At 38.3% G+C, this 72,089-nt stretch overlaps 1 protein-coding gene across 3 annotated transcripts; it reads left to right on the top strand.

Moving 5' to 3' along the window:
* The first annotated feature begins 27,634 nt into the window (after nt 1-27,634).
* Nucleotides 27,635-56,383, top strand: LOC140821445 (ASI1-immunoprecipitated protein 1-like). Of its 3 annotated transcripts, none has more exons than XM_073181948.1 (4): nt 27,635-27,765; nt 28,751-29,211; nt 29,312-29,456; nt 56,178-56,383. In XM_073181948.1, the coding sequence occupies exons 2-3, from the start codon at nt 28,771-28,773 to the stop codon at nt 29,447-29,449; spliced, it is 579 nt and encodes a 192-aa protein (XP_073038049.1). In that variant the 5' UTR covers nt 27,635-27,765; nt 28,751-28,770; the 3' UTR covers nt 29,450-29,456; nt 56,178-56,383. The 3 variants fall into 3 exon arrangements, with proteins under 3 accessions (XP_073038049.1, XP_073038048.1, XP_073038047.1); XM_073181946.1 differs by having other exon boundaries at nt 27,648-27,765; nt 28,077-29,211; nt 29,312-29,443; nt 56,165-56,383; XM_073181947.1 differs by lacking the exon at nt 56,178-56,383 and having other exon boundaries at nt 29,312-29,535.
* The last annotated feature ends 15,706 nt before the right edge of the window (nt 56,384-72,089 follow it).

Raw genomic sequence — 72,089 nt, 5'->3', positions numbered from 1 at the left:
GACTTCCATGATGTCTTCCACCATGTCTGCAAATATGACCATCATACATCTATGAAAAGTAGCAGGTGCATTACATAGCCCAAAAGGCATCCTCCTAAAAGCAAACGTTCCATAGGGGCACGTGAATATTGTCTTCTCTTGATCCTCTGGTGCTATAGCAATCTGGTTATAACCTGAATAACCATATAAAAAACAGTAGTGACAATAATCAGCAATTCTATCAAGTATTTGATCAATAAATGGTAATGGAAAATGATATTTACGTGTGGCATTGTTCAACTTCATATAATCAATACATACTCGCCATCCAGTCACAGTACGAGTAGATATTAGTTCATCAATTTCATTCTTTACCACAGTCTTTCCACCATTTTTAGGCACTACTTGCACAGGAGACACCCAACTGCTGTCAGAAATAGCATATATAACTCCAGCATTTAACAATTTCAACACTTCATTTTTTACTACCTCTTTCATGGCTGTATTTAACCTTATTTGATGATCCACATAAAGAGCTGATAGGATCGGTTATTGACTAAGGAGTGTTTAGAAGGGGGGTTGAATAAACACTTCTATGAATTTAAAAGTTCTTTGAAAAAGATAGTTCAGTTTTATTACAAACTGAACTAAATATCCCGTCGGTCAATAACAATCAGTTAAACTGAATAAGCAGTTGCGGAAAATAAACTGATTGAAAGATAGAATATCTAACTGAAAATGAAAGGCTGCAGTAAAGACAACACAATATGTTTCTGGATGTTCGGAGATTTGAATAACTCCTACGTCACCCCTTCTATCTCAAGGATAGGATATTCACTAAAAGACTTTGATCGAGTACAACACTTGTACAGACCCACTTCAGTTAGGACTTATCTATTGCCTAAACTGAAACTCTTAGTATAATACAATGATCTCTGTAAGTAACTGAACTTTAGCACTTGTTGAATTATCAATATTACAGAGTGCTAGTTTGCTCAACTTGTAGCCTTGATTGCTACGAATAAGTCTAATAAGAGTGAACTGAGATTTTGACAGAGTAATAGCAAGTTTGAAATTGATAGATCGTTGTTGTTCTTCAACTGCTCTTTTGTCATATTTATAAACTTGTCTTTCAACGGTAACTTTGAATTTATGTATCCGTTGATTGCTTCTTCAATATTCCTTTGGGCAATGTTCTCTTCATTGATTGTGATACGGCGTCTTAAATGCAATAGCCGAAACACATTGTTCTATGTTGTAGTGATCGAGGTGCGACTTTCCATATTCAGTTGCTGATATGATCTTTCCCGAGGTATCTTCAGTTGAGAGATTTTAATATTTTCGGCTGAATGTTTTAACTGATCAGTTCTCAGCTGATCAGTTTGTGTTAACTGATTTCAATTGATAAGTCTAGCTGCCGAATCAGCTGCCGAATTTGCTTTCGCGTATTAGATGATTTAATCGATTGATTTATGTTTTTGTCAAACTCCAGAATTTAGTTTCCAACAATTTCCCCCTTTATGGTGTTTGACAAAACCAAGAGATTTAACTCAGCTCTTTGTTGATAATAGATTACGCAACTGAATCATAGAAAAGCTGGGTTCCTTGTAGATAATATAAAGTCTGAGAAAATGATATCAGTTGATAATAATAATCTAATTAATTCTTCAACTAATTCTTCAGCACAACTGAATCATAAAATAACTGGACAAATGATATCAGTTGCTTCAGCTGCTTTCCCCCTTTTTGTCAAATACCTCCATTCTGTCTGAGAGCTTTCTAACATCGATGGATAGAAGTTTTACATCTGAGGAGATACTTGTGGCCATAGTGGTGAAAGAAGTCTGCAGTAATTCTATCTTCTTTGAAACAGAGATTTCCAGTCGCCCAATTCTTTGACTGTTTACATCCTGATTTGTAGAGAAAGAGTTGATGAGTCCCTTCTTCATATCTATTACAGTTTGGATAAAAGAGTCCATATTGGCTTGAAGTTTATTCATTTTCTCTAAGTTGGATGCATGTGAATGGTCCAGCTTTAGAGTGTGAGATAGTTGTGTGTTCTGAATTTTGGAGATGGTGGAGATCATTTGCTCCATATTATTCTGTAGGTGCTGAACTTCTTCCAAGATAAGTGCAACATCTGAAGAAGATGAAGGAGGAGACTGATAAGATGTTCCTGGTTCTTTAGAGATGTGCTCAAAAATGACCAAAGTTTGATCAGTTGAGACTGATTCAATAACATTTTGAACTGAAATATCAGTTTCAGTTATTTCTCCTTGAACTGGAATATCATCAGCAGTGATTTCATCTAAATCTTGAGGTGATGAAGAAGGGTTCTGTTTAGCAGATGATAAAAGCACTGAAGTTGGTGCCTCTTCAGGATGATTGATTAAAGTGTCTGGCTCATTAGTGGGGTGAACCGGATCAGTAGATAGATCAGGTTGTACAGATTCAATAGTGACCTCCGGATTGATTTGATCAGCAGAGTGATCAACTGTGGAAAATTCCTGAACAACTGACTGAATAACTTCATCAATGTTTCCCAATTTCAGCTCAGCCTCAGAATACATCTTAGGAATATTAGTTGTAGGTGCTGTGTCGGATGAAGATGGAGCAATTGATGAAATACCTTTTGGTTGAGATGAAGAATCAGCAAGATCCGTGCCTGGGTTTCCAACTGAATGATCAGCTGGAGCTTCTTTAGCAATTTTTTGAGACATCTCTGGGATGATCAGCTCTTGACCCATTTCCCAGTCTTTAATTTCTGCTTGTAGTGTTATCAGATCTGTTTCCAATTGAGCATAGACTGCTTTGTCGTTGAATGCAGTTGGACTAAGGGGATTAAAGTTTTGCCTGAGTTCAGCAACTATTTGCTGCAACTTTTGTTCCCGATGTAAGTTAAAGAAATATTTCTTCCTTTGCAAAGCATGCTGAATAGAGGAGGCCTTAACTGTTTTGAGCACTAATCGTTCTAGATCAATAAATCTTTTCAACTTTGATTTATTGCGCAGTTCTTTAGCAAAAACATTAACTCTGAAATTGACCTATTTCTCAAAAACTTGGTGCTTCTCTGCTGCAAATGTATTGACTTCTTGCCAGATAAGGTCAATATGAGTCTGAATTGCATTTGAGGGCCTGGGTTCTTCTTGAAGTTTACTCTTGCCCTTAGAGTCACTTAAAATGTGTGGAATAGTTAATCCTGATGTAGTTGCGTCAATATTTTCTCTGAGTATTATTTCGGTGGGTCTGGCAAATGGTAAAGAAGAGTAAGGTGAGATACTAATCAGTGGTGCTTTGACCCCTGGAAGTTTTGATGATTTGCTGGATGCAGTGATGTTTGGCAGTAATGAGGATAACGGTAACTGATCCTCAGTTAAGGATGCAACTGAAACTTCCTTTGAGAAAACATCCTGGATTGGCTGTTGAGTTCCTGTATCCATTACCTGATCAGTGGATGTGGGTTTAACATGATCAATTGATTTGGTCTTCAGTGTCCTTGGTTTCTTGACAATTTGAAGAGGTAGAGTCTTCTGACTATCAGAATCACTGAGAGTCAGTTTGCGTTTTGACTCTTTCTTCTTTGTCAAGTTCTTGGCAACTTTGACTGATTTGGGAGCAGCCTGCTCCATCCCAATTTCCTTTTTGATCTTGATGAATTTCTCAGGGGAAAGATCTAATTTGGTTTTGGATGGTAGAATGTTTTTAGCATTGAATACCTTGAATCTTGTTAATCTGTCAGAATCATCAGCAATTAACCGTTGGTTTTTCAGCAGATAACTGAGCTGGACAGCAAAACCTTTGGATTGCTTAGCAGAAGAGAACATGTTCTTCAAAATAGTGAATAGAATATGCTTCCAGTTGATTCGTCGTCCAGTCATGATTACGGTGATGAGTTGAAACTTTTCCAGAGTCAGAGCAGCAAACGACCCAGCCTTCGCCAAAAGCCCTTTGGCTACAATGTCTGCCAGCAGTTGCACTTCGTGCTTTAACTCCTTCTTTGGATCGGAAACTTTGATTTTCCTCCCATCTGCAGAGAGTAAAGTTTGCATCTCTTCGATTTCCGATGCCTGGATCTCAGAAATTTGTGCTAGCCCATCAGAAGGCAGTGAAAACAAATTTCCAAAATAATCTTCAGAGATGATCATTAGTTTGTTATTGATGGTAGCAGCAATGTTTTCATCAGAATTGATGAATCCTGTTGAATAGAAGTCGTGAAGCTCTTTGGGATAAATTTCCTGAGCGTAGAGACCCAGAAAGGGTTTTAAGCCTGCTGATTCCAGTTGCTGAAATACTTTCTTTACATCAGCGTCTGTAATGGTCATAATTGAGTTGAAGTTGATAGCCATGGCGTTCAAAAGATGTGCTGGAATCTGGTTTGCCATTTGAAAGTGTTAGAAATTCTGATATTTCTCAAGATAAAAATTAGGAGAAGTGAGAGTTCTTTAGAAAGATAAAATTCTCGTAAAGGAAAACTGAGATGAAGCGGGAAATAGTACTAATTTTTATGACTGTTTGAATTCTCGGACACATGTCAGTCCAATAAAATGTTGAGTAAAAATATGTGTACGTGTACTGTAATTTTGTGTGTAAAATAATGAGCGGTTAAAAATGTGTACACGTTATAAACTGAAATTCATCATGAATTAGCAGACAGTCATGTCATTTAATGTGGAATATAATAGGTTTAATTATTTAACTTTGATGAGAAGATTAGTTGAATAATCAACTGAACGACCAGTTAGGGAAAACTGATTCCTTTCAGTTGAGAATTCACTAACAACTGTCTTCTCAGTTAACTTCTTAAACCTTCATTCCCCCTAAATAGATGCATTAAATAAAATAATCTTGATTAAGGAAATCCCAAGGCTTTTAATCGTCTTTTAAAGGAGTGTCCTTTCATCTTCTTTGACCTGGCCTATAAATAAGAGTAGAGAAGTTAGTCACAAGCATCAGCAGAAAATACTCAAAGATGGCAGGAGAAAGTAGTTCAAACGTTGATCCTTTTTCGCTGGAAGCACAGAAAGCTGCTATGGAAGACAAAGTTTTCTATGCTAGTCTTCCCTACTGGGAAGAATTACTGGAGCTCGAGCTCCTGTATAACTCAGGAAGGGTTACTTCGTTCAGGCGGATGGCCCAACTGAGAGAAGTGCGAGAGCACTTAAAGATTTCTGCAGAGGTGGATGCCTTCAAGGAAGGCCATCTCTATGAGCTGATGCTGCGCAAGGAGTTGGAGACTCTTAACAGCATTGCTTCTTCACATAGTTTCTGCAAAACATCGTCCTCAGCACTAGCTGTTTGGATGAATATGTGGATAGCTAGTGTGAAGGAAACTTATGATAATGTAATCCTTTCAAATATTTATGGATGAATAAAATATTTATTGCATCGTTTTGTTTTATTTCTTCACACAATTATTTGTTATATGATCTAATGAAATGCTAACAGTCATCAGTTTTGATAAGTAAACAAATGAACTGAAAAAAAAAACTTATTTTCATAAATTGATAATGAAACAACTAATAAAATTCAAACTGTTATCAGTTGATAATGATCAACTGATATCTTAAATGTCCTCGGTAAATGTGAGAGACGCTTTAATTGACTTGTGATTCTTCAACTTCTTCAACACCTTTTTCTTTTAAATGAGATGATAGTGATAAAAATGTGATTCCACATCAGTTCAAAAGTATTTCAACATGTCTGATTCTGATGCATGCAGTAGCACTCACGTTCATGTGACTGATCAGTCAGCCCCTCGCTTAATTGAGATCAAAAGAAAAATGAAAATATATGTTTTTCAAAAGGTATTGACAACCTGGGAAAAGATTTATGAACTGAAGATGGTGAGTGATAGTGGTGTCATTCCTACTCGTGCTCAGGAGGCAAGAGCACTGAAATACCTTGCTCGTTTTTAGGTTAGGCATGTTAATGATTTGGTTGAAGACAAATGTCTTTTAGAAGCAATGCTATGGAAGGAGTGGCATGTTGTTGATAAGATCTCAAAGTCAAGGGCATTTGCTGGAGTTCGAATTTATGAGTTAAATGATTGGGTTAGGACATGGCTAGATACAGTTGGATCTATGATTTCTTCTGTACATTGGGAACGTTGGTATTCTTAGTGAAATATTATTTTCAATTTGTTGTGTTCTTAATTTTTTTTTTTTTTGCACTTAATTTTGTTAGTGAAATTATATTACTAATAATATCTTAAGATAGATCAATTAAACCAAAAATATTTCGGAAATAAGAAAACTTAGCCTCTGGTAATGGTTTTGTGAAGATGTCTGCTGCTTGTTGTTCCGTTGAGACGTATTCTAATCTGATGTTCTTCTTCAGTGCATGATCTCTGATGAAATGATGTCTGACATCTATATGCTTAGTCCTGGAGTGAAGAACTGGATTGTATGTAATAGCAATTGTACTCGTGTTGTCACAGAATATTGGTGATTCCTTTGCATCAACACCATAATCTTTCAATTGTTGCTGAATCCAAAGTAATTGGGCACAGCAGCTTCCAGCAGCAAGATATTCTGCTTCAGTTGTGGAAGTTGCTATGGATGTTTGCTTTTTACTAAACCAAGAGATCAGTCTGTCTCCAAGAAACTGACATGATCCACTTGTACTTTTCCGATCAAGCTTGCATCCTGCATAATCTGCATCTGAATAGCCAACTAAATTGAAAGATGAGTCTTTAGAGTACCATAATCCAACATTTTCCGTGCCTTTAAGATATTTCAAGATACGTTTGGCAGCAGAAAAGTGTGATTGCTTAGGATTAGCTTGAAATCTTGCACATATGCATACAGCAAACATAATATCAGGGCGACTAGCAGTTAGGTACAATAATGAACCTATTAAACCTCTGTATAGTGTCGTCTCAACTGATATTCCCCCTTGATCAGTGTCTAATTTAACTGATGAGCTCATTGGAGTGCTTGCTGCTGAACAAGATTCCATGCCAAATTTCTTCAGCAATTCCTTGGTATATTTGGTTTGACTGATAAATGTTCCTGAATCCAGTTGCTTCACTTGTAAACCAAGAAAGAATGTCAGCTCACCCATCATGCTCATCTCGAACTTATCCTGCATCAACTTGGAAAATTTCTTGCACAATTTGGGGTTAGTTGACCCAAAAATAATGTCATCAACGTAAATTTGAACAAGTAAGATATGATCATTTTTCGAAAATTTAAACAAAGTCTTATCAACTGATCCAACAGAAAAATCATGATCAGTTAGGAATTTTGAAAGGGTTTCATACCAAGCTCTTGGAGCTTGTTTGAGACCATATAACGCTTTGTTCAAATAATAGACATGATCAGGATAGTTATGATCGACAAAACCTGGAGGTTGTTCAACGTAGACTTCTTCCTGCAATTGGCCATTTAGGAATGCACTTTTCACATCCATTTGATAGACTTTAAAGTTCTTGAAGGATGCATAGGCAAGAAATATTCTGATTGCCTCCAGTCTTGCAACTGGTGCATATGTTTCATCATAATCAATTCCTTCTTCTTGTCTATATCCTTGTGCCACTAGCCTTGCTTTGTTGCACACAACTGAACCATCTTCATTCAGTTTGTTTCTGTACAACCATTTTGTTCCTATAACAGTTTTAAAAGCTGGTCTTGGAACTAAGTTCCAGACATTGTTATGAACGAACTGATTTAGCTCTTCTTGTATTGCATTAATCCAATTTGGATCAGCAAGAGCTTCGTCAGTTTTTGTTGGTTCTAATTGAGATACAAAAGATGAATGAGTAAATAGATTGAGCATCTGATTTCTTGTTCTTACTGGATCAGATGGGTTACCTATTACCAGTTCTGGAGGGTGTGATTTCTTCCATCTAAGTTCAGCATTTGTTGCTACACTGTCAGCAAATTCTTCGTTAGGTAACTGAATGTTCTCAGTTTCAGTTGGAGCTAATTCAGTTGTTAATTGATTCACATTAGTTTGCTCCACTAAATGATTGTCAAGATTTGCTTCTAATTCAGCTGGTTGATCCAATATCTCAGGTTCAGATGTATGAAGGATATTTTGATTATTACGACTTTCGTCTGAGTCATCATCTTCCAGACTGATATCTGTAAATTGATCAGCTAGCTCAACTTGATCAGTTGGCTTATCAATTAGTGCCGTTTCATCAAAATCAACATGTGCAGATTCTTCAACATTTAAGGTTTTCTTATTAAATACTCTGTAAGCTATGCTAACTGATGAATATCCAAGGAAAATTCCTTCTGCAGATCTTGCATCAAAAGCCTTTAAATAATTTTTACCATTATCATGAATGAAGCATTTACAGCCAAATATTTTGAAGTAAGTGATTATGCTTTTTCTTCCATGCCAGATCTCATATGGTGTTTTCATGTGGTTCTTATTAATCATCGATCTGTTCTGAGTATAGCATGCAGTGTTTACTGCTTCTGCCCAAAATCTTTGAGAAATACCAGAATCAGCAAGCATTGTTCTAGCAGCTTCTTTAAGAGTCCGATTTCTTCTCTCAGCTACACCGTTTTGCTGAGGTGTTCTTGCTGCTGAGAGCTCATGCTTGATTCCAGTATTTTCTAAAAAGCTTGAAAGTGTTTGATTGATGAATTCAGTTCCTCGATCAGATCTGATTCGATCAATTCCAACTGATTTTTCATTTAAAAGTCTTTTGAAGAGTTTAATCAGTTGTGCAGTCGTATGGTCTTTGGATTTGAGAAATATAACCCAAGTAAATCTTGAAAAGTCATCTACGACCACCAAGGTGTATTTCATTCCCCCTAAGCTCATGACTGGTATTGGACCAAAGAGATCCATGTGCAATAATTCTAAGCATCGGGATGAAGATTTACAGCCTTTGTTTTTGAAAGAGGATCGTCCTTGTTTTCCATACTGACATGCTGAGCAAAGTTTTTCTTTTGAAAAATTTATTTTGGGCAAACCAGTTACAAGTTCATGCTTACTCAGATAGGCAAGGGATTTAAAATTTAAATGATTTAACCTTTTATGCCACAACCAGTTTTGAGATGATTTAGATGCAATAAAGCATACTGGTGTATAAGGTTGATCATTCCAGCTGACTTTGTAAGTGTTTCCACACCTTTTGCCAGTTAGAATAATCTCTTCAGTTGAGTTTTTGACTGAACAGGAGTGTTTGTCAAACTGAACTGAGAATCCATTATCGCATAACTGACTAATACTTATCAGATTATACTTGAGATTCTCGACTAATAAAACATCATTAATGGTGAAGTTACCATGGATAAGCTTACCCTTACCCACAGTTTTACCTTTGGAGTTATCCCCAAAACTGATGTTTGGACCGGTGTATTTGACCAGTTGAGATAATAAATTTGAATCTCCTGTCATATGTCGTGAACATCCACTGTCCAAATACCATATTGATCCAATGCTTGTACCTATTTTCTGCAATTAAACACAAAATAAGATTTTGGTACCCTTTTTTTTTTTATTTGGGTCCAAAGTTGATTAGTCCTTTAGGAATCCAGACTTGAATCAGTCTAACTGACCGTCCTGTTGTTGTATTCCATATGATCCTTCCTTGTCTGTTTGTGCTTGGTGTATGGTGTGTGGATGATACAACATGTATTTTGCCCTTTTTCAATTGATTGTTCAACCGATATCTTTTCTGAACTGGCTTACTGTTGTAGTAGTTTGAGTAGCCATTTGAATATTTTCTGCTAAGAGTTTTTAGTTGCTGACTCCATGAGTCAGTCTTACTTTTTGGATTATACCCCCACATCTCTTTCCTTTATTCATATTCTGAGATGGCTGTACAATCAGTTTACTCGACTCTGCTTGTTCTTGTACCATAACTGATTTTACAAAGTGAATATATTTCCCTTTGTTCATATTCAGTTTTGGTTGAGTATCTTGGGAGGACGAATCATCTTTACTACAGAATCCTAAACCAGTTTTATCTTCAACTGATTTCTGAGAATTCTGTATATTAGTTAAAGCTTTAGATGATTTGTTCCAAGCCTGAATAAGCTCATTGTGCTTTGAATTTTCAAGCAACAATTTTTGAATCATTAATTGATCCCTGCTTCTTTCATTTCTGAGTTCAGCAATCTCCCTTTTCAGACTCAACACATCAACTGATTCATCAGTTTTTGTCTTATTGTCTTTGGGATCATCTTGCTTTGCTCTGATTTTTTCAAATGATAAGGCAAGCTTTTGATACTCACTGACCATGTCATGAAGAGTTGATATGAGTTCTTCTCTTGTAAAATCAGTTGAACTAAAATCAAATACCTGCTGATAGTTTGATTGATCTTCTATGTTATCAGCCATCAGACATTTTACTTCTTCTTCATCCTCACTAGAACTGTAAGAACTTTCTGGTTCTGACTCTTCGCTGTCAGTTTCTGCCCATTTGGCTTTGCTATCTTCAGCTAGGAGTACTTCATGTTTCTTTCTGTAAGGCTTCTTGTCGTCCTTAGATCTCTTCTTATGCTCATACACTTTCTTCTTTCTTTCAGTTGAGACTTGATTGTCCTTTTTCGGCTTGAGACAGTGTAAAGCCCGAGATGTTATATCGTGTTAAATTACGATTATAGATTTTTAATCAAGACGATTATGAAAGGGATAATCGAGACACGAAATTAGATTACGTGCGATAATTGGTGTGCAAGGACAGTAGCATCAGCGCATATGCGCGACGATATGCACGCACATGCGCGAACCGTCCGAAGAGTTGGCGCACATGCGCGAAGCGAGCACGCGCACCTGCGCGCAGGGTCCAGTAGGTTGGGCGCATATGCGCGGAGGTGTGTCGCGCATATGCGCCAGCCAATGAGTGCCGAGCAGGGAGTCTCACGCACATGCGCGATGTTGGGCGCGCACATGTGCGAGGACCTGTTGTGGGGACCCGGACGCCGATCTTCTTCTTAATCATCTTTGGGATTTAAATATCAATTAAGATAAAACAGGGTCTAAAAAAATTTTTCTTTTTAAAATACAGTGCGGAAGGTAATGGCAATTTACATAAAATACATATCTGTATAAAACTACATCTCAGTAGAAAAGTACAATACTGTACAACCTAAATCTAAGGTTCAAATACTAATTTCAAGTATTAAAATCAAATCTACTCTAAGTCCGGAATCACCACGCTAAACTCGTCTTCTCTCGTCGTCTTCTTGACCCTGATCCTGCCCCACCTGTTGTCATGCACACATACAAAACAAGACAACAGCCGGATAACTCCGGTGAGAATAAATCCCAGTATAAAACATGGTAAACATGCATATACACATAATAATTCATGAAACATGCTGTCATGAAGAAATTAAAACAATAGTAATAGATTTCATGATCTATGAAATCTAATCTAACTAAACATGCAACTCAAATCAGATAAACATGCATATAAACAATCTAATTCATGAAACATGCTGTCATGACTGAAAGCAATAACAATAGGTTCCATAGTCTATGAAACCAATTCTTAAACGCATGCAGTTCTAGTCAAATCATGTCTAGACTTGACTCCACTATAACTCTAGGGATCCCGGTGTGAATAAGACGTCGCTGGCTGTCACCTACCCAACCACTCGGGGCGACTGTACGTCTTATTCCTAGACTTCGGTCCGAGCTGTATCGACGGCTGGCAATAGGAGTAATGGCTACTCCTAAGTTGAGATACACCGAACGTCTAGAAGTCTGACAATGACTGTCAAGACTTTCCTATCTTAGATTCAATGAATAACCATCTGTAAACAAAGCATAATCATATTCATAACTGAATATCACAATTAGCTTACATGCTTGAATACATTTCTATAATCAAAGCATAATCAGATAACAATATAACAATAATCTAGTATGTGATTTTATTGGGAAACTCAAATTAATCTAATTTGAGTTATGCTTCCCGAATATCACATGAATTATACCTTTGTCGTCCCTGTCTGACGAAGACAAAGTCTGGTATTCAACTCTGTCCATATCAAATCTGAAATGACAATATCGAATACGCTGTATCAGTGAATAACTCAATACACAATCTGTTCTGATCAATACTCAACTCAGTACCTAATCTGATCAATATCTGAACAATACACAATCTGATTCATATCAACGCTATCACGATGAAATATAAATCATTACTGAATCTGATCAATCTGAATTAGCTGATGTTTCGACGGTATAATAATAAAATCTGAATAACCCCGTCACTCTGAACATCACAAATATAATACTGGAACTCATAATCTGTGTCAACATAATTCATACTCTGAATATTAACACAATTCTGATATAGAATCTCAGTCAATAACTTTCAAAAATCATAACAATTACAGAAACGGTCTGTTCTTTAATCTGACTTCAATTCTATAATGTCTACGGTAGCAGAAACACCATATCTGAATCATATTCAATTCTGACAATATCATAAATTCAAATCTTGTCTAAACTTAACAAAACTTACGTCTAGTTGTAGCCGTCGTCGCTAGAAACACGATACCGAAGTCGGATTTCAATTCAGATAGACGGTTCGCTCATAAATTGAATTATAAACTCACGAACCCAAAAGTTCCTTCCAGCTTCCCATTTCCTTCTGAATAATGTATAAGGGACGAGTTGCAAACATATATATATATATAGCATGCAAATCATACGTGTCATCTCCGAATTTTTCCACCAAACTACTCGCGCATATGCGCGAGACTCTCGGCCTCGACGCAATCGCCACTGGTCCTCGCGCGCATATGCGCGTTATCTCCTCGCGCATGTGCGCCCCTCCTCGCGCATGTGCGCGCCCCACATCGCGCATGTGCGTGAGACTCCCTGCTCGGCACTCATTGGCTGGCGCATATGCGCGACACACCTCCGCGCATATGCGCCCAACCTACTGGACCCTGCGCGCAGGTGCGCGTGCTCGCTTCGTGCATGTGCGCCAACTCTTCGGACGGTTCACGCATGTGCGTGCATATCGTCGCGCATATGCGCTGATGCTACTGTCCTTGCACACCAATTATCGCACGTAATCTAATTTCGTGTCTCGATTATCCCTTTCATGATCGTCTTGATTAAAAATCTATAATCGTAATTTAACACGATATAACATCTTGGGCCTTACATTTCTCCCCCTCTTAGATTTGAGTTCGTCCTCGAACTCACAAGTAATCAATCCAGATTTATAAGAAAAAATGTATAACAGAGTTTAACATCCAAACTCATCTCACTAATATCATTCTGTGGTGTCTTTCTCTGGTCAATCTCTGATTCTAATCTGAACTCAAAATTCAAGAATTATAATATCATAATCCTTTTTCAACTCGTTCTAGCCGAATCAATCCCGCATGACTGGATATACAACATCCGTATATGCCAATCTGCAGTCTATAACCAAACAACACCACCTGTAGTTGTTATCCCATCGGTTTATCCCAATCTAGGACATATGAAATCTTCAGTTTCAAATACCAATCGTCATCATCCGACGTTGGTTTTTTTCAATCTGTTCATTCTGAACTATCTTCATCTTCTTTCGAATTTTCTTCAAATGAAATTTGTAGTATTCACCGTATACTGTCTTGTCTATAACTATCTCATTACCCATCTGATAAGCTGATAGGTATTGTCACATAGTGATATTAAGTCATATTAATTAGTGCTAACATTCAGCACTATATAGCTCTACCCAAAATCTCCCAATATCTAGATAATACGTTCTGACTGTCTGCCAATTGTAACACAATCTAAGAAGAAACTCATGATATACTCTATCACAAGTACAAAATCAACCAGACAATCACATTCTGATATACTCTATCTCGACATTCTGTTGATTCTGATCATTCTTCTGACATCAATCTGTGTCATCTAGTTCTGTTTGTACGTTATCTGGTGCAAACTAATTGATATAGATTGAACAATCTGTCGATCATAATCATATTATCTTACCATCTGAAGAAAAATGGCGGTAATGTCATTACTAAAGCCATAGAAATGTACACCCATTTCTATTCAGAAACATACCAATTCTGTAATAATCTTCTGATTTCTATCTTTCTGCCTATTCTGTTAGCGATTCAGACATATCAGTATGATTTCTGCCAACATTTCAGTACAAATTCTGTTACAACTGATTTAATCTGTTTATATTATACATGTCTGTTCAAATATCATACATTCACAATCACCTGAATGAAAACTGAATCCACTATTGTGCCTTTCTGACACTATCTGTGATTTCAAATTTGAACTCTCCTGTATAAACAATCAGTTAATAATATAAAATAAAGAAGAAATACCTACCTGGCATTCGGTTCTGACTATAGATATCAAATTCTGTTATACAATTCTGAAACATTCTGATATCACAAGATAATCAATCTGATACAAACACAAATCACATATCGGTTGCTCTGATCGCAACTCTGTTCTGATTATTGAAATACAATTCTGAGCATTCTGATCACATTTCTGAACTGTTGCCACTCTCAACTGTTTACAATATTCTGTATCAAACATACATGCAAACCACAGTAATATCAATCAGATTCGGAATACAAACAACCTATACAGATCTAGTGAGTTTAAGAAAACTCATAAACAACGATTGCTGGCAATACTGATAATTCTGACTACTGATCAATCTTCGCAGTGCCCAAATCATCTGCCATACCTCATCTGCAATTAGAATATGCTTCCAACCAATATAAGATGTCTCAAATACTGATTTAGAGCAATCACAATACGCAAGCAGATATAACATAATAAGGGAATAAGAGAATAAGAAAATCTGTAAAACTCAGCAATTCTGACTTTCTGACATTCCTGCTAATTCTGATATATCTGTTATCTGTGTCGTTTACGGTCGCTGATTTCTGTCTCAACTGACTAATTTCTGTAGACAATAATCACGGTTCTCTGAATATTCAATAGAATCTTCAAATATTCCATTTAAATAAATCAGATGCTGTTCACATATCAAATATCATAGATATAACAAGCATAAAATCATCAGAATATCTCTGAACATAAGAGTTAGCAATCTGTACCCTTCTATTAATCTTCAATATCATTCTGTACTGAATTCTAGTATATAACCATTACCTGGTATCGATTAAATTCTGAAATATACCTTTCTGATATCAAACACATCTGTAATCTTATCTAGGCAAATATCAATCAATCCTTACGTAACTATCAAATCCGTAGTTGCTAAACTCGATTTCGGTAGGTCTACTGAATAAATAAGGATACCATCTATTCCTTGCTATAATTATCGAGTCATATACAATACAGATATCAAAGGAATTCTAAATCTAGAATCCTTACTGTGAATCTCTACTCATCAGCCATATCTGGTCTGACTCTTACCATTTATGGAAAAATTCTACAATATGTCTGTACTTGTTCAGCATATACATATCATTAATGCGTTCAAATCAGAAAACACAAGTACATCATAATTTATCTCTATTTCATTCTCATCTTACTGTAGTATACAATATATACCGAAATCTCTGATATCAACATTTCCTCAACAAGCAAGGACATCAATACTACAGTACATACAAACCCAACAGATACAGCATATCTCCATGCAATTCCGTCAAAGATATTCTTAACAAATGCATTAGTATATATCAATACATATGCAATGGAATCATAAAGACTAGTACCTGTTGTGAATTCTAAATCTGTGGTTTCAAGTGAACTTTGTTCCCTACGATCTTCGGGAACGCTTCTGGGGACAAACTTTAGCAAAGTGTCCCGGCTGTCTGCAGATATGACAACTACCAGTCACTCCCTGGCATTGCTCGGTGGGATGCCTCCCTCCGCAACTCTTGCAATACACTTCAGTATGGCTTGGACCAGAAACGCTCGAGCTAGATGAACCACCTCCCATCTTCTTGAATGGCTTCTTCCGAGCTTTCAGCAAATCTTGCTTTTCACTCGTACTGCCTCGATCAAATCGAAGAGGGGATTGCTGTGTCTGGGGTTGCTTCACACACAACCTTGTCAATTGTCTAATCAGACTCGCCTCCGCTCTCTTCGCTTTACTCAAGATATCAGCAAAATGGTAAGGTCGCTGCAAATTCATAAATGCAACTACTTCCGAATTCAACCCTCTGATGAACTGATTCACTATAGCTTCATCATTTCTAGCTAAATCAGGAGCAAAACGCAGTAAGGAAGAGAATTTAGCAGCATATTCGTCAATATTCAATTGACCTTGGCTCAAATTCTCAAACTCCGCTTTCTTGTCCTCTCGGTAGAAAGTTGAGAAAAATCTTTGATAGAATTCAGCTTTGAAGACTTCCCACGTGATCACAATACCACGTTGTGCTAGTACTCCTTTAATAGTAATCCACCAACTTCTGGCAGCATCTTGTAACTGGAGGAATACTAATTTAACTTTCTGTTCATCTGTACAGTCAAGTAGATCAAACAATATTTCTATGTCATCTAACCAGTCCTGACAATCTGCAGATGTCTCTATACCACTCAGAATCGGCGGCTGAAATAACTGAAGTTCTGCCAACTTTACTTCTATCTGAGTTTCTGATGCATCTATCTGTTCAGACGAAGTACTGCCCTTTTCTGGAATTCTCCGAGGCGGTATATCTGAATATCAAACAAATCAATACACAATCTGTATAATCTGTCTCAGCCCTCCTCTGATCATATACCTCTGATTCAGACTCGGTTCTGATTCAGTCTTGATAATTACATGCTGTAGTCAACTCAGATAACAAACAACATGTAATAGGGAAAGCAATAATTCATGCTAGCACACATCATGCAAGTCAACATTGACATAAATCTCATGCTAGCAATCACATGCAAGGAAAGAAAATTCAATCTACCCCGCTCACTCTCCTCTAACTCAGTGCTAAAGAATCTCTCAACTCTGACTATCTCAATCTAAAGGATCTATCGCTCTGATACCACCTGTTGTGGGGACCCGGACGCCGATCTTCTTCTTAATCATCTTTGGGATTTAAATATCAATTAAGATAAAACAGGGTCTAAAAAAATTTTTTCTTTTTAAAATACAGTGCGGAAGGTAATGGCAATTTACATAAAATACATATCTGTATAAAACTACATCTCAGTAGAAAAGTACAATACTGTACAACCTAAATCTAAGGTTCAAATACTAATTTCAAGTATTAAAATCAAATCTACTCTAAGTCCGGAATCACCACGCTAAACTCGTCTTCTCTCGTCGTCTTCTTGACCCTGATCCTGCCCCACCTGTTGTCATGCACACATACAAAACAAGACAACAGCCGGATAACTCCGGTGAGAATAAATCCCAGTATAAAACATGGTAAACATGCATATACACATAATAATTCATGAAACATGCTGTCATGAAGAAATTAAAACAATAGTAATAGATTTCATGATCTATGAAATCTAATCTAACTAAACATGCAACTCAAATCAGATAAACATGCATATAAACAATCTAATTCATGAAACATGCTGTCATGACTGAAAGCAATAACAATAGGTTCCATAGTCTATGAAACCAATTCTTAAACGCATGCAGTTCTAGTCAAATCATGTCTAGACTTGACTCCACTATAACTCTAGGGATCCCGGTGTGAATAAGACGTCGCTGGCTGTCACCTACCCAACCACTCGGGGCGACTGTACGTCTTATTCCTAGACTTCGGTCCGAGCTGTATCGACGGCTGGCAATAGGAGTAATGGCTACTCCTAAGTTGAGATACACCGAACGTCTAGAAGTCTGACAATGACTGTCAAGACTTTCCTATCTTAGATTCAATGAATAACCATCTGTAAACAAAGCATAATCATATTCATAACTGAATATCACAATTAGCTTACATGCTTGAATACATTTCTATAATCAAAGCATAATCAGATAACAATATAACAATAATCTAGTATGTGATTTTATTGGGAAACTCAAATTAATCTAATTTGAGTTATGCTTCCCGAATATCACATGAATTATACCTTTGTCGTCCCTGTCTGACGAAGACGAAGTCTGGTATTCAACTCTGTCCATATCAAATCTGAAATGACAATATCGAATACGCTGTATCAGTGAATAACTCAATACACAATCTGTTCTGATCAATACTCAACTCAGTACCTAATCTGATCAATATCTGAACAATACACAATCTGATTCATATCAACGCTATCACGATGAAATATAAATCATTACTGAATCTGATCAATCTGAATTAGCTGATGTTTCGACGGTATAATAATACAATCTGAATAACCCCGTCACTCTGAACATCACAAATATAATACTGGAACTCATAATCTGTGTCAACATAATTCATACTCTGAATATTAACACAATTCTGATATAGAATCTCAGTCAATAACTTTCAAAAATCATAACAATTACAGAAACGGTCTGTTCTTTAATCTGACTTCAATTCTATAATGTCTACGGTAGCAGAAACACCATATCTGAATCATATTCAATTCTGACAATATCATAAATTCAAATCTTGTCTAAACTTAACAAAACTTACGTCTAGTTGTAGCCGTCGTCGCTAGAAACACGATACCGAAGTCGGATTTCAATTCAGATAGACGGTTCGCTCATAAATTGAATTATAAACTCACGAACCCAAAAGTTCCTTCCAGCTTCCCATTTCCTTCTGAATAATGTATAAGGGACGAGTTGCAAACATATATATATATATATATATATTGCATGCAAATCATACGTGTCATCTCCGAAATTTTCCACCAAACTACTCGCGCATATGCGCGCTCATTCTCGCGCAGATGCGCGAGACTCTCGGCCTCGACGCAATCGCCACTGGTCCTCGCGCGTTATCTCATCGCGCATGTGCGCCCCTCCTCGCGCAAGTGCGCGCCCCACATCGCGCATGTGCGTGAGACTCCCTGCTCGGCACTCATTGGCTGGCGCATATGTGCGACACACCTCCGCGCATATGCGCCCAACCTACTGGACCCTGCGCGCAGGTGCGCGTGCTCGCTTCGCGCATGTGAGCCAACTCTTCGGACGGTTCGCGCATGTGCGTGCATATCGTCGCGCATATGCGCTGATGCTACTGTCCTTGCACACCAATTATCGCACGTAATCTAATTTCGTGTCTCGATTATCCCTTTCATAATCGTCTTGATTAAAAATCTATAATCGTAATTTAACACGATATAACATCTCGGGCCTTACAGACAGTTAGCAATAAAGTGACCAGATTTGCCACAATTGTAACATACATTAGACTCTTCTCTAGAGTTGTTTCTTTGATAATTCTTCTGAAAATTTCCTTGATTTTTCCTCATGAATCTTCCAGATTTCTTAATGAATAATGACATAGCATCATTGCTCAGTTGATCAGCAGCTTTCTCAACTGAACCAGTTGGTTCACTTCTAACAGCAGTCAAGGCAGTAGTTGCTGCTGGGGTAGATGGTTCCCCTTCTCGAGTTTGAAGTTCAAACTCATATGCTTTCAGGTCAGCAAATAAATCATGAAGTTCAACTTTGTTCAGATCTTTTGATTCCCTCATTGCCATAGTTTTGACATCCCATTCTTTGGGAAGTCCTCTGATTACTTTCAACGCTACTTCTTTATTTGTATACACTTTTCCAAGTGCATTCAGTTCGTTGATGATACAGCTGGTTCTTTCATCATATTCGTGCATTGTTTCTCCAATCTTCATTCTGATGTTGTCGAACTTCTGCACAGCAACTGAAAGTTTGTTTCCATTGGTTTGTTCATTGCCTTCGCAAAGTTGAATTAACTTCTCCCAAATTTCTTTGGCGGTTTTGCACATTTTGATTTTACTGAACGTTACTTTGTCCAGGGTCTTATACAATATGTCTTTTGCAACATTGTCTAGATTTGCCTTTCTCTTGTCCTCAGTAGTCCACTCATCTCTGGGCTTTTCAATTCGGTGAGGTGCCCCTTCAGTAATAGCAACAGCTGTGTTTGCTTTCAAAATCTTCATGGGTCCGTCGGTTATAACGTACCACATGTCATCGTCTTGTGCAGCTAGATGAGCCTGCATTCTTATTTTCCAATCATCGAAATCTTCTCTGGAGAACATAGGAATCTTATTGAAAGAGGACATAGTGATCAGATTGAGTATAGATAGTCTTTGATAGGATATGCCTTGCTCTGATACCACTTGATAGGATCGGTTATTGACTAAGGAGTGTTTAGAAGGGAGGGTTGAATAAACACTTCTATGAATTTAAAAGTTCTTTGAAAAAGATAGTTCAGTTTTATTACAAACTGAACTAAATATCCCGTCGGTCAATAACAATCAGTTAAACTGAATAAGCAGTTGCGGAAAATAAACTGATTGAAAGATAGAATATCTAACTGAAAATGAAAGGCTGCAGTAAAGACAACACAATATGTTTCTGGATGTTCGGAGATTTGAATAACTCCTACGTCACCCCTTCTATCTCAAGGATAGGATATTCACTAAAAGACTTTGATCGAGTACAACACTTGTACAGACCCACTTCAGTTAGGACTTATCTATTGCCTAAACTGAAACTCTTAGTATAATACAATGATCTCTGTAAGTAACTGAACTTTAGCACTTGTTGAATTATCAATATTACAGAGTGCTAGTTTGCTCAACTTGTAGCCTTGATTGCTACGAATAAGTCTAATAAGAGTGAACTGAGATTTTGACAAAGCAATAGCAAGTTTGAAATTGATAGATCGTTGTTGTTCTTCAACTGCTCTTTTGTCATATTTATAGACTTGTCTTTCAACGGTAACTTTGAATTTATGTATCCGTTGATTGCTTCTTCAATATTCCTTTGGGCAATGTTCTCTTCATTGATTGTGATACGGCGTCTTAAATGCAATAGCCAAAACACATTGTTCTATGTTGTAGTGATCGAGGTGCGACTTTCCATATTCAGTTGCTGATATGATCTTTCCGAGGTATCTTTAGTTGAGAGATTTTAATATTTTCGGCTGAATGTTTTAACTGATCAGTTCTCAACTGATCAGTTTGTGTTAACTGATTTCAGTTGATAAGTCCAGCTGCCGAATCAGCTGCCGAATTTGCTTTCGCATATTAGATGATTTAATCGATTGATTTATGTTTTTGTCAAACTCCAGAATTTAGTTTCCAACAGGAGCGTATGACTCTTCCATTAAAATCCTATGCATATGGTGGGACTAATCCCATTGATATCAGAAATCGACCACCCAAATGCAGTTTTAAATTTCCTCAACACTCTCCACAATTTCTCTTTTTCATCTAAAGTAAGAGAGGAAGAGTTAATTACAGGATATGTCGACTTCTCACCCAAGAATGAATAGCAAAGATGGCTTGACAATTCCTTCAAAACAGGAGATGAAGGTATTATCTCTGAACATTTTTCTTCTTCCAACTTCTCCTGTGCGGCTTCCTTCACCTTTGGCAACTCTTCAAAAGCTAAAAGTTGCTCTCTCAATTCCCAATCATCATCAACTCTACTGACAGTACTAGAAAGGCATCTTTCTAATGGATCTTCTGGTGTATGACCTATACTAATCTCTGCAACACAAGAGTCAATTATATCAATAATTTTACAAGTACTCACCTCGTCGTTACCTTTAATATCCTTATAGATGTTGAATAACACAGCTTCCCCACCAACTCTCAAGGTGAGTTCTCCTTTGTGTTCATCTATCAATGCTTTTCCAGTGGCTAAGAAAGGTCGCCCAAAAATCAATGGGGCATCTTGATCTTCCTCAATATCAAGTATTACGAAATCAGCAGGGAAGATAAACTTGTCAACTTTTACCAAAACGTCTTCAAGAATTCCACGAGGATAGGTGAGTGACCTATCTGCAAGTTGCAAAGTTATATAAACAGAAAATGGCATAAGATTAATACTCGCTCCAAGATCACATAATGCTTTATTAACATGAGTACTACCAATAATATAAGGAATAGAAAAACTCCCTGGATCTTTTAGTTTTTGTGGTAACTTCTTTTGGAGAATGGCGCTGCAATCTTCGGTCAACTTAACTGTCTCGAACTCTTGCTACTTCCTCTTCTTTGACATCACATCTTTGATGAACTTTGCATAGTTTGGCATTTGCTCTAAAGCATCAGCAAAAGGAATGTTGATGTGAATCTTCTTGAAAATCTCCAAAAATTTTCCAAATTGATCATCAATAATCTTTTTCCTAAATCTTTGTGGATATGGAAGAGTCGATTTCATTATAGAAATCCGTTCAACTTCAGTTTCAATCCGAGACTCCTCAACCTTTTTCTCCTTTCCATTTTCACATTCATCTTCTTCAACTCTCTTCTCATTTTCCTCATTCTCTTTGAATGTTTTAACCTCAAGTTCTCTTCCACTTCTCAAAGTTACAGCTTTGCATTGCTCTTTTGGATTTACTTCAGTATTACTTGGGAATTAACCTCTATTTTGATCTCTCAATGAATTAGCCAATTGTCCAATCTGTGTCTTCAATGATTTCATTGTGGCACCCATATTTCCTATGTGAGTTTCCATGCCATCAAGACGAGATTATGTCCTAGCCATTCTTTTACTAGATTCAGCAACAAATTTCCCAACTAAATCCTCAAGTGAAGGCTTTCCTTCCCCCTTCAATATATTGAACCCCGGTGGAGAATTAAACACATTCTTATTATTAGCATATGAAAAATTCTCATGATTTCTCAAACTAGGATGATAAATGTTAGGGAGAGGGTTACATCAATATCCTCCGTATCCACCAAAATTCCTATTGTTGATATAATGTGCCTCATCAGGAATATGTGGTTTTTCAATAACAACCGATGCTCTTTCAACCTCCGGTGTACTAGATTTATTCATAGCTGCAATTTGAGTTGTTAAAGCTGAAACTTGTGCAGTTAGTGATGTAATAGGATCTACGGCATAAATTCCAGCTTGTTTCTTTACTCCTGACCTCTCAGACGGCCACTGATAACTGTTAGTGGTCATCTGTTCAAGCAAATCATATGCTTGATCAGGTGATTTGGCAAATATCGTACCACCAGCTGTTGCATCCACAGTGCCTCTTGTTTTTCTATTCAAACCATTGTAAAACAATTCAATTTGTACCCAATCTTAAAAATCATGGTTTGGACACCTCCTCAACAACTCCTTATACTGTTCTCATGCCTCATATAATTGCTCAAAGTCAGTCTGCCTAAAAGTACTTATCTCAATTTTCAACTGTGCAGACTTCGCAGGTGGAAAATATTTAGCAAGGAACTTGGTTGCTAACTCTTGCCATGTAGTGATACTCCCCAAGGGAAGCGATTTAAGCCATCCTCTTGCTTGGTCCCTAAGAGCAAAAGGAAACAAGCGCAATCGAATTATATTTTCAGGAACACCATTTATCTTTACCGTGTCAGTGATTTCAAGGAATGTTCTGAGATGTAGATGAGGAACACCATTTATCTTGAGCTCAAAGTTGTTTGCATTAATAGTCCCTCGTGCTATGCCCGAATAATGAGCATTTAGTATCGGCCTAAAATGATCTCTGATGGGTATTGCAGGGGGTGGATTTTTGTTATCTCTGTTGTCAGCCATTGTTTGAATCGCTTCTCTTCTTGCCTTTCTTAATCTTCTTGTGGTTCTTTCGATCTCGGGATCAAAGATAAGCAAGTCAAGATTTTGCGATTTTCGCATGCACTGTCAAACAAAGATAAGAAACAAATCAATGTTTAATGTAATACAATAAAAGCAGCTCCAAATTAAAATCTAGACTAATTTTGGTAACAATACAAATATAAATTTAAAATAAACATCCCCGGCAACGGCGCAAAAACTTGTTGCGTGTTTTCTTGATTGCTCGCAAGCGCACGACGTCAAGTTGTAGTAAAATGTATTTTCGAGTACAAGTGTCGATCCCACGAGGAATGTGTATATAAATGTATATTAGTACTTGTGATTAAAATAGTCTCGACTTTATTTAGAATAATCAATTAAAAGATTTGTTTGCAAGAATAACTAAATTGCAAAAGGATTTAAATGTAACACCAATTTATAACAATTACAATGGAATAAAAGATCTAGAGGTCCGATTTCACGCAACTGTCCACCATGTGTAATTTATTGTAGCTATGTTATAAGAATCCTTCTTATTCATTAGCCAAGAATCCTATAATTACCTACTCCCTCTCCCGAGTGTTGAGTAGACTGTAATTATTTAAAAATGGATTGCAACATTCCCATCAACAATCTATAAATAAATAACACAACAAGCACTAGATTCTCTATTGGCTTCGATAGCAATATAGGCCCTCCCGAACTCTATAAATACCATTGATGTATTTTTCTCATTTTTTGTTTATAATTTCCTCTTCCGAGTGATAAATTGTAAACATATAAATCATTCAAATTATGGCCAATAAATTAAAAGCATTAAGATCAGAACAATACAAATGAACAATAAAAAGAACTTAAATAGCTTAGTTCATATATTCTAACACATGGTTTCTACTTTTGTTCCATCTTTTCTCTAGAAATAACAATTAGTTCATACTAACACAAACAAAACAACAAAACAAGGTTTTGAAACAAGACATATCAACTGAAAAATAAAAGAAAGAAGAACTTATAACAAGAGTTTGAAGTGCTAATTTCGTCCCCGGAGTTGTGCAGCAGATTTCCAAAAACTTGATGAACTAGTCTTCAATCTTCTAGCAGCAGCCTCTACTCTTCCCTTGGCTCCCCAATACCCTAGATGGTAAGTAAATTATGTCCTTTTATGGTCCAGACAAGCCTCTATTCGTAGCACACCAATATCTTGGACTTTCATGCGCACCACACAAAACTACAGATTTCCGGATTCTGTTTTTCAATGAGTGCGGGTGCGGTCAAGAGGACACCGCGGGTGCGCTGCTGCTTCTGGTGTGTGAGCGTAGGTGCGGTGCTTGTTTTATCGTGGGTGCACTGACATTACCGCGGGTGCGGTATATGTAATAGCACGGGTGCGCTGGTGCTTTTGTATTTTTTTATATTTTGCACTTTCCAATTCAACACTTTAATACTCCACACTCTCATTCTAAGCTTACAAAGTATAAACACAAAAACAACAACAAATCACATATAACCTGCTCAAGAATCACAGAATTCCAAGTTTAAAACAAGTAATAAAAGTACAATAAATTACAGCTATCACCTGCACGCTGCTGCACCAAGGCGTGCAGCAGCAACTCTCTCAGGTGGGAGTCCTAGCCTGGCTAGGACTCCTTCCCCAGTCCATAACTAAAGTCCTAGCATGGTTAGGACTCTCCCCCTTACGCATGACAGACACTGGCCGAGCCCTGACCCAAGCCAAGACCAAGCCAACCTCTTATACATGAAACCCGATCCCATAAACCCTTGACAGCAACAAAAAAACGATTTCAAACGTGTCACTTGTGGTGCGGCTTCTATAGCGCGTTTAGGGCCTTTAAAATCATGTAAAAACAAAACTTGATCATACCCTAACATTATGGCAGCCCCTTACACGTATAGAACAAGTTTTTGGATTAAAATTCATGAATTCAATACATGTATGCACAAAAATCCGAAAATAATCACAAAAACTTCATGCATTTCATGCACACGATATTTAAACGATAGTACGATGTGATAGATGAGAAAAGGAGATGTATGGTGTGCCTTCGCGTTTTAAACGCATGAGAAACCGTTGACGACGAAGAACGACGACGAGGAGGGCCTAAGCTTGATAAATCCTTGAAGCTCTCGATTTTTCCTCTAAAATAATATGTGTGTGTATCGTGTAAAAAAGGGGGGTGAATTTTTCAGAAAGTGAGGCGTGTGTCTTGTGTTGTAGAGTGTAGGGTTTGGGGTGGTTTACATATATTATATACTAATTAAATCCCTATAAGGCTTAGGCCTAATAAGCCTACCTATTAGGTCCATTAGTCTTAATTAGAATCTAATTAAAATATTAAATAATTTTGGTAAAATAAGTTTGTGAATTTATTAGTCGGGTTGCCAAAAAGCTCGCAAATTTGTTGAAAAACCAACACCGATAAAATTTACATCCCGCGTATAAAATCACCTCAAAACCCATTTTTTTCAAAAATATGAAAAACTATCAACCATATTTTAAACAATTAAACATATTTATTTAATAAAAACATTTTACGTTTTTCATCCCTCGGTCTCTGTTCTTCGATCGCAACTTGAATGTTCCTTAAAATACAATTTTATGCATCATGACAATTAAATCATATTCAACATATAATCATGCATGTCACATAACCGATTAAGCAAATAAAGTCAATTAATTAATCAATTTTCATAATTCTTAGATTTGCATGCAGTTGGATTACATCGTCTTAATTTTTGGACCTTACATTTTTTATTCTTGAGTAAGAGCGATAATTTCAGCAGGGTAACGGCAAGATTAAGAGAATAGATAGATCGATTGTCTTCTCAACTACTCTTCTCACTTATTTATAGGCTTATGTTCAACGGTAACATTAAATATAATTTGAATCTTTTTACCCGTTGATTCCCACGTCAATATTCCTCTGACATTCATATATTGTAAGCTCTGAAATGCGGCGTTCCACTATAAGTTGCAGTCTGCTTTGTACTGTTTTTGTTTGAATGTCATTTTCGACAACTGAAGACGTGTACAGCTGAATGATCAGCTGATAAGAAATAGCTGGTAAGCTCACAACTGAATATATCAACTGATCAGTCAGTTGTTTTCGTAAGTTCAGTTCAGCTGGCTTCAGTTGCCTTCGATAAACTGCGCATTAATCTTCAGTTAGGCAACTGTCAGTTGATCTATGTAGTTCAGATACTTCAAGCTACTTGATCAGTTAGTCCAATAAATTAAATACTTAGTTTGTCAAACATCCAAAATTAAGTATCAACAGGTCTTAATAGAGAAATTCCTTCAAATCCGCTCCCCTGTAACAAGTTGGTAACCATCATGTATGATGAATGACTACATGATGAAATAAGAAGAAAATAAGGATGCAATTGCAGAATTTGAATCCGGGTAAAGCATAGCTAAATTTAAAGTCCTACCATAAAATAAGGATGCAATTGCAGAATTTCAATCCGGGTAAAGCATAGCTAAATTTAAAGTCCTACCATATAGAAATATTTCAATAATTGTCACATTGCATTGTGTTATTTTATATACAACTTGGCAAAAACTTGTGTGAGATGGTCTCACTATTTGTATTTTGTGAGACATATATCTTATTTGGGTCATCCATGAAAATGTATTGCTTTTTATGTTAAGAGTATTACTTTTTTATTATGAATATCGGTAGGGTTAACCCATATCACACATAAAGATTCATGAGACCGTCTCACAAAAGACATACTCATATAACTATTGTCACGTTGCGTTCCGTTGGCTAGATATCACATATATATATATATATATATTCATTATTTATCACAATCAACTAATCGAATCATTCAATGTTATCCTTTTTGCTTATATTCATTACATATTAAAAATAAACAACATTTTAAGTTATCGTCATCTTATCCAAAATTTAATCAGTCATATCAATCATAATTTATTCAATATCCTATTCAAATACCCTAGTAATTCTAATATGACCTTAATTAAATGGACGGATGGGTAAATTTAAAATAATATAGTAACGGTTTGACCCGTTTTCTTATTTATCCATTAAATTAATATTTAGGCCCATCAGAGGCCCAATTTATAAATACAGACACACGGTGCCCAATTATAGAAGCAGCTTTACTGCAATAAGTCTTTGTCCGCAAATCGTTCCACTTAGAAACCCTAGATTACATTGTCCCAAACGATTTTGGTGATCGAATTAACCTTTTCCATCGAGGTATTCGTTATCATTTACATACATTTTTTTTGTGTAATTTCAGTTATTTTATTCATAACATTATCTTTTTTACTCGCTGGCTTTCAAATTTGAGTTTAAATGTCGCAGAAAACGAACGTATATCTGTACCAGTTATAGGTGAAAAGTGTTATTTAAAATGAGAGGAAATTTTTGCGACTTTAACTGTGCTTGGTCGGAGTTTTTCTATTTTTGGTGGTATTTCTGGGGTTTTCTTGATTGAATTTCTTGGTTGGATTATTTAGCCGTGAGAAGTGAATGACTAAAATGATATCTGTATTGGTCTTGTTAAGATGAAAAATGGTCTGTCCGGAGGGTGAATTAGCCGTTATGGATATTTGATATGTGTCTCGGAGCTGCTTTAGGCTCTCTATAATTCTAGGTGAACCGGATCCTGTTTAAACGATCAAATTGCGGGATACTTGAACAAAATCTGGTTACAAGGCTGAATGAGCAGCCCAGGGTAATCAGCCAAGGGTAATTTTAGCATAAGAATAGAAGCGCATAAAATTAAAGGATATAGGTTTTTATAGAGGCTCGAAGGTATAATAATCCTCTACGACCTACATCCCCTTTTATTCCATTTCGAAAGGAATTTACTAGAAGATTATATTCTTACGAATCCTTTGCATTCACCAACCCGCACCTTTTGCTGGGTGCAAGTCTCTCGCAGGGCATGGAAAGTGGTGCTCAAGGGAATTAAGTTGGGCTTACGTCATGCTTTGTTTTTTATATTTTCAAGAATAGAATAAGTATAATTTAATACAATGTATATTCACGTAGAAGTTTTTTTAAAAGAAAAGTTACTTGGCTAGTATTTTGGGTATTATAGTGCCACTTTGTTTAAGGTTTAGAAATGAGGATGCCCGGGTTTCCTCTCATCACCACTTAGATAATAACTTTTATATAATACTATCATACAATAGATTATTTCTCTCTCGGGTACTTCTGATTGAGAAATTTTTAGGGACATTTGATTGTTTGCTCATGGATGCCGAAGAAAGTTATGCTTCCTTCTTGGAAAAGGTGAAAAGGACTATATACATTGATAACATGTCACCAGCAGCAACCGACTCTGTCGTCAAAGCTGCTTTTAATCAGTTTGGTAATGTTTTAAGTGTTCATTTCATTCCAAACTACCTCGACCCCAAAAATGTTCCCCAAGCTGCATTAGTGGAAATGGAAAATCCAAAACAGGCTGAAGATATCATAGCGGAGATGGAAATTTACCCTTTCATGATATTGGGAATGCCAAGGCCGGTTAGAGCGCGGCCTGCTAAATTGGAGATGTTTGGTGATCGTCCCAGAAAACCGGGAAGGAGAATACTATGTCAGTGGATAGATTCTAAAAATCCTGATTTTGAGGTTGTTCAGAAAATCAAGAATCTTGTAAAGACTCATGCTGCAGAAGCATCATTCTTGCTGATGGTAAAGTCTTCCCTTCTTCTCTGATTGAAAGAATGAATTCATTATTTGCTTGTATGAAATATATTTGCAGCTTATGATGTGTTTTATAATAATAATGTAGGAACAACTGAAAGAGGAAGAGAAGCTCGCAGCCCAACAGAATGAAACCTTGAAAGCAAATTATAGGAAGTTTGAATTGATAGATGGCGTCCATGAAGATGGAACAGCTAAAAAATTGGCTCATTATTATAACTGTTAGAGTAGATGTCCTGCAAGCCAACATTTGGCTAGGGAATTTATTGAGTCAAATAAACAATCTTTATTTTAATATAATTTAACTTTTTATGGTCTTGTTATACTTTATCTGTATACCCATGCAAACAGAATAGATAAAGTCCTTGATTATGCTTTAATACAAATGAATCGTAATTCGATGTTGAAACTAATTTGTAAACACTGCATATTCTAAATTCGTTCTTAGTCGATTCAGCCGCCTAAAACATGGATAAATGTCGCTTGAGCTCGAGACTAACATCTGTGATGTTGTGTACTGCGTTTCTTGGTAAGGCATGAGATGTCCAAACATGCAGATGAGTAGTCATCCGATGATTATACCGAACAACCCTCCCTCGGACTTTCCAAGTGGTTATCATTCATCGAAAGGATAAGTTCGTGGTTATGATCGTACACCATTAGCCTTACGACCTGGGACAACACTGAGGTTCTATATGCTAGGGCTGTGCTTTGACTCGTTTACCGGCTCCAGGAGAGTCATCAGGTGGCGAGGTTGGGTACAGTTGCGACACATATAGGAGACAATGCATTGTAGTCGGGGATTCACCGCTCACCTACGGGGGTGTGGATATCCTATGTGATCTGATGAAATAATAGTGCATGGAATCTCTGGCCAGAGTACGAGATGTACGTTGGAGAAGGAGTTCTCCAAATAGTACACGCGATGCCACTATTATAGTTATCACATAGTTATCGAATTAATATGCAACCCTCGATGAACCAGTGGTTGCAGATTTGATCGGGATATATGAGATGAAGTGACCGTAATGTACGCTAATCATAATCGATTGGTTCTTGCAGGCACTATCAGTGATACTTAGGGGATCATGGGGCGATGCTACTAGACGCTCTTACTATGATCCGATTGCTGCAATCAGAAATGAGTTCTGACATTCTTGATCAAGATGTTGATAAAAGAATGTGGCTAACTAGGGTAAGCCCGAATAAAAGATTATGTCCTGAATCAGAAAGAGTTGTGAACCCACGGCTAGCTGTATCCCTGAACTATTGAGGGTCATACAAGTACTGGATTGTTTGTTCCCGTTGAGAGAATAAATTGAAGAAGTTGAATTTATATAATATATAGTAAATTCAAGGAGTTGAATTTATGATAATTAAATTTTGAGAGAATAAATTCAAGTAGTTGAATTTATAAAATTTGATAATTTAATTTATTAAACTCAGAAGTTGAGTTTATTAAATATTAAATTTTGGAGGTGATAAAAATTCAAAGAGTTAAATTTACAATTTAAATAATAAATTCAAATGTTGAATTTATGATGTATTTAATTTATTAAGTTCAAGAGTTGAGTTGATTAATTAATAAATTAAATATGATGGGTAATATGTTTAATGGCTTGTAGGAGTACAAGTCCAACATATTAAATAATTAAAGTTATTAATGAGCCTTGATTAATGGATTAAACTAGTGTGACTAGCCCAATTAATTAATCAAGTCAATTAATGTTAATTAGAGGGCCCAATTATTATACTATGATAATTAGGTCATGGGTTAGTTATAAATAAGAGTTGAGAAAAAAAAAACCCTAGCCTCCACAACACAATAATTTTCATTGTGTAATTCCTCCAAAATATTTAGTTTATTTAATTAATGAGATTAATTAAGTAAATCATGATTAAAAAGAAATATTGAGATTTTCTTTATCCCAATTGGCATAGATTTCCTTCGTGAGATTCAAGGAACCTTGCAACAAAATTTTAGCTCTCAAAAATTTATGAAGTTTCGGCCAATTTTTGAGAATTGTGGATCGATTTCTTCAGTGTTCAATCTCTACGCAAAATATATTCTAATTTTTCTAGTGCAAATTAGAAGAAGAACAAGTAATCCGATCGTGGACCTGATTCGAAGATTAAAGAAGTAGATTGAAGAACGTTCGTAGGGATTTACAACAAGAGCTACGTCCGCTTATACCGGCGTAGTTGGAGCCTAGTGAAATTGTTCACCAAAGGTAAAAGTTTTACACACCCTATGAATGTTTTTGATAAAATCATACGAGCGCCTAAAGCAAATCATATTTTAATGGTCAAAATAAAATAAAAATTTTAAAGCTTCCGCTGTATTTGGGCGTGTAGAAAACTGGGATCCAACAGTGGTATCAGCGCAAAAGTTTTTTCTAAATCGTATGGTTTGATATTGAATAATTTATTTCTAACCACACAAGAAAATTTTTCAGAAAATTGATGCACTATAAAAATTTTATTTTTCCAGAAAACAAAAAAAAAATTTCGGTCTGCTCGGAACTTTTCCGGTCAGACCGCGCGCAGCGCCTGCGCAGAGACGCACACCGCGCGCAGCATGCGGAGCGCACAGCGTGCAGACGCCGCGCGCGCCAGTGCGCACCCTGCGCGCACAGGGGTGCCGCCACTGCCCGAAACGTTCGGGCAGCGGGCGAGCAGCGGGCGGCTGCCCGGGATCGTATCGGGAACCATTTTGGATGATGGGCTTGAATTTTTTGGGCCTAGTATGTAATTTTCCGATTTTTCAAATTTTTATGTAAAATTGTTATTTTTGAAAATTGGTTCAATTTTTATTTTGGAAAATTAATTTTTGGAAAATTTATAATTTTCTTGTAAAATAAATTATTGGAATATGATTTATTTATTTATGGTAAAAATGAGTTTTACAATAAATCAATTATTATTGATTTAATTGGAAATTAAATAAAGGAGTTTATTTAATTTATTAAATCTTTTAATAATTGTGGTTGTTAGTGATAAAGTTAGTAGATATATGATTTATCAAATAATTAAATTGTTTAATTAACTTGGTTTTAATTTTTGATATTAAATGCATGAAGGATGATCGAGAGCCTTGACCAATGTGTTTGGTGTATGTTAGGATATTTTACTGTTTTTTATTCATTTTGTTAATATTTGATATTATTAAAGTGGGCCTGGTTTATTGTCGGGACCCGGACGCTAATCATCTTCTTAATCGTAATTGGGACTAATTTAATTAATTACAATAAACAAGGTCTAATTTTATTTTTTTTAAAATGCGGAACGTAATTGAATCAAACTCCTATACATATCAGTATAAAAGTATAAATCTGATACAACATACAATCATTTACATCTCAGGTTCAACAACTAACTATCAAGTGTTTAAACCCTATCTCTAGTCCAAGTTTGTAGTCTCCACTCTAATCTCGATCTTTCTTCACCTATGTGGCCCTGAACCTGTCCCACATGTTGCCATGCACACATACAGACAAGACAACAGCCGGATAACTCCGGTGAAATATAAATATCCCAGTATAAACAATGTATCAATATAATTATATAAAAGCATAAACAATCATTAAAACATGTATCCAATCTGACTACATGAACCAATACGAATCTCTAATTTAGTCAATGACTTATTATCTTATCTCAACTTATTTCTAATCTAGGGATCCCGATCTAATTTAGACTTCGGCATGCTGTATCGAATGCCTACAATAGAAGTCGTTCTACATCTAAGCTCATCGATACACCGTAAGTCTAGAGTCTCAGCGGTTCTCACAAAGACTCGGCGGTTCTGCCATAGATAGGCTGATCCGCCCTAGATTCAAACTCTGGCTCTGCTATAACTCAATAGAATAAACATATCAATCTGATAATCTGCAAATATCAATGCAATAAAATAAAGTATGTGATTTTTGGAAACTCAAGTCAAACTTAACTCGAGTTGTGCAATCCCGAATCAACATTTATTTATACCTTTCGTTCTGTCGCTCTGATACAATCGAAGTCTCGACTCAAAGTCTGTCAATGTTCAATCTGGCAATGACAATACCAATATACTGTATCAATATTGTATTTAAATCAAGACATCTCTGTCTTATTAAATTCTGACGGTACAACCGTATAATTCTGCTATACCGGTGATACCACACCAGTACATAGTAATTCTAATAACTTATAATCCACCACAGTGCAAATCTGACATCACATCTCACTCAATTTAGCTCTGAAATTCATAACAATTTCATAATCAATCTGTTTCTTAATCTGACTTCGATTTTATGATATCTACTATGTCACAAACATCATATATGAATCATATCTAATTCTGGACATAGCATAATTTCAAACCTTAACAAAACGTAACGAAACTTACGTCCTGTTGAAGCCTGCGTCGATAGGAACAGAGTACTGCAGTCAGATTCAAAATCGGACGGACGGATCGAAATATAAGGCGTAAAGATTTTACAAGCCTTTCTCGTTCCTCTTTTTTCCTTTCTTTCTGAATTTGAAGATTTGTATACATATATATATTCACACGTTGCATGTCCAAGCAACGTGTTATCTCCTCCTTAATTTTGGTTGGCGCTCGGGCGGTGCTAAACTACCGCTCGAGCGCGGCATTCTCTGTCCAAGTACTTGGCGTGTTACACCTTTGCGCTCGGGCGGTCAAAAACTACCGCCCGGGCGCCACATCTTCTGCCCGAACATACTTCTATTGAACACTGGCGCTCGGGCGGTCAAAAACTACCACTCGGGCGCCAGACTCACTGTCCCTAAGTTGTGTAATTCATATGCTTGGCCCAATTTGGTCTCGTAATGGCCCGGCTATATCACATCAGTTTAAAATCGATAATCTCCGATTAATATAATCAAAATCTCATATTAACAGAATCAAGATCTTGGCTCTTACATTTCTCCCCCCTAAGATACGATTTCGCCCCCGAAATCACAGTCAATTAATCGTATCAATAAGGAGTATATACATAAACCGTATAAAACATTTACATTATCGAAATAACTCTGGGAACTCTTGTCTCATATCTGATTCAGTTTCCCAGGTTGCTTCTTCAGTGCCATGACGAGTCAATTGAATTTTCACAAGTGTAATGGTCTTGGTTTTGAGCTGTTTTTCTTTACGATCGATGATCTGAATCGATTTTTCAACATAGCTCAACGTCTCATCCAATTCGGCCTCGTCTGGCTGAATAGCATGTGAAGCATCAGGAAGGTATTTCCTTAATAACGATACATGAAAGACATCATATATCCCGGATAATGAAGGCGGTAAAGCGAGTCGATAGGCACGATCTCCTATCTTCTCGAGAATCTCATAAGGTCCAATGTGTAATGCCCGGAAATGTTAAAAATGTGAAGGGTACAATGTTGGAACAGATTCAGTGGCGCCCGAGCGGTAGAAAAGTCCCGCCCGAGCGCCATTGTTCAACAAAATTATGTTTTGGGCAGAAGCTTCCGCGCCCGAGCGGTACATTTTGACCGCCCGAGCGCCAAAGTATCATTCGGAAAGTGTTGGACAGAAACTGCCGCGCCCGAGCGGTACATTCTTACCGCCCGAGCGCCGCCTGAAATGTGTTAATGTTTTAAGAAGACACGTATGAGATTTCATGCAATATATATGAGTTGAGCTGTCTTCATTTCTCTTCATTCTTCATCAGCAGAACCGAGAACAAGCTTTCCCTCAAGCTTTTCATATTAGAATTGGTATTGTGAAAGATTTATACCTCCAAATTTAAATCCAAGCATAGATTTGAACTCCTACCTTTGAAGACTACAAGAAGATGTAAGTTTCAGTTATTTTCAGCATGTTTCGATATTTGTGTGTTGGAAGAATTCAGATTTGAGTTATAATATGTGTTCTTGATATTATGAGCATCGTAGAAACGTTACCGGATTGATTTTCAGATACCGTATGACGTTGTTTCGAAATTCCAGCATGTATTATGAGAGATTATGCAGATTTTCAGTGTTGAAATGATTGTGCTATTGATGTTGAATTGATTGAGGTTAATCGATTATTGTTATGTTGAGATTGAGTTATCGGTATCGCGAGACTACGCCGTTAAGCCGTTGAATTACATTGAAAGCGATTACAGAATTGTATATTGAGATGTATATTGATAGAGTGCACATTTATTATGCTATTTCAGATTTGTATTGACTACTTGGTATTCGAGACTTCGACTACGACACCGACTATTCGACAAGAAAGGTATAATTCATGTGGTCACGGGATTGCACAACTCGATTCAGATTTGATACGAGTTTTCCCTAAATCACATACTAGATTGTTATTACATTTCATTATGTAATGCCTTGTTTATTGAATTATATTCGAGTCCTGAGATAGATATTGGCAGACTGGCCAAAACTAGACGTTTCGGTGTATCGACGCATAGGAGTAGATTTGCTCTATGTGTAGACTCTCGATACAGAGTTGACCGAAGTCTAGGAATAAGACGTACCGTCGCCCCGATTGGTTGAGTAGGTGACAGACCGTCTTATTCACACGGGATCCCTAGATTAGAAATGAGTCGAGTCAAGATTTAAATGTTGAATACAGATTTGTATTCTTCGACATGTTTAGATTTGCATTCATGTTAATTGATATATGCTATGCTTTTGTACATGATTTATGACATTGCATGCATCCATGTTTTATACTGGGATATGTTCTCACCGGAGTTATCCGGCTGTTGTCGTGTCTGTATGTGTGCATGGCAACAGGTGGAGCAGGATCTGGGTCTCGAGCTAGATGAGAGATTGATGATAGCGTGGAGATCTCGGGCGTTGAAGATTTGTAGTGTTTCCTACTAGACTTGTATCACTTATGTTGTAGTTGGTATGTAAACACTGGTGTATGGTGGTACTAGACAGACATGTATGTACATTATGTTGTTTATTTCAGTTACAGATATGATATGCTTTAGTTATACATTTGAATTAATATTAAAAGCAAATTTTTGACCCACATTTTCGAGCAAAGATCCAATTAAATCCCAAAAAGAATTGAGTTAGAGCCCGGGTCCCCACAACAGGTGGTATCAGAGCTGTAGGTTCTGTAGACTGAGATAGAATAGAATGAGCGGGGTAGATCGAGTCATCTTCCTTGCTTTTGAGATGCTAGCATGATTTATTGCTTTCTCTATTATATGTTGTGTTGTATTATCTGAATTGATTTACAGCATTTCAAGCTTGAATCAGAACCGATTCTCGATCAGAGTCTTTGATCAGAGGAGGGCTGAGACAGATGATATTGATTGTGTATTAATTAGTTTGATAATCAGATTTATGCCGGCTAGACGTATACCACAGCCAGAGCAGGGTAGCACATCAGGTGCACAGATGGATGTTACCGCCTACCCTGAAGGGCACAGAGAGTGCAGTAGAGTGCGAGAGCTGGCTTAATGATATCGAGATGTTGTTTGAGTCTTTGGCATATACTGATGAGCGACGTGTGAAACTGATAGGGCATCAGATGCAAGAGGTTGCCAAGAGCTGGTGGTTGACTACGAAGAGAGCCTTGGAGCACCGAGGCATTGACATCACGTGGAAAGTCTTTAAAGATGAGTTCTATCAGCGTTTCTTCCCCGTCTCTTACCGAAAAGATAAAGGAGCTGAATTTGCGAATCTGAAGCAGGGACAGTGGAACATCGAGGAGTATGTTGCTAAATTCTCTGCATTGCTACGATTTGCACCGCATGTTGCAGGAAACGACGAGGCAGTGGCCGATCAGTTCATCAACGGATTGAATCCCGATGTCTTTACCCTGGTGAACACGGGCCGGCCTAGTACTTTTTCAGAGGCATTGAACCGAGCAAAGGGAGCAGAGGCTGGCTTGATCAGGCAGCGAGGGGCTTCCTACGGTGTTCAGGGGCAGAGACCGCCACAGCCTACGATCGTACAGTTTCCACCACCTCCTCCTCGTTTTGACAGTGGAGCTAGTGGTAGTGGCAAGAAGGAATTTCTGAAGGCTAAGGGCAAACAGTTTAAGAAATCCGGAAGCAGTTCATCGAGTTCGAGTGGATCTCGACAGAGAGGTCAGGGTTCAGATTACAGTGGCGTGTATTGTAGCTCTTGTGGAGGACGACATGCGACAGAGCAGTGTCAAGGAGTTATGGGACGCTGCAACATCTGTAGGCAACAGGGACACTTCGCTAGAGTTTGTCCCCAGAGAGGTGCACAACGATTCCAGAGCACAGGATCATCAGCACCAGCGCCACAGATGGAGAGACAGGCATCTTCTGTACACTCCTTCCAGCCACCCTCCACACAGACCCAGCAGAGACCAGGAGGTAGTCAAACGGTGAGTCAGCCTCCCAGACAACAGGCACGTGTTTTTGCCCTGACAGAGGAGCAGGCGCAGGAGGCGCCAGATGACGTCATTGCAGGTAACTGTTTTCTTTGCGGTTATCCTGCATATGTGTTGATAGACACAGGGGTATCTCATACATTCATATCTGAACATTTTGCATTGAGACATTCATTGCCTGTTGAGTCGATGTCGACAGTAGTGTCTATAACTTCTCCGTTGGGAAGTGGTTTGATATCTGTGACTACTGTTAGACACTGTATGCTTCAGTTTGAGGGGCATGAGATTGATCTTGATTGTGTAGTACTTGGTTTAGCTGATTTTGATTGTATAGTTGGTATAGACATGTTGACCAAGTACAGGGCCACTGTAGATTGTTTCTACAAGATTGTCAGATTCAGACCCGAAATGACAGATGAGTGGAAATTCTACGGCAAGGGTTCCAGATCTCGGATTCCCTTAGTATCTGCTCTGACTATGAGTAGATTGCTTCAGAGAGGAGCAGAGGGCTTTCTCGTATATTCAGTAGACCTACTGAAGTCGAGCCCAGCATTGGCAGATTTGCCAGTGGTTTGCGAGTTTGCAGATGTTTTTCCTGATGAGATTCCAGGGTTGCCTCCGGTTCGAGAGGTAGATTTTAGCATAGATCTTGTGCCAGGCAGTGTTCCTATTTCGAGAGCTCCATATAGGATGGCGCCGATAGAGCTGAAAGAGTTGAAAGCACAGTTGGAAGATCTTCTGTCCAAGGGATATATCAGACCCAATGTATCTCCTTGGGGTGCTCCGGTGCTTTTCGTTCGAAAGAAAGATGGTTCGACGCGAATGTGCATTGATTACAGACAGCTGAATAAGGCAACCGTGAAGAACAAGTATCCTTTGCCTCGCATCGACGACTTGTTTGATCAGTTACAGGGATCTTCTGTATACTCGAAGATCGATTTGAGATCAGGGTATCATCAGCTCCGAGTTAGAGATGTTGATATACCGAAGACTGCATTCCGAACCAGGTATGGACATTACGAGTTTGTTGTTATGCCTTTCGGTTTGACGAATGCACCAGCGGCATTTATGAGTTTGATGAACCGCATTTTTCAGAGATATTTAGATGATTTTGTGATTGTGTTCATTGATGATATTTTGGTATATTCAAAGAGTTTGACTGAGCATGCAGATCATCTGAGAATTGTACTGAAGACTTTGAGAAAAGAGCAGTTGTATGCCAAACTGTCCAAGTGTGAATTCTGGCTGCGACAGGTTGTCTTCTTGGGGCATATTATATCTGGAGATGGTATTGCGGTAGATCCGAGTAAAGTTGAAGCTGTGATCAGTTGGCCGAGACCGACTTCTGTGCCAGAGATACGCAGTTTCATGGGTCTAGCCGGGTATTATCGACGTTTTATTCGAGATTTCTCCAGTATAGCGAAGCCTATCACCCAGTTGACACAGAAGAATATGCCATTCGTGTGGTCTGAAGATTGTGAAGCCAGTTTTGTAGAATTGAAGAAGAGGCTGACTAGTGCGCCTGTCTTGACGATTCCTACTGGTACAGGTGAGTTCGTTGTATATTGTGATGCATCTCACAGAGGGCTTGGATGTGTTCTTATGCAGCGAGGGCACGTGATAGCGTACGCCTCTAGACAGCTGAAGCCGCACGAGACTCGTTACCCTATTCATGATCTTGAATTGGCGGCGATTGTATTTGCACTGAAGATCTGGCGTCATTATCTGTATGGCGAGAAATTTGAGATCTATTCCGATCATAAGAGCTTGAAGTATCTCTTCTCTCAGTCAGAGTTGAACATGAGGCAGCGACGATGGCTTGATCTGCTGAAAGATTTCGATTGCGAGATCAAGTACTATCCAGGGAAGTCGAATGCAGCGGCAGACGCCTTGAGTCGAAAGGTATGTGCTCTTTCCTTGTCGACTGTAGGTGTATCGAATTTAGTAGAGGATTGTTGCCTGTCTGGGTTGACATTTGATATAGATAGTAGACCGTTGCGACTTACTGTGATTCAGATTGAGCCAGATCTGATTTTGAGGATCAAAGAAGCGCAGAGAATCGATCCGGGCGTTCAGAAATCGATTCATATGGTCAGAACCGGTCATATATCAGAGTATCAGGTTAGAGATTCTATTCTGTATGTGAATAACCGCTTAGTAGTGCCAGATGTTTCAGATTTGAGACGACAGATCATGTCAGAGGCACACTGTAGTCGGTTTAGCATTCATCCTGGTGGCAGGAAGATGTACAATGACTTGAAGACACAATTCTGGTGGAAACAGATGAAGACAAATATTGCAGAATTTGTGTCTAGATGTCTGAATTGCCAGCAGGTGAAGGCAGAAAGAAAGAAGCCCGGGGGTTTACTTCAGAGTTTGTCTATTCCTGAATGGAAATGGGATCACATTTCCATGGATTTCGTGACGAGGCTACCTCGATCTTCGAAGGGCTGTGATTCGATTTGGGTTGTCATTGACAGACTGACCAAATCTGCCTGTTTCATCCCGTACAGAATGACATATCGACATGATCAGATGGCAGAGTTATATGTCAGAGAGGTCGTCAGATTGCACGGTGTGCCGAAGTCGATCGTATCAGATCGTGATCCACGATTTACTTCTCACTTTTGGCGCAGCTTACAGCAAGCTTTGGGTACGACTTTACACCTGAGCACTGCTTATCATCCACAGACGGATGGACAGTCAGAGCGGACTATCCAGACTTTAGAGGATATGCTGAGAGCTGTAGTACTAGACTTTGGTACTAGTTGGCAAGATTCATTGCCGTTGTGTGAGTTTTCATACAACAACAGCTATCAGACTAGTATTGAGATGGCACCGTTCGAAGCTTTGTATGGTAAGAAGTGCAGATCTCCATTGTACTGGGATGATATCTCTGAGGTACCGGAGTTAGGGCCTGATATGATTCGTGAGATGACCGAGAAAGTGAAGATCATTCAGAGGAGAATGAAGACAGCACATGATAGACAAGCGAAGTACGCCAATGTCAGACGCAAACCGTTGGTATTTGAGCAGGGAGACAGAGTATTTTTGAAGATTTCACCTTTCAAAGGCGTTGTCAGATTTGGCAAGCGAAGAAAGTTGTCTCCTAGATACATCGGTCCGTATGAAATCCTTGAGAAGATTGGCGATCGAGCTTACAGACTTGCTCTTCCTCCTTCACTATCCGGTATACATGATGTTTTTCATGTATCGATGTTGCGCAAATACATGCCGGATGATTCTCATGTCATTCAGCCTGACGAAGCCGAGTTAGATCATACTCTGAGCTATGTTGAAAGACCGATACAGATTCTTGATCGGAAGGAGAAACAGCTTAGAACCAAGACTATTCCGCTTGTGAAGGTTCATTGGAGTCGGCATGGCATCGAGGAAGCAACTTGGGAGACAGAGTCTGATATGAGACAGAGATATCCTGAGTTATTCACATGATGTAAGTAATTATTCAGCTTTTGTTTACACTGCTGTTTATTTACGCCCTGAATTGATGCTTGCAAGTTCGAGGACGAACGTATCTCTAAGAGGGGGAAAAATGTAATGCCCGGAAATGTTAAAAATGTGAAGGGTACAATGTTGGAACAGATTCAGTGGCGCCCGAGCGGTAGAAAAGTCCAGCCCGAGCGCCATTGTTCAACAAAATTATGTTTTGGGCAGAAGCTTCCGCGCCCGAGCGGTACATTTTGACCGCCCGAGCGCCAAAGTATCATTCGGAAAGTGTTGGACAGAAACTGCCACGCCCGAGCGGTACATTCTTACCGCCCGAGCGCCGCCTGAAATGTGTTAATGTTTTAAGAAGACACGTATGAGATTTCATGCAATATTTATGAGTTGAGCTGTCTTCATTTCTCTTCATTCTTCATCAGCAGAACCGAGAACAAGCTTTCCCTCAAGCTTTTCATATTAGAATTGGTATTGTGAAAGATTTATACCTCCAAATTTAAATCCAAGCATAGATTTGAACTCCTACCTTTGAAGACTACAAGAAGATGTAAGTTTCAGTTATTTTCAGCATGTTTCGATATTTATGTGTTGGAAGAATTCAGATTTGAGTTATAATATGTGTTCTTGAAATTATGAGCATCGTAGAAACGTTACCGGATTGATTTTCAGATAACGTATGACGTTGTTTCGAAATTCCAGCATGTATTATGAGAGATTATGCAGATTTTCAGTGTTGAAATGATTGTGCTATTGATGTTGAATTGATTGAGGTTAATCGATTATTGTTATGTTGAGATTGAGTTATCGGTATCGCGAGACTACGCCGTTACGCCGTTGAATTACATTGAAAGCGATTACAGAATTGTATATTGAGATGTATATTGATAGAGTGCACATTTATTATGCTATTTCAGATTTGTATTGACTACTTGGTATTCGAGACTTCGACTACGACACCGACTATTCGACAAGAAAGGTATAATTCATGTGGTCACGGGATTGCACAACTCGATTCAGATTTGATACGAGTTTTCCCTAAATCACATACTAGATTGTTATTACATTTCATTATGTAATGCCTTGTTTATTGAATTATATTCGAGTCCTGAGATAGGAGATATTGGCAGACTGGCCAAAACTAGACGTTTCGGTGTATCGACGCATAGGAGTAGATTTGCTCTATGTGTAGACCCTCGATACAGAGTTGACCGAAGTCTAGGAATAAGACGTATCGTCGCCCCGATTGGTTGAGTAGGTGACAGACCGTCTTATTCACACGGGATCCCTAGATTAGAAATGAGTCGAGTCAAGATTTAAATGTTGAATACAGATTTGTATTCTTCGACATGTTTAGATTTGCATTCATGTTAATTGATATATGCTATGCTTTTGTACATGATTTATGACATTGCATGCATCCATGTTTTATACTGGGATATGTTCTCACCGGAGTTATCCAGCTGTTGTCGTGTCTGTATGTGTGCATGGCAATAGGTGGGGCAGGATCTGGGTCTCGAGCTAGATGAGAGATTGATGATAGCGTGGAGATCTCGGGCGTTGAAGATTTGTAGTGTTTCCTACTAGACTTGTATCACTTATGTTGTAGTTGGTATGTAAACACTGGTGTATGGTGGTACTAGACAGACATGTATGTACATTATGTTGTTTATTTCAGTTACAGATATGATATGCTTTAGTTATACATTTGAATTAATATTAAAAGTAAATTTTTGACCCACATTTTCGAGCAAAGATCCAATTAAATCCCAAAAAGAATTGAGTTAGAGCCCGGGTCCCCACACAATGTATCGTGGAGATAGTTTCCCTTTCTTGCCAAATCTGACAACTCCTCTGAAAGGTGAAATCTTTAAAAATACTCGGTCTCCTGCCTCAAATACCAATGGGTCTACGTCGAACATTGACATATTTGGCCTGTCTGTCTTGTGCTGCCTTCATTTTCTTTCGAATTAGCTTCACTTTTTCTGTCATATCTCTGATCATATCAGGTCCAATCTCAGGCACTTCAGAGATATCATCCCAATAGAGAGGGGATCGACACTTCTTTCCGTACAACGCTTCAAATGGTGACATCTCAATACTCGTCTGATAGCTGTTGTTGTACGAAAACTCACAAAGTGGCAATGCATCTTGCCAATTAGTGCTAAAATCAAGCACTACTGCTCTCAGCATATCCTCCAGTGTCTGGATAGTCCGCTCTGACTGTCCGTCAGTCTGTGGATGATATGCGGTACTCAGATTAGCTTCACTTTTTATGTCATATCTCTGATCATATAAGGTCCAATCTCAGGCACTTCAGAGATATCATCCCAATAGAGAGGAGATCGACACTTCTTTCCGTACAACGCTTCAAATGGTGCCATCTCAATACTCGTCTGATAGCTGTTGTTGTACGAAAACTCACAAAGTGGCAATGCATCTTGCCAATTAGTGCTAAAATCAAGCACTACTGCTCTCAGCATATCCTCCAGTGTCTGGATAGTCCGCTCTGACTGTCCGTCAGTCTGTGGATGATATGCGGTACTCAGATTAGCTTCACTTTTTATGTCATATCTCTGATCATATCAGGTCCAATCTCAGGCACTTCAGAGATATCATCCCAATAGAGAGGGGATCGACACTTCTTTCCGTACAACGCTTCAAATGGTGCCATCTCAATACTCGTCTGATAGCTGTTGTTGTACGAAAACTCACAAAGTGGCAATGCATCTTGCCAATTAGTGCTAAAATCAAGCACTACTGCTCTCAGCATATCCTCCAGTGTCTGGATAGTCCGCTCTGACTGTCCGTCAGTCTGTGGATGATATGCGGTACTCAGATGTAACTTCGTACCGAGAGCCTGCTGCAAACTCTGCCAGAAGTGCGAAATAAATCGAGGGTCACGGTCTGATACAATTGACTTCGGCACTCCTTGCAATCTGACCACTTCTCTGACATAGATCTCTGCCATCTGGTAAACTCTATACGTCATCCTGTACGGAATAAAACATGCGGATTTGGTTAATCGATCAATCACGATCCAAATCGCATCACAACCTTTGGAGGAACGCGGTAGCTGCGTCACAAAATCCATGGAAATGTGATCCATTTCCATTCAAGAATGGACAAACTCTGTAATAATCCTTCGGGTTTCTTTCTTTCTGCTTTCACCTGCTGGCAATTCAGACATTTGGAAACAAATTCGGCAATGTCAGTCTTCATTTGTTTCCACCAGAACTGTCTTTTCAAATCATTATACATCTTTCTGCCACCAGGATGAATACTGAATCACCTGTTGTGCGCTTCTGACAATATCTGTCGTCTCAAATCTGAAACATTCGGCACAACCAGACGATTATTCACATACAAGACGTTATCACGTACCTAATACTCCGATCGATGCCCTGTCCTGACCATTGACACTGATCTTTGTACATTTTGATCAACTTTCTGAGCTGCCTTAATCCTCATAATCGGCTCTGGTTCTACTTGCACCGTATAAAGTCTCAATGGTCTATAATCTGTTTCAAATGCTAATCCAGACAAACAGCAGTTTTCTATCAAGTTTGAAACACCAATCGTCGATAAGGATAAAGAACATACCTTTCGACTTAGTGCATTAGCTGCTGCATTAGACTTTCCCGGATAGTATTTGATTTCACAATCAAAATCTTTAAGCAAATGAAGCCATCTTCGTTGCCTCATATTCAATTGAGATTGTGAAAACAGATATTTTAAGCTTTTATGATCAGAATATATCTCAAATTTCTCACGTAAAGATAGTGTCGCCATATCTTTAATGAAAAGACAATGGCTGCCAATTCAAGGTCATGAATTGGATAACGGGTCTCATGTGGTTTAAGCTTTCTTGAGGCATAATCAATAACATGCCCTCGCTGCATTAGCACACATCCAAACCCTCTGTGAGAAGCGTCGCAGTAAACCACAAAATCACCAGTACCGGATGGGATAGTCAACACCAGAGCACTGGTCAATCTCTTTTTCAGCTCCAGAAAACTGGTCTCGCATTCTTCAGACCAAACAAATGGAGCATTCTTCTGCGTCAGCTGAGTGATTGGTTTAGCTATACTCGAGAAATCTTTAATGAAACGACGGTAATATCCCGCTAAACCCATGAAACTGCGAATTTCGGGCACGGACGTCGGTCTTGGCCAAGAAATCACGGCTTCCACTTTATTGGGATCCACTGATATCCCATCTCCGGATATAATATGACCCAGAAATACTACATGTCTCAACCAAAACTCACACTTCGACAGTTTAGCATATATTTCTCCGCCCTTAAAATTCGCAACACAGTTCTTAAATGCTCAGCATGCTCACTCATATTCTTTGAGTAAATCAAAATATCATCGATGAAAATGATCACAAAATCATCGAGATATTTCTGGAATATACGGTTCATCAATCCCATAAACACAGCTGGAGCATTCGTCAAACCAAACGGCATGACAATAAATTCATAGTGTCCATACTTGGTTCTGAATGCTGTCTTTGAGATATCAGAATCTCTGACTCTCAGCTGATGATATCCCGATCTTAAATCAATTTTGGAATATACCGAAGAACCCTACAACTGATCAAATAAATCATAAATACGAGGCAAAGGATATTTATTCTTTATCGTTGCCTTATTCAGTTGCCGATAGTCGATGCAGAGGCTCATCGAACCGTCTTTCTTTCTTACAAACAATACTGGAGCACCCCAAAGAGAAACACTCGGTTTGATGTATCCCTTGGCCAGTAAGTCTTCCAGCTGATCCTTTAATTCTTTCAATTCAACTGGTGCCATTCTGTACGGGGCTCTAGAGATCGGCACTGTACCTAGCATCAATTCAATGCTGAAGTCTATCTCTCTAACTGTAGGTTATCCCGGGATCTCATCTGGGAAGACGTCAGCAAACTCACGTACCACTGGCAAATCAGCCAATGATGGACTCGACTTCAGTAACTCTATTGAATACACAAGGAACCCCTCTGCTCCTTTCTGTAACAATCGAGTCATAGATAATACAGATATTAAAGGAATTCTCGATCTAGAACCCTTACCGTAAAATTTCCACTCTTCAGCCATATCTGGTCTGAATCTCACAATCTTGTGGAAACAATCAACAGTCGCTCTCTACTTGGTCAGCATATCAATACCGATAATACAATCAAAGTCGGACAACCCAAGTACGATGCAATCTAATTGAATCTCATGCCCGTCATACTGTAGTACACAATGTTTAACAGAATTTATGGATATCAAACCTGTCCCCAAAGGAGAAGAGACATACACTACAGTAGCTAAAGACACTAAAGGCAATGCATGACTTAATGCAAATCGTTCAGAAATAAATGTATGTGAAGCACCGGTATCAATCAATACATAAGCAGGGTAACCACATAAAGAACAGTTACCTGCCACAACGTCATCTGGTGCTTCCTGGGCCTGCTCCTCTGTCAAAGCGAATACTATGGCCTGCTGTCTAGGAGGCTGGCTAACAGTTTGGCTACCTCCTAGCCTCTGCTGTGACTGAGATGGCGCTGGCTGGAATGTGTGAACAGCAGCTGATCGTCTCTCAGTCTGTGCTGCTGATCCCGATGAATCGGCTCCCTGAGATCTTTGAGAACCTCTCTGTGGACATACTTTAGCAAAGTGTCCCGGCTGTTTACTGATGTTGCAACTGCCAGTCAATCCCTGGCATTGCTGAGTTGCATGTCTTCCTCCGCAAGTCCTACATTAAACTCCAGTGTAACTCTGGCTCTGTCTGGAACCACTGAAGCTAGAAGAACTACTGCCCGATTTCTTAAATTGCTTTCCTTTGGCTTTCAAAAATTCCGTCTTCCCTCCACTGCTGCTGCCACCCTCAAATCTGGGAGGTGGTTGCTGTGGTCTCGGTGCTGGAGGCACAAATGAAGCCCCTTTCTGTCTCATCAGACCAGCTTCTGCTCCCTTAGCTCTGTTCAGGGCGTCAGTAAAATTATTCGGTCGCCCTGTGTTCACCAATGTGAAAATCTCTGGGTTCAAACCATTGATGAACTGGTCAGCAGTAGCTTCTCGCTATCGGCCACATGTGGAGCAAATTTCAACAAGGTGGAGAACTTTGACATGTACTCTTCTATGTTCATCTGTCCCTGCCTTAGATTGGCAAACTCCGCCCCTTTGTCCTTTCGATACGACACTGGAAAGAATCGTTGGTAAAATTCAGTTCTAAAAACATTCCAGGTAATAGTCGTACCTCTATGCTCCAAAGCCCTCTTTATCGTAATCCACCAGTTTTTTGCAACATCGTGTAACTGGTATCCAATCAATCGGATTCGCCACTCATCTGTATACTCCAATGATTCAAACATCATTTCAATATCATCAAGCCAACTCTCGCACTCCACAGCGTTCTCTGTTCCTTTCAAAGTTAGCGGATGAAATGACTGAAATCGTTTCAGTAACATTTCCATTGGAGTCAGGGTGACATCCATTGGAGGATTTGATGTACTTCCCTGTTCTGGGATTCGTCTGGGAGGCATATCTGGTTATCAAATAGATTAGTAACAAATACCACAATTATGTTTAAATCCTCCTCTGATCATCTTACAGCTGATCTAGAATCGGTGCTGATCCAGTCTCAATAAAACATATTACTATATCAAATCAGATAAAGAAGTAACATGTATTAAAGCAGTAAGACATGCTAGCAATCAAAAGCAGGAAAGAAAACCTCAATCTACCCCGCTCACTACCCTCTTCTATCTTAGTCTAAATGATCTTTCGCTCTGATACCACCTGTTGTGGGGACCCGGACGCTAATCATCTTCTTAATCGTAATTGGGACTAATTTAATTAATTACAATAAAAATGGTCTAATGGAATCAAACTCCTATACATATCAATATAAAAGTATAAATCTGATACAACATACAATCATTTACATCTCAGGTTCAACAACTAACTATCAAGTGTATAAACCCTATCTCTAGTCCAAGTCCGTAGTCTCCACTCTAATCTCGATCTTTCTTCACCTCTGTGACCCTAAACCTGTCTCACCTGTTGCCATGCACACATACAGACAAGGCAACAGTCGGATAACTCCGGTGAGATATAAATATCCCAGTATAAACAATGTATCAATGCAATCATATAAAACATATATAAAAGCATAAACAATCATTAAAACATGTATCCAATCTGACTACATGAACCAATACGAATCTGTAATTAAGTCAATGACTTATTATCTTAACTCAACTTATTTCTAATCTAGGGATCCCGATCTAATTCAGACTTCGGCATACTGTATCGAATGTCTACAATAGAAGTCGTTCTACATCTAAGCTCATCGATACACCGTAAGTCTAGAGTCTCAGCAGTTCTGACAAAGACTCGGCGGTTCTGCCCTAGCTAGGCTGATCTGCCCTAGACTCAAGCTCTGGCTCTGCTATAATTCAATAGACTAAACATATCAATCTGATAATCTGCAAAAATCAATGCAATAAAATAAAGTATGTGATTTTTGGAAACTCAAGTCAAACTTAACTCGAGTTGTGCAATCCCGAATCAACATTTATTTATACCTTTCGTTTTGTCGCTCTGATACAATCGAAGTCTCGACTCAAAGTCTGTCAATGTTCAATCTGGCAATGACAATACCAATATACTGTATCAATATTCTATTTAAATCAAGATATATCTGTCTTATTAAATTATGACGGTACAACCGTATAATTATGCTATACCGGTGATACCACACCAGTACATACTAATTCTAATAACTATAATCCACCACAGTGCAAATATGACATCACATCTCAGTCAATTTAGCTCTGAAATTCATAACAATTTCATAATCAATATGTTTCTTAATCTGACTTCGATTTTCTAATGTCTACTATGTCACAAACACCATATATGAATCATATCTAATTCTGGACATAGCATAATTTCAAACCTTAACAAAACGTAACGAAACTTACGTCCTGTTGAAGCCTGCGTCGATAGGAACACAGTTTTGCAGTCAGATTCAAAATCGGACGGACGGATCGAAATATAAGGCGTAAAGATTTTACAAGCCTTTCTCGTTCCTCTTTTTTCCTTTCTTTCCGAATTTGAAGATTTGTATATATATATATATTCACACGTTGCATGTCCAAGCAACGTGTTATCTTTTCCTTAATTTTGGTTTGCGCTCGGGCGGTGCTAAACTACCGCTCGAGCGCGGCATTCTCTGTCCAAGTACTCGGCGTGTTACACCTTGGCGCTCGGGCGGTCAAAAACTACCGCCCGGGCGCCACATCTTCTGCCCGAACATACTTCTATTGAACACTGGCGCTCGGGCGGTCAAAAACTACCGCTCGGGCGCTAGACTCTCTGTCCCCATGTTGTGTAATTCATATGCTTGGCCCAATTTGGTCTCGTAATGGCTCGGCTATATCACATCAGTTTAAAATCAATAATCTCCGATTAATGTAATCAAAATCTCATATTAACAGAATCAAGATCTTGGCCCTTACATTTATGGTCCGTTACAACCCCATGAGATGTATACCTTATTTGCCATGGGTATTTAAATGTAATTATTAGAAATAGTGGGAGACCAAGACTGGAAGATGGTGGGCTCGATGAACGCGATGAAGACATGTAAAATAATGGAAGCTCTTGTAATAGTTGCATTTGCATCCCTCCATTCACCTAGGTTTGGACCTGGATCCATGTATGGCTCACATGGATCTAATAGTGTTTGCGATCGATCATCCTTATTTATTGTTGAATGTCATATTATGATATATGTGATATATAGTAGTATCCATGTATGTATATTATTATATAATATAGTTGCATGAATCCGGCAAACATACAAACTCGTGGCACCCGATTTTTAAATTAAAATGATGAGACAATTTCAAAATTAAAATCACTCATTTTGAATAAGATTCAAAATTTATATCAAACCGAAAAATTTAAAATTAAAGGAGTTTAATTTTTCCTTGCCTTCCATCAACCGTGGTTGCATGTTGATCGCTACCTGCGGACAGTGTCTGGCTCATATTATTGGGGAGGCCTGTAAGCCGGAAAGCTGTGACTTCCACCGGACATATGATGTGAATTCGGCGGAACTCCCATGACTTCGGCTCATATTATTGTGGGAACTCATGGCGACCGTCTACTACAATTCAATATTGATGGGTTGGTGTGACACGTGAAAATAAACGACGTCATATTATTGGGTTCTTATTAAACGTGAGGCAAAACACGCGGAGGTTGCATAGGGATGCAATTGGACTCTACCTTTTAAAAATTATAATTGGCTGATATTATTGGGGATTATAATTGGCTTATTGGACTCTAGGTGCCTACTAAGGAAATACGATTTTCCTTTTTCATCAGAGGGTGGTGGAAATGTCAAAATAGAGGAGGGTAATTTATAAAATGAAATCCATATTTTATGTCTTAAAATCATTTTAAAATAATAAGCAACTATTATTCTGTTTCCGTATCAGTATATTTTCGATTTCGTCACGTAATAAATTTTTATTATTAACAAGCTAATCAAATCTAATTTTCAAGACTGGTAGGGAAAATTGTTCTGAATTCAGAGAAAATGGCATACACACTAATGTCAGTCATGTTGAACTGACAAAGCATGCAAGATGGTAGGACCATAGTATGCAAGCTAAAGTGTAACATGCTCGATTTTATGTCAAATGAACTGTAGGGACAGTTTGAGAAAATTTTGAATGCTGCTGACATTCGAATGCACGTGCAAGAGTTGCATGGTGCATGAAACTATGCACACCACTTCCAAGGAGCTCATGACTACACACATGCAAGACAGGGCTTTGACCCATGAGCATGGTGTACATATGATTGGGCTTATTGAAAATGTGGTGGGTCTGGAATATGTGATTCCTAATGAGTTACTAGATAACATCAATTTGTTGTCTTTCTCATCCTCATTTGACGGGGTTATGATGAACTTCAATTTGAATAAGATAGATGATAGCTTTGAAGAGCTAGTCAATACGCTTAAAACTTATGAGATCACCATAAAACAGGGAATTTTTGTTTTTCTAATGGGCCTCTCGTCAGACGAAAAATAACCCACAAGGTAAGAGAAAGAAATGTTCCGCTCCTCACAAGAAAAACAATCCCAATAAGAGGCAAACTCTGATAGACACTTAAAAGGTCACAAAAACCGATAAGTTAGAACATATTTATTTCACTGCAAGAAGTCCGGACATAAGAAATTATATGTGCCAGAAATTTTTGGAAATGATAATTGAATGTCCAAGTAAACATGATTTCAACAAAAACAAAAAGAAAGTTAGATGATCCAAATCCCACACAAATATGGCACGCTAGACTAGGTCATATTTCCCAAAGAAGGATGCACAAGCTAGTGGGAGAAAGCATGTTTGACTTGTCAGACATAAATTCTCTACCTACTTGTAAGTCCTGTCTAAAAGGAAAATTTACCAAGACTCCATTCAATGGAAACGTGGAACGTGCACATGGTCTACTGGATTTGATCCACACATACGTTTGTGGCCCGCTAAGTGTTAGCACAAAATATGAGCAATCCTACTTCATTACCTATACTGATGACCATTCAAGGTATGGGTACGTTTATTTGATGAAACACAAATCTGAAGCATTTGAAAAGTTCAAAGAATTCAGATCTGAAGTAGAAAATCGCTGGAAAGAAGTATTGAGGCACTTTGATCTGATCGAGGTGGAGAATACTTAAGTGCTGAATTTTTGGGTTATCTAAAAGAGAATGTGATTCTCTCACAGTGGACTCCACCAGCAACACCACAATTGAATGGTGTTTCTGAATATTGTAAGCGAACCTTGTTGTACATGGTTCGATCAATGATGAGATTCACTAATTGCCTACATCGTTTTGGGGCTTTGCGCTTGAAACTGAGGCAATGTTGTTGAATAATGTTTATACTAAACCAGTGGATAAAACACCATATGAGATATGGATTGGAAAAACTCCCAAATATTCTTACATGAGAATATGGGGATGTCCTGCTTACGTGAAGCAGACAGTGGGAGACAAATTGGATAATAGATCCACTTTGTGCTACTTTGTAGGATATCCAGAGAATTCTGTTGGATATTATTTCTATCATTCAAATGAAGCAAAAGTGTTTGTTTCAAGAAATGCCATCTTTTTGGAAAATGAATTTCTATTGGATATAAAAGGCAAGATGATAGAACTTGAAGAAATTCAAGATACTCCCTCAACTATAGTAGTTGAACCTAATCCCCAACAACCAGTAGTTCAAGTACAAGCTCCAAGAAGGTATGATAGTGTTATTTAGACCACCTGCAAGATATACGTTTCTTCATGAACAAGGCCTTGATGAGTCTTGTGTTGGATGTGATCCAATGAATTTCAAAGAAGCAATATCTGATACTGATTCAACCAAAGGGCTTGAAGCCATGCAGTCAGAAATAGACTCTATGTATTCAAACCAAGTCTGGACATTGGTGGATCAACCTGAGGGAATCGTTCCCATAGGGTGCAAATGGATCTACAAAAGAAAGCTTGGGGCGAATGGGAAGGTAGTGACCTTCAAAGTAAGGCTGGTTGCAAAAGATTATACTCAAAGGCAAGGAGTTGACTCTGAGGAAACTTTTTCACCAGTTGCTATGTTTAAGTCCATTAGATTACTACTAGCCATAGCATCATGGTATGACTATGAAATATGGCAAATGGATGTAAAGACTGCATTCCTCAATGGAGACGTCAAAAAGGAAATTTATATGTCTCAACCTGAGGGATACACATCAGTAGGAAGTGAGCATAAGGTATGCAAACTTCAGAGATCATATATGGTCTCAAGCAGGCATCAAGGAGTTGGAACCTCATATTTGATAGCACTATCAAAGAGTTTGGTTTTGTTAAGAATCCTGAGAAACCGTGCATGTACAAGAAAGTTAGTGGGAGTTCAGTGACATTCCTAGTACTTTATGTTGATGACATCCTACTCATTGGGAATGATGTAGGATTACTGCAATAGACTAAAGTATGGTTAGCAAATAAATTCTCCATGAAAGACATGGGTGAAGCATCCTATGTATTGGGAATACAAATCTATAGAGATAGATAAAAAGGATGATGGGCTCTCCCAAGCCACCTGTATCGATACCATTATAAAACGATTATCTATGGAAGAGTCCAAGAGAGGATACTTACCAATGTGTCATGGTGTTACTCTATCTAAAGCTATATGTCACAAAACTGATGAAAAGATAGAGATGATGACACATATTCCATATGCGTCTGCCATTGGTAATATCATGTATGGTATGATATCGACATGTCCTGATATTGCTTACGCTCTGAGTGTTACAAGCAGATATCAGGCAAACCTTGGTCCAATGTATTGGAAGGCCGTAAAAGATATTCTTAAGTACTTGAGAAGGACTAAGAATTTGTTCATGGTCTATGGGGGTGGAGAATTGAAATAGGAAGGCTAAACGGATTCTAGCTTCCAATTTGACATAGATGATTCGAAATCGACCTCTGGATTTGTATTCATGCTATATGCTGCGGCTGTCTCTTGGAAAGGTTCCAAGCAAGACACCGTTGCGGATTCCACCACTGAAGCTGAATACATTGTTGCATCTGATGCAGTCAAAGAGGCAGTTTGGATGGGGAATTTTGTCCAAGAGTTGGGCACTATTCCTACTGAATTTGATCCAGTCCCGTCGTACTGTGACAACACTGGTGCCATTGTGCAAGCAAAGGAACCAAGGTCTCATCAGCGATCCAAACATGTACTGAGGAAGTTCCACATCATACGGGAGATTGTGGGAAGAGGAGACATATCAGTCGAAAGAGTTCCTCTGCAGATAATGTTGCTGATCCACTTACATAGCCCTTGCCAGGACCACTGTTTCAGAAGCATCGCGAATCAATGTGATTAAAGTTAAGGATAGTTGGCTCTAGGGCAAGTGGGAGATTGTTAGAATAGATGCCCTGCAAGCCAACAGTTGACTAGGGAATTTATTGACTCAAGTGAAATAAACAATCTTTATTTTAATATAATTTAACTTTTTATGGTCTTGTTATACTTTATCTGTATACCCATGCAAACAGCATAGATAAAGTCCTTGATTATGCTTTAAAACAAATGAATCGTAATTCGAAGTTGAAACTCATTTGTAAACACTGCATATTCTAAATTCGTTCCTAGTCGATTCAGCCGCCTAAAACATGGATAAAGGTCGCTTGAGCTCGAGACTAGCAACTGTGATGTTGTGTACTGTGTTTCTTGGTAAGGGCATGGAGATGTCCAAACATGCAGATGGGTAGTCATATGATGATTATACCGAACAACCCTCCCTCGGACTTTCCAAGTGGTTATCATTCATCGAGAGGATAAGTTCGTGGTTATGATTGTACACCATTAATCCTTACGACCCGGGACAACACTGAGGCTCTATATGCTAGGGCTGTGCTTTGACTCGTTTACCGGGTCCAGGAGAGTCATCAGGTGGCGAGGTTGGGTACAGTTGCGACACATATAGGAGCCAGTGTATTGTAGTCAGGGATTCACCGCTCACCCGCGGGTGTGGATATCCTATGTGATCTGATGAAATAATAGTGCATGGAATCTCTGGCCAGAGTACGATATGTACGTTGGAGAAGGAGTTCTCCAAATAGTACACGTGATGCCACTATTATAGTTATCACATAGTTATCGAATTAATATGCAACCCTCGATGAACCAATGGTTGCAGATTTGATCGGGATATATGAGATGAAGGGACCGTACTGTACGCTAATCATAATCGACTAGTTCTTGCAGGCACTATCAGTGATACCTAGGGGATCATGGGGCGATGCTACTAGACGCTCTTATCATGATCCGATGGGTGCAATCAGAAATGAGTTCTGACATTCTTGATCAAGGTGTTGATGAAAAGAATGAGGCTAACTAGGGTAAGCCCGAATAAAAGATTATGTCCTGAATCAGAAAGAGTTGGGAACCCACGGCTAGCTGTATCCCTGAACCATTGAGGGTCACACAAGTACTGGATTGTTTGTTCCCGTTGAGAGAATAAATTCAAGAAGTTGAATTTATATTATATATAGTAAATTCAAGGAGTTGAATTTATGATAATTATATTTTGAGAGAATAAATTCAAGGAGTTGAATTTATAAAATTTGATAATTTAATTTATTAAACTCAAAAGTTGAGTTTATTAAATATTAAATTTTGGAGATGATAAAAATTCAAAGAGTTGAATTTACAATTTAAATAATAAATTCAAATGTTGAATTTATAATGTATTTAATTTATTAAGCTCAAGAGTTGAGTTGATTAATTAATAAATTAAATATGGTGGGTAATATGTTTAATGAGCTTGTAGGAGTACAAGTCCAACATATTAAATAATTAAAGTTATTAATAGGCCTTGATTAATGGATTAAACTAGTGTGACTAGTCCAATTAATTAATCAAGCCAATTAATGTTAATTAGAGGGCCCAATTATTATACTATGATAATTAGGTCATGAGTTAGTTATAAATAAGAGTTGAGAAAAAAAAAAACCCTAGCCTCCACAACACAATAATTTTCATTGTGTAATTCCTCCAAAATATTTAGTTTACTTAATTAATGAGATTAATTAAGTAAATCATGATTAAAAAGAAATATTGAGATTTTCTTTATTCCGATTGGCATAGATTTCCTTCGTGAGATTCAAGGAACCTTGCAACAAAATTTAGCTCTCAAAATTTTATGAAGTTTCGGCCAATTTTTGAGAATTGTGGATCGATTTCTTCAGTGTTCAATCTCTACGCAAAATATATTCTAATTTTTCTAGTGCAAATTAGAAGAAGAACAAGTAATCCAATCGTGGACCTGATTCGAAGATTAAAGAAGTAGATTGAAGAACGTTCGTAGGGATTTACAACAAGAGCTACGTCCGCTTATACCGGCGTAGTTGGAGCCTAGTGAAATTGTTCACCAAAGGTAAAAGTTTTAAACACCCTATGAATGTTTTTGATAAAATCATACGAGCGCCCAAAGCAAATCATATTTTGATTGTCAAAATAAAATAAAATTTTTAAAGCTTCCGCTGCATTTGGGCGTGTAGAAAACCGAGATCCAACAATAACATGCGTACTTCAGATTCTTGATAGGACGTAATCAATCTTGATTAGCTAGCTTATTCAGGCATAGTGAACTTTGCAATTGGTGTGCCCACATCGCATCAAATGCGCACAAGATGTGTTTTATGGCCTCACATTTTTGTAATTTCTAACTGCTCTCCCCGTGCAAAGTCTAATGTCACGTACATGTATTTAGCATTGGATATATTGCATATCTCGTGGTTTTGTTTGCTGGATATAATATGGACAGTGCAGCATGTTGGTATTTTTGTGAATATCAATGTCGTGGCATGAGCTCTGATCGCGGTATGTGAGTATAAATACGCAGAAAGGTGGCATTCATACGAGCACCTAACAATTACGACTTCATTAGTTCACGTGTCAATTCTTAAAAGATTGTGTTAGGATAGAGTGAACAAGGGAAGATTTGAAAGATGAAATTCAAATGACTCAATCTAGAATTTGAAATACATTATGTTGATATATAAACACATACGAATCAACCATGTAAGAGCTAATGCCACCCACTATTAAGTCATGCCTTCCACGGTCAATTAGAGATCAACGAGGACAACCAAACTGTTGCTGGCAACAGAGAACGGAAGCTACTCGGGACATGATCAAAATACAGTATATGCATATAATCAAAACCAATGTATTTTCATGCATATTTTATATCAAAATAAAGTATATAACATGATCGATGTATAAACATGCCTTTGTGTTAACACACGAAATATCGACAAACGAATACATGAAAAAACGGAGGCCGAACGGAGACGGATTGCTGCGTTTATTGGCTTGAAAAGTTGCTAAATAAATCAAGGATTGTAGTGTGATGATTGCACAAGGTTGCTGCTGGGAGGAATTTGAAAAAAAAAAAAATAAACAAGCCCAAGGCCTTGAACCTCATGGGCAAAGTGTGTGTTGTGTGTGTGCGTGAGTTTGATATGATTTGAGGTAGGACTCTTCCTCTTGCTTTAATAAAAATAATAACTTGGGTTTAGTTTAATTAAAACACCATTTAAAATTACTAATTAAACTCTCACAATTTACATTACTAATTAATCCCTCTAACTTTTGAAATTAAGAGTCCTACCATTTTAAAATTCTACGCATAATTTATTAAGTCATAAAAATAATTATTATAATATTATATTTCAAGTGGAAGTATTTAAATTCCTTATTTTTGAATTTTGCTAATTAAAATGACTAACATACTTTTATTTCACTCGATAAATTAATTTAGACCTAAAAATGCTAAATTTCATAAAAATTTTAAAATACTTCAATTATTGACTTAAAATAAAATTTAACTTTAAATGTTAAGACCTTAATCGTCTCCAATCTCCTTTCCCGGTTGATATCGAACATTCATATAAAAACTAAAACTTATGAAAACATCTTAAATATAATAAAATAAATATATATACATTTAAAATATTTTAACACATAACATGCAGCACCTTAGTATTATAAATATTTAAATTATTTCAATCATGCGGTCTACGTGTACTAGTTCTTGGAAACTACAAAAATGCTCGGGATTGAATTGACGATATCTTTACAATGTAAATAAACCTCTTTGTACAAAGGTACTTTAAGAGGCTTATGCAAGAATAAGTATCTCTAACTCTCTCTTTTCGGCCATGAATTTATTTATCTTTTCTTTTTTCTTGGCCTCTTTTTCTTTTCATCTTTTTTTTTCTTCCTTTGGCCACTTTACTCTTTTGTTCACTCTTTCTTTCAGCCAATTCACATTCATTTTCACTTACTCCAAGAGATTTCAATTGTTCCACAAGAATTTTAGAGTCAATTGAGCAAATGAAATTACGTTCCTCCATACATATATGCTGTAGAACTCGTTAAATCAGACTACGTATTAGCCATGCATAATTACTATTATTTAAAATTAAAATGATTTCTTTTATATTTAAAGTATTTTAAAAAATTTTTAGTCATGATCCTTTATTTTAATCGCAGAAGTTTAGTTTTTATCTTTTCGGTTAAATAAGCGAGGCCATACTGGAGTTGGAGTATTGAGATAAAAAATTAATAGTAAGAAAATATTCCTAAATTTAATTTTAGCCCAAGAATAAGTTATTTTAATGTAAAAGAATGTTTAAGGATTTATTTAATTAATTAGAGATAAGTAGTAAATAAATTCTTTTATTTTCAATAATTAATTAAAAACTTAAATTAAAATGTGTGACCAATTGAGATAAGTTAATCTAGGCTAATTTTATTTAAGAAATTGTAACTTAACATGTTAGTAATTTATTTTAAGAATTAGCCATGCATGTAAAAAAATTACTATCCCAAATTAAATTATTAATTCACTAAAATACATAATAAGTGTTTAAAACTTTAAAGAGTTAAAATTCAAGAATTAAGCAATATATTGCCCCATTTTAATTGCAAAATTTCGGCCACCCTTTATAGGATTTAATTAAGTTTGACAACTCACCATTTTTGATTCCTTTCCTTATCCTTTCTTGGTTAGATAATTCCCTAACTTTCAATCACCAAAAATTAATAATTAAGCAATATTTCTACCATATTTTGATAAGTAGAAATCGGCCATTCACCTCTCCAAATCAAATAATATCACACCTCATTTTCTTATCTCTCAAACTCTAGGATAGAAAGATTTTATCTTGCCATTCTGTAATGTCCGAGATTTAATTATTATAATCAGATGTTGATTAATTGATAAGATCGTGATGAATGAAGGTTATAGGAACTCAAATGACGAAGCCGGGCGTTGGTTTATTTTAAGCCAAGATGTTGAACCGAACATCTCAAGATGTTAGGCCGAACATCTCGCACCCGAGCGGTAGAAAAGAACCGCCCGAGCGCCAATTTTAATTCTTGGACAGAATGTTTGGCGCCCGAGCAGGTAGAATATTACCGCCCGAGCGCCAGGAGATGTTCAGCCGAGTATCTCGACAGAAACTTCCGCGCCCGAGCGGTAAAGATTAACCACCCGAGCGCCACCTAAGTTGGCGAAAGTGTGCCACGTTTTAATTGCATGCAACGTGTATATATATATATATATATATATATATATGTATATACAAATATTATTCAGATAAAAACGAAAAGGATTGAAGAGAAACGATTTCAAATTTCTTCGACGTGGAAATTTGTGATTTACCGAGCGATCCGCCCGTCTGATTTTGAATCCGACTTCAGTTCTGTGTTCCTATCGACGTAAGCTACAACTGGACGTAAGTTTTGCTACGTTCTGACATGTTTTGAAATTATGTTGTTGTCAGAATTGAATATGAGTTATATATGATGTTTTGACATAGTAGACATCGTATAATTGAAGTCAGATTAAAGAACAGACTGTTTATGGAATTGTTATGATTTTTGGATTCGATTTGACTGAGATTTCATATCAGATGTATATAGTTATTGAGATTATGAGTTATATCGATAGTGATTATGAGTTCTGGTATTATATCTGTGATGTTTGGACTGACGGGGTTATTGAGACTGTATTGTTATGCCATCAAAACATCGGTTGACTGATATTGATCAGATTCGGTATTGATTAGATTGTATTGTAGTACTGTATGTCGATTGACCTTGATCAGATTGTATTGTAATTTGAGTAATTATCAGAACAGGTTTTGAACTGAGTTATATACTGATATTGTATCTATTCGATTGTCATTATCAGATTGGATATGGACAGAGTTGAATTCTGGACTTCGTCTTCGTCAGAGCGAGAAGATAAAGGTATAAATTAATGTTGAGTTGAGATTGCACAACTCGAGTAAGGTTTGACTCGAGTTTCCATAAATCACATACTTTATTTTGTTGCATTGATAGTTGCATTGATTTGGACTTGATATGCTTGTTCTATGGATATATAGAAAGCATGTATTAGTCGAATGATCTTGTGACAGAAGTGCCTGATAGTGGCGGGATCGCCACGGGCACATTGCACGATGTCACAAGATAGTATAGAAATCTTGGGACGGAAGTGCCTGATAGTGGCGGGGTCGCCACAGGCACATTGCACGATGTCTCAAGATAGGATATTAGCGATAAAACTACAGTCTATGACGGTTAGGTCAGGACACCGGATGTTTGGTTATATCGAGTAAATAGAATTGGAATTTCTTCTATTACAGAATTCGATATAGGAACACCATATATGGTTATATCGAGTAAATAGAATAACTGTTCCTTCTATTACGGAATTCGATATAGGAACACCACATCTGGAAACCGGGATCCCTAGTCTAGGATTGAGTCTAGTCTAAAACGTAGAGTCACGAGTCTGAGTGACAGCTATATTGATTTATATTGCTTGATATTGAATTATGTTCCTGATGATGGTACATGTTTAGAATATGATTTATTCTTGATATTGATTCATGTTCGGATTTTGATACATGTTATGATTGTCTGTTATATGCTCTTATATTGTTTATATGATTGCATGTACACATGGTTTATACTGAGAATATAATTCTCACCGGAGTTATCCGGCTGTTGTCTTGTTTGTATGTGTGCATGGCAACAGGTGGGATAGAAGCGGGGTCAGGACGAGATCGAGGCTGGACTAGATAGCATGGAGATCCGGGCTCAGAAGCAACTTAGGATTCAGCACTTACATGTAGTTGAACCTAGTTGGATTATTGTAGATAATACAATAATTGTATATTTATGTTTAATATGTAATTTGAATTTAATTACATTACCTTTCCGCTTTGCATTTACAAAAAAAAAAATTTAGACCCTGTTTATTATAAAAAGTAAATATTCCTAAGGACGATTAAGGAATGAATTAGCGTCCGTGTCCCCACAACAGGTGGTATCAGAGCTGTAGGTCCTTGAACTGTAGGTTCCTTAGTACTGAGATAGAGGAGAGTGAGCGGGGTAGATTGAGTTTCTTACCTGCGTTTGATTGCTAGCATGTGATTGATTATAATGTGGAATTACATTGTGTATGCTAGCATGATATTATGTTTTACTGCCTGGATTTATATGTCATATGATTGAATATAATGTTGAAATTACATTGTATATGCTAAGATTTCAGTATGTTTTTACTGTATATTAAGCTACATGTTACCTGAATATCTGAGTTGATTTGGTCATATGTATTATTTGAAACTGGATCAGAACCAATTCTTGATCAGAGGTAAGCTGATCAGGATTGGGATTGAGACGGATTTGTCTCCTGTTACTACTAACATCTGTGATTATCAGATATTCCTCCTAGAAGATTTTCAGAAAAGGGTAGTACTTCGTCTGATCAGATAGATATATCCGAAACTCAGATGGAAATAAAGTTGAAAGAGTTTCAGTTACTGCAGCCACCGATTCTGAATGGTATCGAGACGTCTGAAGATTGTGAGAACTGGTTTGATGACATAGAAATACTGTTAGATTTACTTGATTGTACAGATGAACAGAGAGTTAAAATGGTGCCTAACCAGTTGCGAGAAGCCGCCAGGAGTTGGTGGATTACAAGTAAAAGAATATTAGAACAGAGAGGTACCATGATTTCGTGGGAAATATTCAGAACTGAATTTTATCGAAGATTTTTCTCAGTTTCGTACCGAGAGGACAAGAAAGCAGAATTTGAGAATTTGAGGCAAGGTCAACTGAATATTGAAGGGTATGTTGCTAAATTCTCTACTTTACTGCGTTTTGCTCCTCATGTAGCTGGGAATGATGAAGCTGTAGCGGCTCAGTTCGTCAGAGGATTGAACTCGGAGATAATTGCATTGATGAATATGCTGCGACCTTACCGTTTTGTTGATGCCTTGAGTAGAGCGAAGAGAGCATAGGCGAGTCTGATTAGACAACTAGCAAGGTTGTGTGCGATGCAACCCCAGACACAGCAATCCTCTCAAAGATTTGATAGTGGCAGTACGAGTGGGAAGCAGGAGTTGCTGAAAGCTAGAAAGAAGCAGTTTAAGAAAGTGAGAAGTAGACCGAGTGGTTCATCTAGCTCCAGTGGTTCTAGCCCGAGTTATACTGGAGTTTATTGCAGAACTTGCGGAGGGAGACATCCCACAGAGCAATGCCAGGGAGTGATTGTGTAGAACCCGATTTCAGTACACGTATAACACATGCATCTGTTTAAATTATTAAAGCATTTAATTTATTTTAAAAGAGTTTAGTCATGCATAATTATTTAAATGCATTATTTTTAATTTAATTACGTTTATGTAATGCACGTTAAAATGTCTTTCGAGTTTCATGTTTCAGGCGATTATTCGAGGCGGGATTGAGGAAGAGACCCGGGGACGATTTTTGGCAATTTTAAAGATGGTATTTTATTTTAAGTTGAGTTTGGGGGCATTTTAAATAATTTAGTGAGTTTTAGCATTTTTGAGCCTAAATGTTTAGTTAGTGATTTTAAGAGTTTAAAACTTTTAAAATTTAGTATTTTATGAGATGTTAGTATTGTGAATCCTAAATTTATTTATTTTTGTGAGTTTATGATTTTAGAACTTTTAAAGTCTAGTATGGTGTGTGATATTTTAACTAAAGAGTTTTATTTAAAAGTTAAGTGTGACTTAGTGTTTTGATTATAAGACTATTATTTTAATTAAACAAAAGTTAGTCTCCTAATTTATTTAATACCCACGCACACACACAAACCCACTTTTACACACACTGTAAAACGCCTAAACACACACACACTCTAGCATTCAAGTTTTATTATTTTGAAAGAGCAAAAGTTAGGGTTCTTATTTCCCTAGAGTAGCCGCCCACCCCTTCCCTTCAATTTCCAGCAAGATTTCGGTCAGTTTTATTCAAGAGAAACGGTGCCACGTTCGTCCCGGATCAAGCCTCTCCCCATCTCCGCTTCGGTGTCGTCTTTCGGTAACGTTATCGTCATAAAGGCACGTATATTCTGTTCTTGTTGTGTCGATCAAGTCATATTATGCGTTGCGTTGATTTTTATGCGTAAAAGTTATGTATCATGTTAGTAGTTTGAGCGGATTATAGATCGGATCAATTTCGAGGGTAAAATTTTAGATCTAAAACTCGTTTTTGCTGTCTTTTCAAATACTGCGAATTTTCTATTCATATTTTGAGAAAACTTTCAACGGCAAAAACGTAGAAGCAGACCAACCCATGGCAGGGTATTCGCCATGCATGCTCAAGAAGCAGACCCAGACACTACTTTACTTACCGGTAAACTTTTCTACCTAAGCTCAGTATTAAATTCCTTGCATTACCTGTTTAATTTTAATTGGGATTACTAGTGTTTTAGTTGGATTATTGGGCGTCTTTTGATTGCTTAAGGTTTATGGTAGAATAATTGGGTTATAAGTTAGTTTGTCGTGCTAACGCATCTCAGGGAACATTTTCATTAAGAGGCTATCCACAACTGATCTAATAGACTCAGGAGCCACTCACTCCTTCATATCGGAGACGTTTGCTAATCATTTGGACCTCAAGTCCATAGGCCTAGACGTGAACTTTTCAGTGACAGTCCCGTTAGGGGAAGAGCTGTTGGCTACCAGTGTGATCAGAGATATTGATCTAGAACTGCATGGCCACCTAGTATACGCAGATTTAATCCTATTGCCGATGCCAGAGTTTGATATCATTCTGGGAATGGACTGGCTGACAAAGAACAGAGTCTTAATTGACTTTCAGAAGAGGTCAGTTTTGGTTAGACCGCCGGGCATGGAGCAATTTCTTTTTGAGCCAGCCAGATGGAGAAGCTTTCCTCGCATGATTTCGTGCATGCAGGCGGAGAGGTTGATCTCCAAGGGATGTCAGGCCTTCTTGGCTAGTATTATTTCAGCGCCTGACGTGTCCACTCCATCCTTATCAGAGGTGCCAGTAGTCAAAGAATTTCCAGACGTCTTTCCTGATGACGTCACCGGTCTTCCACCAGAGAGAGAGGTGGAGTTTGCAATCGAGCTCGTGCCGGGCACAACGCCAATCTCCAAGGCGCCATACAGATTAGCTCCAGCTGAGATGTTAGAGCTCAAACAGCAGATTCAGGAGCTCCTCGACAAAGGGTTTATCCGCCCTAGTTTCTCACCGTGGGACGCACCAGTGCTCTTTGTAAAGAAGAAGGATGGGAGCATGAGGCTGTGCATCGATTACCGTGAGCTGAACAAGGTAACGATCAAGAACAAATACCTTTTGCCTAGAATCGAAGACTTGTTCGATCAATTGCAGGGAGCCTCCGTGTTCTCTAAGATAGATCTTCGATCAGGGTACCATCAGCTGAAAGTCAAGGATGCAGATGTCCACAAGACAGCTTTCAGGACCAGATATGGGCATTACGAGTTCTTGGTGATGCCATTTGGATTGACAAATGCTCCAGCGATTTTCATGGATCTCATGAACCGAGTATTTCAGCCGTTCCTCGATCAATTCGTCATAGTATTCATTGACGACATTCTAATATACTCGAAGAGCCATGAGGAGCACAACCAGCACATGAGGACAGTATTACAGACATTGCAGAGTCGCAAGTTATTTGCGAAATTCAGTAAGTGTGAATTTTGGTTAGAAAAGGTGGCATTTTTGGGGCATATAGTATCTAGCAGTGGAATCGAGGTGGATCCAGCGAAAGTAGCGGCTGTCAAGGAATGGGTTGAGCCGAAGAATGCATCTGAAATCCGCAGCTTTTTGGGTTTAGCAGGCTACTACCGTAAGTTTATTAAGGGATTTTCATCCATAGCGGTGCCACTCACTTCACTCACCAAGAAGAATGCTAAATTCGTGTGGAGTGATGAATGTCAGAAGAGCTTTGATACTCTGAAGCAAGCTCTTATTTCAGCGCCAGTGCTAGCCATGCCGACAGGGCAAGGTGAGTTTGTGCTTTATACCGATGCATCTAAGCTCGGATTAGGCGCAGTGTTGATGCAGCAAGGTCGGGTCATAGCTTATGCTTCCAGACAGCTAAAGGTGCATGAGAAGAACTACCCGACTCACGATTTGGAATTAGCCGCCGTTGTCTTTGCATTGAAAATTTGGAGACATTACTTATACGGCGAGAAGTGCCAGATTTTCACCGATCACAAAAGTCTCAAATACTTCTTCACGCAGAAAGAGCTGAATATGAGGCAGAGACGGTGGTTAGAACTTGTGAAAGATTACGACTGCGAAATTAGCTACCATCCGGGAAAGGCTAATGTTGTCGCAGACGCTTTGAGCAGAAAAGTGGCAGTTGTTGCTCAGTTGACAGCTCAGAGACCACTTCAGTCGGAGATTCAGAGATTTGGTCTAGAGATTTTTCCTGAGGGCAGAGCCCCTAGACTGTCTAATCTGACAGTCAAATCTGATTTACTAGACCGCATTCGAACAGGACAGTCTTCAAATGAACAACTACAGAAATGGAGACTGAAGGATGAAGCTAAAGGCAGTGTTTTGTACACAGTGTCAGATGGTATCGTGAGATACAGAGACAGAATGTGGCTGCCTAGTAGTGATTCGATCAGACAGGATATTCTGACAGAGGCACACGCATCTCCGTATTCTATTCACCCAGGAGGTACCAAGATGTACAAAGACCTGCAGATTTTGTATTGGTGGCCAGGGATGAAGAGAGACATCCGCAGATTTGTATCGGAGTGCCTCACTTGCCAGCGGGTGAAGGCAGAGCATCAGAGGCCAGCAGGTTTGCTTAAGCCACTCCCTATCCCAGAGTGGAAATGGAAGAACATCACTATGGATTTCGTCGTTGGGTTACCTAAGTCAGTCAAAGGGTCTAATTCTATTTGGGTTATAGTGGACCGACTCACTAAGTCAGCGCATTTCCTACCAGTAAAGACGACTTTCTCCATGACGCAGTATGCGGATCTTTATATCCGGGAGATCGTCCGATTGCATGGTTTCCCAGTCTCTATTGTGTCCGACAGGGACCCGAGGTTCACATCGTCCTTATGGAAGAGCTTGCATGCAGCTATGGGGACGAAGTTACTGTTCAGTACAGCTTTTCACCCGCAGACAGATGGCCAGTCTGAGCGAATGATTCAGATCTTGGAAGACTTGCTAAGAGCTTGCATGATTGATTTTCAGGGAACTTGGGAGTCTAAGCTACCCCTAGTGGAGTTCACATACAACAACAGCTTCCAAGCATCTATTGGTATGGCTCCCTATGAAGCGTTGTATGGTCGGAAGTGCAGATCGCCAGTTCATTGGGATGAAGTCGGTGAGAGAACAGATCTAGGCCCAGAGATAGTTCAGCAGACTGCAGAAGTGGTGGTCAAGATTCGTGACAGAATGAAGACTGCCCAAAGCCGTCAGAAGAGCTACGCAGATAAGAGGAGGAGGGATCTCGAGTTTGCCGTTGGGGATCACGTTTTCGTCAGGATAGCACCCATGAAGGGTGTTATGAGATTTGGGAAAAGAGGCAAGTTGAGTCCGAGGTTTATTGGACCGTTCGAGATTCTTGACAGAGTTGGGACATTAGCCTATCGTGTAGCCCTTCCGCCGAATCTGGCCGGGGTACACAATGTGTTCCACGTCTCGGTGCTAAGGAAATATTTGGCTAATCCTTCGCACATTCTGAGTTATGAGCCTTTGCAGCTTGCTCCAGATTTGTCTTATGAGGAAAGACCGACTCAAATCCTCGATAGACAGGAGCGCAAACTCCGGAACAAAGTAACTAAGCTAGTCAAAGTTCGGTGGTTAAACCAATCAGTGGAAGAGGCCACTTGGGAGTCAGAGGCAGATATGAGACTTTGCTACCCGGAGTTGTTCGGTAAGACTTAATTTCGAGGACGAAATTTACATAAGTGGGGGAGGAACTGTAGAACCCGATTTCAGTACACGTATAACCCATGCATATGTTTAAATTATTAAAGCATTTAATTTATTTTAAAAGAGTTTAGTCATGCATAATTATTTAAATGCATTATTTTTAATTTAATTACGTTTATGTAATGCACGTTAAAATGTCTTTCGAGTTTCATGTTTCAGGCGATTATTCGATGCGGGATTGAGGAAGAGACCGGGGGACGATTTTTGGCAATTTTAAAGATGGTATTTTATTTTAAGTTGAGTTTGGGGGCATTTTAAATAATTTAGTGAGTTTTAGCATTTTTGAGCCTAAATGTTTAGTTAGTGATTTTAAGATTTTAAAACTTTTAAAATTTAGTATTTTATAGATGTTAGTATTGTGAATCCTAAATTTATTTATTTTTGTGAGTTTATGATTTTAGAACTTTTAAAGTCTAGTATGGTGTGTGATATTTTAACTAAAGAGTTTTATTAAAAAGTTAAGTGTGAGTTAGTGTTTTGATTAGTAGACTATTATTTTAATTAAACAAAAATTAGTCTCCTAATTTATTTAATACCCACGCACACACACAAACCCACTTTTACACACACCTGTAAAACGCCTAAACACACACACACTCTAGCATTCAAGTTTTATTATTTTGAAAGAGCAAAAGTTAGGGTTCTTATTTCCCTAGAGTAGTCGCCCACCCCTTCCCTTCAATTTCCAGCAAGATTTCGGTCAGTTTTATTCAAGAGAAACGGTGCCACGTTCGTCCCGGATCAAGCCTCTCCCCATCTCCGCTTCGGTGTCGTCTTTCGGTAACGTTATCGTCATAAAGGCACGTATATTCTGTTCTTGCTATGTCAATCAAGTCATATTATGCGTTGCGTTGATTTTTATGCGTAAAAGTTATGTATCATGTTAGTAGTTTGAGCGGATTATAAATCGGATCAATTTCGAGGGTAAAATTTTAGATCTAAAACTCGTTTTTGCTGTCTTTTCAAATACTGCGAATTTTCTGTTCATATTTTGAGAAAACTTTCAACGGAAAAAACGTAGAACTTTTCGATACCTTCGATTTGATATAAAGTACGAGATTTTTGGACGAAAAATGAGAGAGTTATGATATTTTTCGTGTGACTGCTCAAACTGAAATTTTAAGAAAAGTTTGGTATCATTGTATTTTTGAAGTTTCAGTGTTGCAGGCTTCGTTGGAAACCGACGGGCGATCGTTGCTGCGTATGAGTATGTTAGTATTGAGGTTTGTTGTATCTTTCAAGGTTTTGTTAGACGTCGTTAGGCGTTTGAATTAGTTTAAAGTCGTAGGAACTCGATTGATGTCAATTGCTAATTAGCGTTGTATTGGGTAGTATGGTGGACGTCGTATCTTGAAGTGTTTATATAAGTTTTATGCAATGTTATGGTGTCCTTAAGGTGTTGGATCATAGTGTTCAAGTGTCAATTTGGGTGTGTAGGCATGTGCATAAGTTTTCTCGCAGGTTTCTTCGTACAGTGTGCAGACGGACCCCCACACGGACCCGAGCACGGGGTCCGTGCTTTTGTTTTCCATTTGGTGTTCCAAGACAGTAGCCACACGGACCTCCACCCGGACCCTCACACGGGGTCCGTGTCCTTTCCTTTTTAAGACACTTGACATGCAGTACCTACACGGACCCCCATCCGGACCCAAGCACGGGGTCCGTGCCCCTTACGTTTTCCGACACATTCTAGGCAGTACGTACACGGACCCTCTCCCGGACCCAAGCACGGGGTCCGTGTACCCTTGTTTTTGGGAAATATTTGTAAGTTCATTTTAAGTTTGATGTTATGGGTTAGTGCAAGGATTATTAAGGGCATGTTGTGGGAAATTGTAGAAGGTCCTAAGATATGATTGAGCTTGAGAGTAAGCATGAGTTTTCTACGTCTAAGTAATGCAAGTTAAGTATGAAATTCACGTTAGTATGTTGCAGCAACGGCCCCGATCGAAGTCCAAACGAATCCCTCAACGCCAAGTAAGTATGTTGACGTGCAAAGAAAATATGTCAAGTTTTTGAGGTATGCTAAATGTCTTGTGACCAAATTATGTTAGGATTGGAAAGCGTTAAATTATGAACGGGGACCAATCCGCCCGTTAAATTATGAACGGGTTAGATCGTGGTTGGAAAGCGTTAAATTATGAACGGGGACCAACCAGCCCGTTAAATTATGAACGGGGATCTTATGTATGCGGCAGTGGATACGTCCCTGTCAGCCCAGTACTGTGGTGTGTCTGATCAGGAGTTTATTATGCATGGGTCACTTGCTTTGAAACATCCTCTACACAAAATGATGAAGTTATGTATGTTTACGTATGTTTATGAAAGTTTATGTTGATGGCACGTCTAATTTTGTATGTACGTATGTTCAAGCTTCAAATTATGTATGTCCTATTTTAAAGTGCATGTGATTTTTATTATGTAGTACTCGTTATTCCAGTTTATACGTGTTGAGTCTTTAGACTCACTAGACTTGATCGATGCAGGTGAGTACGATGAGCAGGAGACAAGAGGTGGCGACCAAGGGGCAGGCTTGGGCTGAGCGGCAGGCTAAACCCGAGGACCGCAAGTTTATGTTCATGCAAACTTTTAAAATACTCTGATGTTTTGATTTGAATGTGAGACGAATTGAGACAGCGTTCTTTTAGCAAACTTTTATTTGGTGATGGATTATTTTAAAGATATTTTATGTATGTTGGGTGACGACCGTACGGATGTTTTATTTGATTAAAATTTTTAATTTTTCCGCAAATTTTAAGTATGAAAAGTACGGTTCGTTACAGATTGGTAGTTGCAACATCTGCCGACAGTCTGGACACTTTGCTAGAGTTTGTCCACAGAGGGGTCCCCGAAGATTTCAGGGAGCAGAATCCTCTGGTGGGAGGGATCGAGGAACAGAACCAGGACACACTTGATGATACAGTGACAGGTATTGATCTTTTATGATTATATTGCATATGTATTGATAGAGACTAATGCATTTTCTATGATTATCCTTGATTAAGTTGCATTGATGTATGCTTTACTTGTTGGGTCTGCATTTACTGTAGTATTGATTCCTTAACTTTTGGGGAAATAATTTGATATCAGTGATATTCTGTGATATATTTTATACTGCAGTAAGTTGAGAATGAGATTGAATTAGACTAGATTGTACTTGTATCGTCTCATGATGACTGCATGATGGATATTGATATATCGAACAAGTACGGAGCTATTTTAGATTATTGCCAGGAGATGGTAAGATTCGAACCTGAAATGGCCAAGGAATGAATGATATACGGTAAGGGATTTAGATTTTAAATTCCTTGATATCCGTATTGGGTCCGATTCGATGATTATCGAAAGGAATGGAGTTATTCCTTTATGTTCGTTGATGACTGAAGTGGAGCCTGTCAAGGATTGATTTACTAGTAGCAGGAAGTTTGCTATAGTCTTGCAGATGAGATTTCAGGTTTGTCCTGTATCAGGGAGAGTGATTTCAGCCTTTATTTGATTCCAGGTATTGGTTTCGTTTTAGAATTTCTTATATACTGATACTGATTGAATTTAGAAAATTGAGATATCAGTTGAAAGATTTATTGCCTGAAGAGTTAGAGTTACATCTGATTATATGTTTCTCTGTAAAGTACTTCAATTCCGTTTAGGGGTTGATAAATCCTATGCTCGGAAGTGTTCTGATGATTTTATGCTCGGTTTATCTATGACATTTTGATATATTCGAAGCATATGATTGATTAAATTGAACAGTTGAAATGGTATTGAGTGTTCTGGAAACTGAGATTGTTGTATACAGAATTGTTCGGATATGAATCGGGATTGTAACAGATTGTATTCAGAGTCTGTGATATCTGAAGATAGTATACTGATTGATTGTAGCATAGTGAGACCGTGATCAGTGGCTGAGAACGAAATTGAATATGGCAGAATTTTCGAAATGTCAGCGTTCTAAGCAGTTATTAGATCAGTATTGCATATTGATATTTTGAATCTGATCCGATATTATTATCATTCTAAGTCCGTGTTTGATACCGATTGTTATGAACCGTTGAGCTTATATACAGTTCAGTCGAGTCAGAACTGATTTTGAAGATTAAAGCAGTTCAGAAGTTTGATCAGACTGTTCAGAACTTGATTTTGATAGTCAGAACCGAATATCAGGTAGGTATTTTTCTTTAATTTATATTATTAGCTGATGTGTTTGTGTCAGATATTCAAATTTGAAATGACATGTATTGTCATTTCAAATTTAAAGTTACCTGTCATAAGCATGGTCTCTGGGTTCGTCTCCGTGGCATCGAGAGCAAAAACTATGCCTTGATTAGGCAGATTCATCTGAGGGCACTGCAGAAGTAAGTGGTCTGGACTACCACACTTATAACACTACCCTGAACCAAACATACATGCTCCAGGATGGCGGCGTGAGCACTTGGGGCAGACTGGATGCTCAAAAGTCCTCAAGGCTGGGCGTCCCCACTGCTGCTGCTGCTGCTGACCTCTGTTTCTAGGCGGCTCGTGAAAAGGCCTCTTGGTCTACTGCTGATGCTCCTGAGGAGGAGGGCGGTGTGGTACCTGGACTGGCGCTTGCCTTGGCGGTATCTCTCGATATCACGCTGATCCTGCTCTGCGGCTAGAGCTTTGGAGACAGCGACCTCATAAGTAGTAGGGTGAGACATCCTAGCATCACGACGCAAGATCGGCCGTAGACCCACCAGAAAATGCACTAACTTGGCTTTAGCATCATTCGCGATCAGGGGCACAAAATGAAAACCCATTTCAAACTTATGGATGAACTCCGTAACAGTCAGATCTCCCTGCCTCAGGCTCATTAATTCCATGTTCAACCTGGTGCGCACCTCCTCGGTAAAATATTTGTAGTAGAATACTTCCGTGAAGCGCGTCCAACTCAGTGTAGCCAAGTTCAGGGCTACTGATGCTCCTTCCCACCATAAGCGGGCATCTCCTCCGAATAAATATGTGGCACATCGAACTCTGTATGCATCTCCAAGCTCCATGAACTCGAAGATAACCTCGAGGGACTTGATCCAGCCCTCGGCAATCATGGGGTCTGTCGTCCCTGAAAACTCCTTAGGACGCATCTTCATGAATCTCTCATAGACAGCCTCTGTCGGCCTGGTCACCATAGCATGGTTCCCCGCAAACTGTG

Source organism: Primulina eburnea, unplaced genomic scaffold (assembly GCF_022965805.1).
Source record: "Primulina eburnea isolate SZY01 unplaced genomic scaffold, ASM2296580v1 ctg567_ERROPOS1600000+, whole genome shotgun sequence".
Lineage (NCBI taxonomy): Eukaryota > Viridiplantae > Streptophyta > Magnoliopsida > Lamiales > Gesneriaceae > Primulina > Primulina eburnea.
The sequence above is the reverse complement of the archived record's forward strand: the minus strand, read 5'-3'. Positions and strand labels throughout refer to the sequence as shown.

What these genes read in the sequence shown, in the direction of transcription:
- LOC140821445 (XM_073181946.1), top strand. Translation starts at nt 28,771, where the DNA reads ATGGATGCCGAAGAAAGTTATGCTTCCTTCTTGGAAAAGGTGAAAAGG. An exon ending in AAGCATCATTCTTGCTGATG is followed by an intron (nt 29,212 to 29,311) that starts GTAAAGTCTTCC and finishes ATAATAATGTAG; the next exon opens with GAACAACTGAAAGAGGAAGA. An exon ending in AATTGGCTCATTATTATAAC is followed by an intron (nt 29,444 to 56,164) that starts TGTTAGAGTAGA and finishes TCCAACAATAAC; the next exon opens with ATGCGTACTTCAGATTCTTG.